Here is a 72,089-nt window from a genome sequence, read left to right on the forward strand (position 1 = left end):
TCCAACGGCTATTGTCCGATGGATCGGACGGCTACGTGGCGACCGGCCGAAACGATTGAACTCATGCGCCGACACAGAGTACTACCCTTAAAAATTTATTCGCGCTCTCAAATTTGTCCTCCGTTTTAAAAAAACGTTCATGTTTTCAATACATGATGGGAAATTCAAAATTTGTTCGTTTTCATAAAAAAAAAGAAAAGGAAAAGAAAGAAAAAACAAACCGAAAAAAGAGAAAGGATATAAAGAAAAAAAGAAAAAAAAGAAACAAAAAAAAGGTTGTGAGGATGTGACAGCCCGATGCCGACGTTCCAGAAGATTCCCCTTTTCTTTCTGTATTCGTCGTGTGTCTATTTTCTTTTGTCGCATCATCATCGCATCAGTCGCATCATCTGCATTGCATCGTCATCTCTGTTGCCGCCAGTTTTCAAAACTTGCATCCGTTGTTAGTTGCCGGTTCTCGTCGTTGTCCGTTCTGAGCCCGACCGCACACGCACGCGCCCGCGACATCGTCCAAATCTTGTTTTTAAAAGTGTGCGTAAAACTTTCTTTGATCGAGGTGAAACTTGGCATGCGATCGATATTAGTTATAGGTAGGCTGCCTGTCGAATTTCGTCGCGATCGGAGACCGTCTGGTACCCGAACGGTCGACCGTAGCGGCACCGTATTCGGTCTACCATCGGACGGTTATCGGTGTTTTAAAAATCATTGCCGCGCCGCCCGTTCTCCATCTCGTCTCCGGATATCCCCTCTACACGGCCTCGTAACCGTTCCCGCGTTCGGAATTACCTGAATCCGACCGCACGGTTGGATCCGGAACACGATTCCGGTTAACCTAGCCCCCCCATTTGTCTATATATACCCCTCCTATTTTTTAAGGCACCCAAACCCCCTATCCCTCGAAATCCGTGCAACCCTCGAAACCCTAGCCGCCTCCCACCTACTCCCTCCTCCCACCTCCAGCCGTCGGGCCTGCGAGGCCCGCGTTGGGCCCGCCCGAGCCCGTTTGGAGCCCGAGGCCATTGGTCCCGATCCCCCATGCCGAGCTCCTCTCGCATCCCTCCCATGGCGCCAGCAGCCCCGCACCCTAGCCGATGCCTCGTCGGGCCCTCACCACGCCTCCCCGTCAAAGTTCGCCGGCCGCCACCGGAACCTCGCCGGACCACCAGGCCGAGCCCCGCGCCCCCTGCTCCTTCTTCCTTCCCTCTATTCTCTCTCTCACATTTTCTCCCTCTCTCTGTCCCGCAAGGGAATCCATGGCCGCCGGCCCCAACCTGCGCGTCGCCACCGGCGAGCCTCGTCCCGGGTCCGGTCCAGCCTGGATCCGGCCATCCCCACCGCCACGAAGGCCTCACGTGGTCTGCCTGCTGGGACTCCTCCCCGTCCTCCTGCAGCGAGGCTGCAGCATCGCCGGGCCTCGTGCCCTCGGGCACGGGAGGAGGCGACGAGCGCTCTCGCTCGCCCTGCCGCATGAGGCCGCGTTGGCCTGCCGCACCGCCCATGCCAGGCAGGCCTCCTCCGCCCCGAGTCGGGCCGCCTCGCCTCTCCCTTGGCCCGTTGACCTGCTTCAACCACCGGCCCAGCTCCTCCTCCCTCCAGGTCGGCCCTCTATGTTTTTTTTTGCCTAGGCGCTAGATAGTGATCCATGCTAGTTTCGGCCCGGTTAGTTGTTTAGGTGATTTTCGGAATTATATATATTCCAGAAATTAGACGTAATTTAATATGCCCGTAGTTTCTATTCCGTGTGTCGGAACGAGGCGTGTAGCATATGGTTTTGGGATAGTTTTGCACGTAGAACACGATTTCACAACTTGCATATTTGTTTGACGAAGTTTGAGATGTCATATGCCTAGTTTTGCGTGTTGTCTTGATAGGTTTATGTCCCGTATTAATTTTTCGCGCGAGACCGGATAGCCCGAATGCCGTAGTAGAAATGTCCATGTTTTAGGAGCACCTTTGCCATGTATTTTAGAGTAGTCGTTGGTATTTTTGCGTGTAGGGATTTGCCGCTAGTTTATTTTCCGTGCTTAGGTTATTATCTCGCATTTACGTGTGGCATTATTTTTGTTGTACAACCCCACATATTTTATATGTTTTCGGGGTAGAAAAATCCATTCTGTGTATTTGGTTTTAGCTTTTGAGCAAGTTAGTTCGCGTGATATTTTGCCATGTTGCCCTCTTGTCTTTTTCGTACGAATTATTCTGTGCTTCGTTTGAAGGAGTTGTCAACTAGAGAGTTCTTCTTGGGTGTTTACTCTAGCCCCTGGTATTTTGGTTGGAATAGATATGCATGTTTAGGTGTGGTTTGCTTGCTCTCAAGTTGCTAGAAATAGTGCTGATTTGGAGGTGCTGAAATATTTCTAAGTCTGGAATCTGTTATATTTTGTTGTTGTTTTGTTTTGCTTCTATCTTGTGACCTGTAGCTCTTTTGAGGTTGGTGCAATGGAGTTAGTTGTAGACTTTGTGATTCTCTAGCATGATGTGAATTTTCATGCCATTTGGAGTCTTGTAGCTTATGGTTTTGCCGCTGTTAATATGGCTTAAGATCGAAAACTGCACTTTCATGAAGTGTAATTTTCACCAAGTCTGAAATAGTGTGTGAGATGCCATTTTGTGACTTCTTTTCCTAGTGTTCCATGATGCCATGCTAGTTGTTAGTTGTTTGCTGTAGTGCTTCTTGCCCTCTATCGTCTCATGCATTGCTTGAGCCTATTGGGATTTTGTAGCCCGTAGTTGTGGGGCATAGAAAATGCTATGTGGCTGATTTTGGTAGATTGTCGTGATTTCTTGTTTTGCTCGTAGTTGTTGAACCATAGCTCCGATTTGATCATGTCCTATATAAAACTTGCTTAGAATCTCGTGTAGTTTCATTTTCTCTTTCTGCTTGTATGTTTTGAAGTGCTCGTGACCGTCGTTCCACACATATTGCATTCATGCCATCATATCTTGCGGTGTCCGTATCTTTTGAATCGTAGCTCCGTTGGAGATGATCTCTATGTGTAAATTGCTTGCCATGACGCGTAGAATCACGTGAACCTATTTGTTTTGCTTTTTAACAACTAATTAAATGTGTTAGTTCAGATTTGGACAGAATTGTAAATTAACATGTGAGGTCGTTTCAGAGATGCTATATGTCATTTCCGACCTCATTTAAAATGCCTAGATAGGTAGATTAATTGTGCTTCACCTCTTGCCATGTTTAATCACATTTAATATTGCCGAGTACCTAATCGGGATAGAACTAAATAACTCGTATCTGGAGTTTCGTCAATATGCAACTCGTTGCATATTGAACTTCACTTAATGTGTAGTGTTTGATTGTCGTGAATTTTCATGCCCTGTCTTGCATGTGTTCAGCTGCTCATGCATCATATGTGTTGTGCATCGCGTGGTGAATTTCGTGTGTTGATTTGTGTTTCCGGTTTGCTTCGTCTCGATAGAGTTCCGTAGCGTGTCGGATTGTGAGGACCCGTTCGACTACGTCGGTTCGTCTGCTTCACGGAGGCATTCTTCTTCCAAGCGGGATCTCAGGCAAGATGACCATTTCCCCTGATACCATTGCTATTATTGCCATGCTAGTTTTATCGCTTCTATCGATTATGTCTCGTTGCCTACCACATGTTAAATGCCAGCCTCTCAACAATGCCATGAAAACCCTTCAACCTGTTCAACCTAGCAAACCACTGATTGGCTATGTTACCGCTTGCTTAACCCTGTGTTAGCGTTGCTAGTTGCAGGTGTAGTTGCTTCCATGTGTTAACATGGGTCCTTTGTCGTACCACCCTATTAAATGCTATCTATTTTAATGCACCTATATACTTGGTAAAAGGTGGAAGGCTCGGCCTTTCTAGCCTCGTGTTTTGTTCCACCTTTGCCCCCTTAGTTTCGGCTACCGGTGTTATGTTCCATAAATGAGCGCTCCTAACACGATCAGGGTTGTTCTGGGGACCCCCTTGGTAATTCGTTTTAGATTAAAGCTGGTCTGGCAAGGCCCAACATTGGTACTACATTTTCCGAACATAATAATTCTGTTAAATTAAAATGCATAGGGAGTTAGCGCTACCCGAGGAGTAATTCTACATAATACACGGGGGGCAGTGTTGATGGTGCTGGTCTAAAACAGAGCACTGTGCGGGGCCAACCCAGGGAAACTTGGGTGATTTCTATCAGGCCTCCGTACGCGTAGCTTATCCGTCATGTCCTGAGAACGAGATACGCGGCTCCTATCGGGATCGTCGACACGCGGGTGGCCTTGCTGGATTAGTTTTACCTTTGACTAGATATCTTGTGCATCGGGATTCTGGTGATGCTTTGGGTAATCTCAGAGTTGACGTTTTCCACTAAGGAATCCGACGAGATCGCGAGTGTCGCGATCGAGGATTTCTATGCGGCTTGTGGTAATTTGTGATGGACTAGTTGGAGCACCCTTGCAGGGTTAAATCTTTCGGAAAGCCGTGCCAGCGGTTATGTGGCAACGTGGAAACTTTGTTTAACACTGGTTCTAGATAACTTGAAGTTAGCTTAATTAAAACATGCCAACTGTGTGCGTAAGCGTGACTATCTCTTTCGTGAGTTCTTTCTCCGATCGAGGACACGGTGGGGTTATGTCTGACGTAGGTAGGTGTTCAGGATCATTCATTTGATCATCAGTAGTCACGTCCGTTATGCGTAGATCTTCCCCCTCTTATTTCTTGTACTCGTAAGTTTAGCCACCAAATATATGCTTAGCTGCTGCTGCAACCTCACCACTTAACCATGTCTCACCTAATAAAGCTTTGCTGGTCTTGATACCTTTGAAATGAGATTGTTGAGTCCCCTGTGGCTCACAGATTACTACAACACCAGTTGCAGGTACTGTTAAAGGTTACTTGACGCGAGCGCGTTGATTGTTCATTTGGAGTTGCTTCTTCTTCTTTTTCTTCTTCGATCTAGGATGGGCTCCAGGACGGCAGCCTGGGATAGCAAGGACGGACGTCGTTCTTCGTTTCTCGTTTGTTTTCGTCCGTAGTCGGACCCTGCTCTTCTTCATGATGATTATGTAATGTACTGATGTGACTCTGATGTAGCTTGTGGCGAGTGTAAGCCAATTCTATATATATATAACTCTTCTTTTTCAGTACATGTACTTGTAACGATACCCATTCTTGCGACACAACAAGATGCGCTTCTATCCCTGACGAGGCCTTCGTGCCAAATTGAGGATAGAGTCGCATCTGGGGCGTGACAAGTTGGTATCAGAGCAGTACCGACCTAGGAGCCCCCTTGATTGATCGAACTTGGCCGAGTCGAGTCTAGTGAAAAACTACTTTGAGTCTAGTTATATATCGGAGAGTAGGATTCTTTTTTTCTCCTCTTCTATGCTTTCGTGAGGAATCTTGACGTAATATTTTAATTCTACTCCTCTTCTCACTCAATTTTTTTTAGGATCACGCGGATATTTTTGAAATCTACATGATGCTAATGTGACGGAGTTCTGTCTTGGTGCCTCCTGTCTGACTTGATTTTCTTCCGGGGAGTTGAGCTCCATGGGATTCTCGAGCACATCGTTATCATTCAGATTTCTTAGTATCTCAGAACGAAGGATGTTCGTAATTGCTTCAATACTAGTAGTGGCGACATAACCCCGATGTCCCCAGTACTGGTGCAGATTGTTCGGGAGTACTGCCATACTTTGTATCGTTGTGATCACGAGGGTCTGTTGTAGATGAAGGTCCGAGGTTCTGGTTGTGTTGACGGATGTGATACAGGTGACGGGTTAGTATAGGAGTTGTGTGATTATTACTCCTTGTATCCGTGTACCAGATTGCATGACCAAAAATTTCAGGAATTCTTAGGTGGGAATTCAAGTAGTTACTTATAGGACAATCTTCCAACAAATGCATGATCTTAGGTTTGGGTTCGACATCTAGTGGATTCGTTTGTTGATGGTTGCTACCTAAAAAAGATCCCCGGCAACGGGCCGGAAATACTTCTGATTGTTCTGTTGTGTATCCCTTGCAACGGCGCCAGGAAGTAGTTGTGTCAACGGCACCAGGAATCCTTCAGCTATGGCTACGCCTTAAGGGACTTCCTAGGCAAGAATGCAAAGGATTTCCCCCGTGGCCTTGGAGCCTTGCGTTGGTGTTCCCTCGAAGCGGAAAGGGTGATGTAGCACAACGGTGATAATTATTTCCCTTAGTTTGAGAACCAAGGTATCAATCCGGCGGAAGAGTATCTCAAGATCCTGCACAAACACAAAAGCTTGCACCCAACACTATGAAGGGGTTGTCAATCCCTTATAGATTGTTTGCCAAGTGAGAACTGAAAGCAACAAAGTAAAAAAGCAAAGTAAAAGCGGAGATGTAAACGATGGATGTGAATAGACCCGGGGGCTGTAGTGTTTACTAGTGGCTTCTCTCATTTTATTTATTTATTTTGGTGGACTCTTTGGCCTCTTTTTTATGGGCTTCTTTGGCCTCTTTTATTTCCTCACATGGGACAATGCTCCAATAATGATGATCATCACACTTTCAACTGAAAACTTAGAGCAATTATGACTCTGGAATGCCTTCGGTAGTGTACCGTGGCAATGATCTAGCATGGCATAGACATCAATGGAAACATCATGCTAGCTATCCTACGATCATGCAAAGGCAATGTAGACATGGTGGCACATATCATGGTGGTAGTTGCATGGCAATATATCTTGGAATGACTTTGAAAAGGCCATAGTAGGTAGGTATGGTGGCTGTTTTGAGGGAGGCTAATGGTGGGTTTTGTGTACCGGCGAAAGTTGCACGGCACTAAGAAGATAGTGATGGTGGAAGGTGAAAGTGCATCTAAACCATGGACTCAACATTAGTCATGAAGAACACATATACTTGTTGCACAAGTTTTATTAGTAATCGAAACAAAGCATTCAATGCATACTCCTAGGGGAAGGGTTGGTAGGTATAAACCATCGCGCGATCCCGACCGCCACGCAAAGGATGACAATCAATATACTAATCATGCTCACATTTCATCACATAGCGGTTCACCATACGTGCATGCTATGGGAATCACTAACTTCAACACAAGTATTTCTAGATCCACAACACTTTACTAGCATGACTTCAATATTACCATAACCACAACTCAAAACTTATTGAGATGAATCAAACTTCTCTAACTATTCAATGCACATGAAGGTGGAAGTTTTCGTATCCCTTTGGATAACTACCCCTTTTGAGACTACTTTCAAAGCATAGATCAACTACTAAGCCATGCACCGCTGCGCTCTAAAAGATATAAGTGAAGCACATAGAGCAAAAGTATCTAGCTCAAAAGATAAAAGTGAAGCACATGTGAGCTGAATTGTCTACCAAAACATATAAGTGAAGCTCGACAAAATCACGGCGTGTGCATGTCTCTCTCTCTAGGTGTGCAGCAAGGATGATTGTGACACAAAAAAATAAAAGACTCCTATGATACAACATAGTCCAAGCAAAAACACATAACATGTGGTGAATAAAAGTATAGCCCCAAGTAACGCTACCGATGGATTGAAGACGAGAGAGGGGATGCCTTCCCGGGGCATCCCCAAGCTTAGGCTTTTACGGCATCCTTGAATCTCTTGGGGTGCCTTGGGCATCCCCAAGCTTGAGCTCTTGCCACTCTTTATCTCTTTGTCCATAAGAACTTCACCCAAAAATTGAAAACTTCACAACACGAAACTTAAACAGAAACTCGTGATAACATTAGTACAAGAAAGCAAACCACCACTCCCTTAGGTACTGTAGCAAACTTAAATTCTACTTGTGTTGATGTTGGGTTACTGTACTTTCAATCTTCCATGGCTAATACCCCCGATACTATCCATAGTTTTATCAAAATAAGCAACCAACACAAAAAAAACAGAATCTGTTAACAGCAGACCAGTCTGTAGCAATCTGTATGTTTCGTATACCTATGGTACTTCAAAAATTCTGAACAATTACGATAGTCTGAAGAATTTGCGTAGCAATCATCAGCAAAAAGAATCAACTCAAAAGCTCCTACAGAAAAAAATGAAAATTCTTTTCGTGAGCAGAAAGTTTCTGTCTTTCCCAGCATGACCAAACGATCATCCCCAAGACTAATCATAACGGTTTTGCGTGGCACAAATGCTAAAAGAAACACAAAAAACACAATCATAACATAATTATGAAAGTGTGGAAAACACAAAACAGAAATAAAAATGATAGATTCGTTGGGTTGCCTCCCAACAAGCGCTTTTGTTTAACGCCCTTAGCTAGGCATTCAATGATGCTCTCAGAAAAGACAAGAATTGAAGCACAACGAGAGCATCCTAAAGCATGTGAAAATCACATCTAAGTCTAACATACTTCCTATGCATAGACATTTTATAGGAAAACAAATTGGCAAGACAACCAATAGTTACCATATGCAAGGAAGAAGGAAGAGACAATATCAATCTCAACATGACGAGAGGTAATTTGGTAACATGAAAGTTTCTACCAAAATATTTTCCTCTCTCATAGCAATTACATGTGGGATCATATTCAAATTCAACAATATAGCTATCCAATAGGATATTCTTTTCATGATCCACATGCATGCAAAGTTGACGCTCTTTAAAAATAGTGGGATTATCATCAAATAAAGTCATGACTTCTCCAATCCCACTTTGAGTATTGTTGCAAATATCATATTCATCATGAGGTTTGAACAAATTTTCAAGATCATAAGAAAGATCATCACCCCAATCATGATTATTGCAATAAGCAGTGGTCATAGCAAAACTAGCATCCCCAAGCTTAGGGTTTTGCATATTTTTAGCATGATTGTCACTAATAGGATTTATAGTGAAATCATTGCAATCATGCTTTTCAAAAGGAGCCCTCGTGAATCACTTCATGAATTTCTTCCTCACAATTTTCAGATTCACGCATCTTACGCAAAACTCCAAAGAAATAGTCAATTGCCCTCAACTCACTAGCAATTTGTTCCACACGAGTGGGTCTCTTAAAGAGACTAGCAAGTGGATGAGGATCCATATCACTAGATTTTCAGCAAGCAAAGATGCAAGCATATTGAGGGCACATGGCACACAAGCGAATAGAAAGCAAGCGAGAGAAAAGGGCGAACGAAAAAAAGCAAAAGCAAACGGCGAAGGAGAAAGGCAAATGAAAACGGAAAATGTGAAGTGGGGGAGAGGAAAACGAGAGGCAAGTGGCAACAAAAGTAAATGCAAGAGAAGAGTTTGTGAGACCTACTTGGATAGATCTTGATTTCTCCTCCCCGGCAACGGCGCCAAAAATAGGCATGTTGACGGGAGATTACTCTTGCCTTGATCTCCTGGGCAAGCAATCCTCCTCCCCGGCAACGGCGCCAGAAATACTTCTGCTACCTCAAAAAGATCCCCGACAACGGGCCGGAAATACTTCTGATTGTTTTGCTGTGTATCCCTTGCAACGGCGCGAGGAAGTAGTTGTGTCGACGACACCAGGAATCCTTCAGCTACGGCTACGCCTTAAGGGACTTCCTAGGCAAGAATGCAAAGGATTTCCCCCGTGTCCTTGGAGCCTTGCGTTGGTGTTCCCTCGAAGCGGAAAGGGTGATGTAGCACAGCAGTGGTAAGTATTTCCCTCAGTTTGAGAACCAAGGTATCAATCCGGCGGAAGAGTATCTCAAGATCCTGCACAAACACAAAAGCTTGCACCCAACGCTATGAAGGGGTTGTCAATCCCTTATACATTGTTTGCCAAGTGAGAACTGAAAGCAACAAAGTAACAAAGCAAAGTAAAAGCGGAGATGTAAACGATGGATGTGAATAGACCCGAGGGCCGTAGTGTTTACTAGTGGCTTCTCTCATGAAAGCAAGTAGACGGTGGGTGAACAAATTACTGTCGAGCAATTGATAGAACTGTGCAGAGTCGTGACGATATCTATGCCATGATTATTGCTATAGGCATCACGTCCGAAACAAGTAGACCAATACTTTCTGCATCTACTACTATTACTCCACACATCGACCGCTATCCAGCATGCATCTAGTGTATTAAGTCCATAAGAACAGAGTAACGCCTTAAGCAAGATGACATGATGTAGAGGGATAATCTCAAACCAATGATAAAAAACCCCATCTTTTTACCCTTGATGGCAACTGCTTGATGTGTGCCTTGCTGCCCCTACTGTCACTGGGAAAGGTCACCACATGGAAGAACCCAAAACCAAGCACTTCTCCCATTGCAAGAATCATAGATCTAGTTGGCCAAACAAAACCCAAGACTCGGAGAGACTTACAAGGATATCAAATCATGCATATAAGAAATCAGCAAAGACTCAAATATATATCACAGATAATCTGATCACAAGTCCACAATTCATCGGATCTCGACAAACACACCGCCAAAGAAGATTACATCGGATAGATCTCCATGAAGATCATGGAGAACTTTGTATTGAAGATCCAAGAGAGAGAAGAAGCCATCTAGCTACTAACTACGGACCCGTAGGTCTGAAGTGAACTACTCACGAGTCATTGGAGGGGCGATGACGATGATGAAGAAGGCCTCCACCTCCAAAGTCCCCTCCGGCAGGGTGCCGGGAAGGGTCTCCAGATGAGATCTCGCACAAACAGAAGCTTGCGGCGGCGAAAAAGTATTTTCGAGGCTCCCCTGATTTTTTGCGGAATATTTGGAAATATAGGCGCAAGATCTAGGTCAGGGGGCGGCGAGGGTGGCCACAAACTTGCCCACCGCCGCTACCCCCCTGGTGGCATGGTGGGACCTTGTGGGCTCCCTGGGGCCCACCTGGCTTGGCCCAAAGGCTCCTTGGTCTTCTTTCTTTCGGGAAAAAATCATTTCGGGGTTTTTATTCCGTTTGGACTCCGTTCCAAAATCAGATCTGAAAAGAGTCAAAAACACGGAAAAAACAGGAACTGGCACTTGGCACTGAATTAATAAGTTAGTCCCAAAAAGATACAAAATGGTACATAAAACATACAAAGAATGCAAGATAACAGCGTGAAACCATCAAAAATTATAGATACGTTTGAGACGTATCAACGGTCGACTTACAGCGGTTCTCGTTGTGTTTTAAAGAGTCCTTGTAGCTTGCTACGACTCGGGGACGCTTCGTATGTCGGGTGCACTGCCTTGCACTTGATGGCTACTGTAAGGATCGAGCCCGTGCGATCCTGACCACGAAAATATCGGACAAAATCTCTCTCATGAGTTTGTTCTGGTTAATTGCAAGCTGCATCCTTGTTTTTGTTGGAATATGGTAATTCAGTTGCTTCGATGTCAAGTGGTGATTTCAGATCTTTTCTAAGCAGTGTTCTCATATTCATATGAGAGTGCAAATCCTTTTGCTCAATCAAAGTGTCTTTTCAATTCTTGTCAACCGGAGTCATCGTATCAATTCCATTCAACCGGTGTGTTTCTCTCCAAGTGGATTCAATCCTCTCCAATTTGCAAGATCTTTCTCTCATTTTATTCTGGAGTTCATCTCATCTAGCCCAAGTTGTCTTTGTTTTTCCCCGCCCTCCCGCCCTTTTCTTCAGTGATTGGATTTCATCCAAGTGCATTTCATTCCAGTGATGCTTCCACTATCTCGTCTTCCTTTCGTAGCCGTTGATTCATTGTGAAGATTCTCAGGAGCTTCGTGTTCATCTTTATTCAATCTTGTCATCTTTCCCGGTGAATTCAATTTAATTATCCGTGTTCATTATATCCTGTTCATCCTTGTAATTCTTTCTATGTTGGAGATTCTTATCAGCCTTTCTTGTTGTCATTTCTCTCTATTCTATCTGGAGCGTTGATGTTATTCCAGAAGTTTCTTGTTCTCAATTCTTTAATTATTTCGAGGTGCTAACCTCATCTAGTTCTCTTCATACCGGTGCAATATCTCTCTTCTAAGTAATCCTTTCAACGGTGGTTTCTTTGAGTGGGCCCATAACCCACAGGTTCTTTCCGAGGATCTTATTTAGCTCGCGTAATCTTGTCCCAGAGATCTCTAATTCTTTTCAACTATGATGTAAGTTTGTATTTCATCAGTCTTATTCCTTCTTCGAGATCTATTTGAATTGTTTCTCGTCTTTGGATCAACCTTTAATTCTTCATTATTCTGGAGTGTCTCGGTTATTCTTGGTGGTGTTGTTCTCGTCATTTTCAAATTTGAAGACCGAAGGAGTATTTCTCTCAATCTTGGTTCATTCTCTTAGAAATTCATCATTTAAACTTTGTGGCATTATCTTGAATTGTTGTCAATCATGAGTATCCCTTTCTTGCTAGCCGGTGCATTTCTAAGTTGTTTTCATTCTCGATCCTCCGAAGGCCATCATTTTATAAGATTCTTCGTTCTCAGCTTTCAACTTTCATCCTCAATTGTTTTCTCTTTGTTCTATCTCAATTATTCTGGTGTCTTGTTTAATTTTTTCCCTCAGGTGGATCATGATCTCTTCATTTCATGTATCTCCATTAATTCTTGATATTTCCATTCAATTGTGAGTTCTTACCGGTGCTTCCTTCATTTATGCTTCTTGTGGTGCATATCTATCTCTCTCTTCAAGTTTCTTTCAAGAAGATTAAGTTGTATGCTAGATCCATTGCTTGTCATAAATTTAATTTGATGAAGGATGAGCATAACATAATTCTTATTCTTCTCCATAGTGGTTTCAATTCTTCTTCCGGAGCGGCTCATGATGTCAATCCATTCTCAAGTGTTCTTCAAGATTCTTGTTGGAGAACCTCAAGTATCCTTTCTCTTGCATTTCTATGTGCAATTGTTCTTCCTTTATCCTTTGAGGTGGTATTATAGCATTCTTGTTAGTGTAGGAGTTTCGAAGAGATTTCCTTTCAAGAATGAGATAATTAAACCCACCAATTCTATGTTCATGAGATATTTTCAACCATGATTTTTCTTCATTGAGCTATCTTGGTTTGGATTTCACCTAAAGCTTTTCCTATGGATTGTTGCTATTATGGTGCTTGTCTTTAATCTAAGTTCTCAATGCGTCCTCTTGGTGTAAAAGATTGTTCATATCTTGTTTCTCCCAATCAATCCTTGTTTCTGTTAGTGGCTGGTTGTCATTTCATTAGTTTGAAAGGTTTCAATAAGCCCACTACTATCTTGCTCTTTTCGTTGTCGTTTTTCCAACAACTCCGTTAAATTCTTCTTGCAAGGATGCTTGCCAAGTTCATTTGAGTTAGTAGTTGTCATTCTCTCTTCATTCTCTTCGTCTGTATGAGCTAGTTCCTATTCTATTGTTCCGGAGGCATTGTGATGTTGCTCTTTTGGGTCTATTATGTTGTTCTATCAAGATCATGGTGTTTCCTTGTTATATTTAGTTGTTTGTTATGTATATTGTCTACTTCTTCCATCTTATCGATTTTTTTGTCCCATTTTCCTACCGAAGTGCTGCCGAAATTTTCCGTGAATTCTTGCTTGTTTCTCATATCATTCCTCATCTCTTTCCTACCTTCAAGGATCGTTGGTTTCACTCGTTTGTCAAAGAAGCGACTAATTTTTACCTCTTGTTCTTTCTCATCCTCTCCCCCCTTTCATTCTTGGATCTTGGGGCGAGATCCTCTTGTAGTGTAGGAGAGTTGTGAAAGCCCGATGCCGACGTTCCAGAAGATTCCCCTTTTCTTTCCGTTTTCGTCGTGTGTCTATTTTCTTTTGTCGCGTCATCATCGCATCATCTGCATTGCATCGGCATCTCTGTTGCCGCCGGTTTTCAAAACTTGCATCCGTTGTTAGTTGCCGGTTCTCGTCGTTGTTCGTTCTGAGCCCGACCGCACACGCACGCGCCCGCGGCATCGTCAAAATCTTGTTTTTAAAAGTGTGCGTAAAACTTTCTCTGGTCGAGGTGAAACTTGGCATGCGGTCGTGATTAGTTATGGGTAGGCCGCGTGTCGAATTTCGTCGCGATCGGAGACCGTGTGGTACCCGAACGGTCGACCGTAGCGGCACCGTATTCGGTCTACCGTCGGACGGTTATCGGTGTTTCAAAAATCGTTGCCGCGCCACCCGTTCTCCCTCTCGTCTCCGGATATCCCCTCTACACGGCCTTGTAACCGTTCCCGCGTTCGGAATTACCCGAATCTGACCGCACGGTTGGATCCGGAACGCGATTCCGGTTAACCAAGCCCCCCATTTGTCTATATATACCCCTCCTATTTTTTAAGGCACCCAAACCCCCCTCTCTCCTCGAAATCCGTGCAACCCTCGAAACCCTAGCCGCCTCCCACCTGCTCCCTCCTCCCACCTCCAGCCGCCGGGCCTGCGGGGCCTGCGTTGGGCCCGCCCGAGCCCATTTGGAGCCCGAGGCCATTGGTCCCGATCCCCCATGCCGAGCTCCTCTCACATCCCTCCCATGGCGCCAACAGCCCCGCACCCTAGTCGATGCCTCGTCGGGCCCTCACCACGCCCCCCCGTCGAAGTTCGCTGGCCGCCACCGGAACCTCGCCGGACCACCAGGCCGAGCCCTGCGCCCCATGCTCCTTCTTCCTTCCCTCTCTTCTGTCTCTCACGTTTTCTCCCTCTCTCTGTCCCGCAGGGGAATCCATGGCCGCTGGCCCCAACCTGCGCGTCTCTGCCGGCGAGCCTCGTCCCGGGTCCGGTCCAGCCTGGATCCGGCTTTCCCCACCGCCGCGAAGGCCTCGCCTGGCGTGCCTGCTAGGACTCCTCCCCGTCCGCGTGCAGAGAGGCTGCAGCGCCGCCGGGCCTCGTGCCCTGCCGCTTGAGGACGCGTGAGCCTGCCGCACCGCCCAGGCCAGGCCGGCCTCCTCCGCCCCGAGCCGGGTCGCCTCGCCTCTCCCTTGGCCCGTTGACCTGCTTCAACCACCGGCCCAGCTCCTCCTCCCTCCAGGTCGGCCCTCTATGTTTTTTTGCCTAGGCGCTAGATAGTGATCCATGCTCGTTTCGGCCCGGTTAGTTGTTTAGGTGATTTTGGGAATTATATATATTCTAGAAATTAGACGTAATTTAATATGCCCGTAGTTTCTATTCCGTGTGACGGAACGAGGCGTGTAGCATATGGTTTTGGGGTAGTTTTGTGCATATAACACGATTTCACAACTTGCATATTTGTTTGACGTAGTTTGAGACGCCATATGCCTAGTTTTGTGTGCTGTCTCAATAGGTTTATGTCCCGTATTTATTTTTCGCGCGAGACCGGATAGCCCGAATGCCGTAGTAGAAATTTCCATGTTTTAGGAGCACCTTTGCCATATATTTTAGAGTAGTCGGTGGTATTTTTGCGTGTAGGGATTTGCCGCTAGTTTATTTTCTGTGCTTAGGTTATTATCTCACATTTACGTCTCGCATTATTTTTTTGTGCAACCCCACATATTTTATATGTTTTCGGGGTAGAAAAATCCATGGGATTTTTTTTTGTATTTGGTTTTAGCTTTTGAGCAAGTTAGTTCGCGTGATATTTTGCCATGTTGCTCTTTTGTCTTTTTCGTACGAATTATTCCGTGCTTCGTTTGAAGTAGTTGTCAACTAGAGAGTTGTTCTTGGGTGTTTACTCTAGCCCCTGGTATTTTGGTTGGAATAGATATGCATGTTTAGGTGTGGTTTGCTTGCTCTCAAGTTGCTAGAAATAGTGCTGATTTGGAGGTGCTGAAATATTTCTAAGTCTGGAATCTGTTATATTTTGTTGTTGTTTTGTTTTGCTTCTATCTTGTGATCTGTAGCTCTTTTGAGGTTGGTGCAATGAAGTTAGTTGTAGACTTTGTGATTCTCTAGCAAGATGTGAATTTTCATGCCATTTGAAGTCATGTAGCTTATGGTTTTGCTGCTGTCAATATGGCTTCAGATCGAGAACTGCAGTTTCATGAAGTGTAATTTTCACTAAGTCTGAAATAGTGTGTGAGATGCCATTTTGTGACTTCTTTTCCTAGTGTTCCAAGATGCCATGCTAGTTGTTAGTTGTTTGTTGGAGTGCTTCTTGCCCTCTATCGTCTCATGCCTTGCTTGAGCCTATTGAGATTTTGTACCCCGTAGTTGTGGGGCGTAGAAAATGCTATGTGGCTGATTTTGGTAGATTGTAGTGATTTCTTGTTTTGCTCGTAGTTGTTGAACCGTAGCTCCGATTTGACCGTGTCCTATATGAAACTTGCTTAGAATATCATGTAGTTTCATTTTCTCTTGTTGGTTGTGTGTTTTGAAGTGCTCGTGACCGTCGTTGTACACATATTGCATTCATGCCATCATATCTTGCGGTGTCCGTATCTTTTGAACCGTAGCTCCGTTGGAGATGATCTCTATGTGTAAATTGCTTGCCATGACGCGTAGAATCACGTGAAACTATTTGTTTTGCTGTTTAACAACTAATTAAATGTGTTAGTTCATATTTGGACAGAATTGTAAATTAACATGTGAGGTCGTTTCGGAGATGCTATATGTCATTTTCGACCTCATTTAAAATGCCTAGATAGGTAGATTAATTGCGCTTCACCTCTTGACATGTTTAATCACATTTAATATTGCCGAGTACCTAATCGGGATAGAACTAAATGACTCGTATGTGGAGTTTTGTAATATCCAACTCGTTGCATATTGAACTTCACTTAATGTGTAGTGTTTGATTGTCGTGAATTGTCATGCCGTGTCTTGCATGTGTTCAGCTGCTCATGCATCATATGTGTTGTGCATCGCGTGGTGAATTCCGTGTGTTGATTTGTGTTTCCGGTTTGCTTCGTCTCGACAGAGTTCCGCAGCGTGCCGGATTGTGAGGACCCATTCGACTACGTCGGTTCGTCTGCTTCACGGAGGCATTCTTCTTCCAAGCGGGATCTCAGGCAAGATGACCATTTCCCCAGATACCATTACTATCATTGTCATGCTAGTTTTATCGCTTCTATCGATTATGTCTCGTTGCCTACCACATGTTAAATGTCAGCCTCTCAACAATGCCATGAAAACCCTTCAACCTGTTTAACCTAGCAAACCACTGATTGGCTATGTTACCGCTTGCTTAACCCTGTGTTAGCGTTGCTAGTTGTAGGTGTAGTTGCTTCCATGTGTTAACATGGGTCCCTTGTCATATCATCCTATTAAATGCTATCTATTTTAATGCACCTATATACTTGGTAAAAGGTGGAAGGCTCGGCCTTTCTAGCCTGGTGTTTTGTTCCACCTTTGCCCCCTTAGTTTCGGCTACCGGTAAACGCTCCTAACACGATCAGGGTTGTTATGGGGACCCCCTTGGTAATTCATTTTAGATTAAAGCTGGTCTAGCAAGGCCCAACATTGGTACTACATTTTCCGAACATAATAATTTTGTTAAATTAAAATGCATAGGGAGTTAGCGCTACCCGAGGAGTAATTCTACATAATACAGGGGGCCAGTGTTGATGGTGCTGGTCCAAAACAGAGCACTGTGCGGGGCCAACCCAGGGAAATTTGGGTGATTTCTATCAGGCCTCCGTACGCGTAGCTTATCCGTCATGTCCTGAGAACGAGATACGCGGCTCCTATCGGGATCGTCGACACGCGGGTGGCCTTGCTGGATTAGTTTTACCTTTGACTAGATATCTTGTGCATCGGGATTCTAGTGATGCTTTGGGTAATCTCAGAGTTGACGTTTTCCACTAAGGAATCCGACGAGATCGCGAGTGTCGCGATCGAGAATTTCTATGCGGCTTGTGGTAATTTGTGATGGACTAGTTGGAGCACCCTTGCAGGGTTAAATCTTTCGGAAAGCCGCGCCCGCGGTTATGTGGCAACGTGGAAACTTTGTTTAACACTGGTTCTAGATAACTTGAAGTTAACTTAATTAAAATATGCCAATTGTGTGCGTAACCGTGACTGTCTCTTTCGTGAGTTCTTTCTCCGATCGAGGACACGGTGGGGTTATGTCTGACGTAGGTAGGTGTTCAGGATCATTCATTTGATCATCAGTAGTCACGTCCGTTATGCCTAGATCTTCCCCTCTTATTTCTTGTACTCGTAAGTTTAGCCACCAAATATATGCTTAGCTGCTGCTGCAACCTCACCACTTAACCATGTCTCACCTAATAAAGCTTTGCTAGTCTTGATACCTTTGAAAATGAGATTGCTGAGTCCCCTGTGGCTCACAGTTTACTACAACACCAGTTGCAGGTACTGTTAAAGGTTACTTGACGCGAGCGCGTTGATTGTTCATTTGGAGTTGCTTCTTCTCCTTCTTCTTCATCAATCTAGGATGGGCTACAGGCCGGCAGCCTGGGATAGTAAGGATGGACGTCGTTCTTCTTTTCTCGTTTGTTTTCGTCCGTAGTCGGACCCTGCTCTTCTTCATGATGATTATGTAATGTACTGATGTGACTCTGATGTAGCTTGTGTCGAGTGTAAGCCAATTATATATATATATAACTCTTCTTTTCAGTACATGTACTTGTAATGATACCCATTCTTGCGACACGACGAGATGCGCTTCTATCCCTGACGAGGCCTTCGTGTCAAATTAAGGATAGGGTCACATCTTGGACGTGACAGAGGACTCCCTAGTAGGACCTCCCATGTTGTACAACGCCTCGTAGGAGCTCCCTTGCTCTAATCTTCTATTCTTAAATAGCTAGAATTCACTATTTAATTTTCCTTTCCGTGTAATAATGCCACATCATCAAGTCATGTATGTAGTATGTAGTTGTAAGTTATTTTTATTTTTATTAATCTTTTCATGCAAAACATATTCTCATGCATGAATTTTTTCTAGGTAATTAAGCAAGATATTTTAATAATGGTTTTTTCATTATCATTAGGTTTCTAACATTTATTCATATATTTTTAACAAGTTTTTCGTACCAACGCGCGGGGCATCGTCTAGTTGTTTTTTGTTTTTTTAGACAAGCTCCCTTGCTTTAATGGACAGGCATGTGAATCCGAGGCTTTCTTTGGTCTGGGCTGGGAGCCTGGGAGACGGTCAATGGGCTAACATTTTGACGGTCCAATTAAGAAGCAGAGCATCGATGAGGTAGCCCATCATTCCACTCCTCACGCCCCAACCATTCCCCACCATCCGCGGCCTTCCCATGTCTTCCCTCGCCGCCGCCATCGCCGCCGCCGCCGCCACCGCCTCTACCTGGGCAACTAACCTCTCCCGCATCCTCTCCTCCTCCAAACCAACCCTAAAACCCAAGACCCAGCGCGCGCCGACGCCGACGCCGACGCCGAAACCGCCCGCCGCCGATGCCGCTTCCATCGCGGATCAGAAGCTCCCGAAGCCCCTCGGCCCGCAGCCCCTCGGCGTCAACCTCAAGGCCCTCATCAGGGAGCGGGACCCTGACAAGCTGGTCTCCAAGTTCGTCCAAGCTTCGTCCGCGTCGCCGGGCTTCCGCGACCGGCCCCGCGCCTACATGGTAGCGGTGAGCCGCCTCGCTTCCTTGGGCCGCCGGGACGGCATCGAGGCCATCATCGACGCGCAGAAGCCCTTCCTCGAGACCTCAACCGAGGGATTCGCCACGCGCCTCATCCGCCTCTACGGCGGTGCCTCCATGCCATCCCACGCTGCCGCAACCTTCCACCAGCTTCCCGCGCAGCACAAGTCCACGAGGACGTTCAACGCCGTCCTTGCCGCGTACTCCCAAGCCGGAGACCTTGACGCGCTCACTGCCGCATTCCAGGAGATCCCAGCCACCCACCCCTCCATTGTTCCCACCGTATACTCCTACAACGTGCTCATCCGCACCTTGTGCCACAAGTCGGACCTCTCAGCCGCTCTTGATGCCGTCCTCGTCATGGAGAAGCGCGGTGTTTCGCCTGACATTGTTACTTTCAACACGCTCTTGAACGGGTTTCTCAGCTGTGGCCGCAATGACGAAGCCGAGACAGTATGGGAGATGATCAAGGCGAGGAATTTGGAGCCAGACGCGAAATGCTACAATGCAAGGCTGCAGGGTTTGGTTGCGCAAGGGAGGGTTGATGATGCAGCTGCTGTGCTTGAGAGGTTGGAGAAGGACGGGCCGAAACCCAATATCGTATCCTACAATGAGTTGATTCGAGGATATTGCAAGGCAGGGAGGCTCCAGGAGGCCAAGAAGATGTATGATAATCTGATGAAGAATGAGTGTGTCCCGGATAAGGGGACATATGAGACTCTCTTGCCACATCTTCTGCAGGCTGGAGAGCTGGATTGTGCACTGAGGTACTGTTATCAAATCTTTGGTACTAAAAGGTGTTGTGGAGTCGAGTATGGTGTGCTGCAGGATGTTGTGAATGCATTGGTAGATGCATCGAGGCTGAAGGAGGCTACCAAGCTTGATGAGCTCAAGTGGAAGTACAGCTCGAGGATGCCACCTAGTGCTGAAATGATGAGGAAGAATCAATATCAGATGAAAAGGAGTGTGGAAGTGGAAGATGAGACTGAAAAATAAAATTCATAGGTCAGACTTTGACTGATGCAAGCCGAATTCCACCAGACCTGTTTTACTCTGTTTCTTCTGTTGGTATGATGGAACAAAAAATGCAAGTTTAAGTAGTCGTTAAACTAGTTTAATATGGTATTGGTTAATCTTGACCTGTGTTGTACTACTTTTAGAAGAGTGCAGCCCCCGGCTGGGCTCTGCCCGGCCATGGTGCTGCCCCCGCTGACTCCCTACGGACCTCCTCCAGTGAGGCAACGAGAGTGCAGCAGGTTTGTCAGTTGCAGAACTCATGCGCATTGTGGTTATGAAAAATAGTTGCCAATTTCATCACGGTGGTTGGGTCTTTTTGTGTTTGGGGAACTCTTGAATACCACTGCAGGTTCTATCAAATAAATGCACTTGGAAAATACCTGTGTTTTCCGGTGTCTATTGGTCTATTTAGTTCTCATTTCTACTTTTGTAATGTAGAAAATTGCTAAAATGTCTGATTTATTGCTCTTCTGTACTACTCCCTCCGTTCCAAAAATAAGTGACTCAACTTTGTACTAACTTAAGTTGAGTCACTTATTTTGGGACGGAGCGAGTACTACAAATGCTGCTGGTGACAAAGGCACCTGGGAAAGACTTATCGACGCTGATACATCTACAGTACTTGACCGAAATGATCCAAACTACGATAGTGATAAAGTAATACTTCATGGTCTTGACCTATATACTCCAGTCATCTTGTCATGCAATGCTGAACCGTTTGACACTTGTTTAGCAACATGGAGCTGGTAAATATACTCATATTCAGCTTCGTGTTGGGTGTTAGTTGTGATATCCATTTCTTCACATTGAAATTAATTTTGTTTTGCAATTTTTGTGTCCATAGAACTATAATCCATTCATCATTGCTGGTTCACCAGTCTAAAGGAAAGACTGACAGATGCCATTGGACAAAGGTGTAATCTTAGTGCATTTGAATATATAGAGTTGTGTCATTGTGTTTTAATCTTAGGTTCGTTCTCTCTTTCTGTATGAACTTGCTATATGTGTCAGGGTTAGTAACATGAAGTAATGACAGTAAGTTGTTCATAACTTCTTACTGACATTGTCGAAGTAAATAATTGGCACTGCAATCATAATGTCATGACACCGATTACTGTAACCAATATATAGAATATGATTTCTGCTACCAATCACTATTGTGTTTGTTGGAGCTCAACACCTGCAGGAACAACTTACAAACTTTTGGGACCTGATATGAAAATTAAAATTTTTAGGACCTATGATGCATTTCATTCCATTTATCCCCCTCATCTCATTCTCACCTTGCACTCGTACTGTGTGGCTCTTGATCAGGTAAGTGTGAGCACCTAGCTCAAACTATTCACAATGGGAAGTAACATAGAGTAGTAACATACATATGTTACTAGTCTAAGTTACTACATTCACAATGGGTAGTAACATAGGGGTTGTAACATTAAACCTTTCATTTATTAGTATATAGACTCATATTGACTTGGTATCCACTATGTTACTCCTAATATGAGTAAGAGCATCTTCAACAGTCTGTATGTTCAATTGTTGGTATAAGTGTCCATGTCAGCAGCCAACAACACATCATACAAGCTCTTCAATGGAATGTATGTTAACCGTATGTAAAATAACTAAGCGGGTCCACTAGATGTTGAAGAAATGACTATGTTTGTCTCGGAGCTTGTGCATGAACCGTTGCTTCAAGTTCATACGATTTCATTCTCTCTCTTCTTTAATTATGTGTCATGTCATCAAAATCGTCTATGTGGCAATTTTAGCAATGATGATCATACGACTATTGGAGATGCCACATCATATTTCTTAGTTGCCACATTAATTAGCTGCCACATCATATTTGTAGATGATCATGCTAAGTTACTCAATTTCTCCCTCTTCTCATTAATTAGTTGCCACATCATATTTTTTTGCTTAGGTGGCATCCATGTTACTACCTATGTTACTTCCATTATGTAACGACTAAGATGCGGTCCTTTCCGATTTAGGGAACGAGGCCCCAAAATAGAAAGAAACGCATCTAAGCGTTTCGCAAGCAAGATAACATAGCACATACATAATTAAAGAATGACAAATAGGGAATCGTTTGCCATCTCATAGATTATACCAGAGTTACATCTACACATTTATTCAGACTAGGTAGTTCCGCTACGGACTACATAACATGAGAAAAAGGCTATGCTATCCCACATGCTGCCCACGATCACGACCATGCCTCAGTCTTCTCGATAGTTCACGTACAAGCGGTCGTTCTCCTCATCATACTGTCACGCCAGCTGCGTGCCATCGGGATCACCTGTGTCGGGCGTACCTGTACCTGTTGGGGTGTTGAGGTAATCTGTGAGCCACACGGACTCAACAATCTATGACCTCGGTACCGAAACTAGTCATGTTATTAGGTGAGGAAGGTTCAGTGTTTAGGTTGTAGCATCCTAAGCATTTATGGTGGCTAACTTACGTAGAACAAGTTATTGATGTGGTGGTCTACGCTAGCGGTCGAACTCTAGCTGATCACTAAGTGATCCTGAACACCTACTTACGTCAAACATAACCCCACCGTGTTCCCGATCGAAGAGAGGTCTTCGAAGGGGACATTCACGGTTACACACACGGTTGTCAAATTTTATTAGATTAAGTTCAAGTTATCTATAACCAGATGTTAACAAATATTCCAAGTTGCCACATAACCGCGGGCACGACTTTCTGAAAGATTAAACCCTGCAGGGGTGCTCCAACTAGTCCATCACAAACGGTCACGGACCGCAAAGTAATCCTCTACCACGAAACTCGTGATCTCGTCGGATTCCTTAGAGGAAAACCTCCAACTCTGGGGAGAACCAAAGCTTCACCGGGATTCCTATACGCAAGATATATCGCTAAGGTAAGACAAGACTAGCAGGACCCCCCGTCGTGTCGACGACCCCGATAAGAGCCGCGTATCTCAGTCTCAGGACACGACGGATGAGCGACGCGTACAGTGGCCTGATAGAAATCTCTCAAGTTGCCCTGAGTTGGCCCCGCACGGTGCTCTAGTTTGGACCGACACTCATGAGCAGCACTGGCCCGGGTTGTTGATTAATTCCTCGGGGTAGCTATTCCCTATGCAGATTATTATTAAGTGATTAGCAGATTAAAACCAATGTTGGGTCCTGCCGGACAAGTCTTAACACTACACGATTTATCAAGGGGGGTCCCCATAACAACCCCGAACGTGTTAGGAGCGATCAGTTATGGAATTAAACACTGGTAGCCGGAAACTATGGCCTCAATAACGGAACAAAACACCCGACAAGAGGCTAGGCCTTCCATCATTTACCAAGTATATAGGTGCATTAATTAGATAACAGATTTGAACATAATGATATGTTATCATGAGACAATTGCACGTGCAACTAACAACGCTAACATTAGAAGCTGAGCAAGCCTACTTAGCCATTCAATATTAGCTAGGAGGGGAAAGTGATTGGGTTTCATGACAATATCAGGAGGCAATTATTTCAGTGGTAGGCAGCGAGCATAAGACGAAGGAAACGTGAATCTAGGCATAACAAAGCTAGAGACCGTATCAAGGTCATGTCCATCTTGCGTGTGATATCTTCAGCTTGGAACTGCTCTTGTTCGTCCTGCACGTACTCTCCCGAATCCACGTACTCGCTCTCCGATCCCGGTGCTACCCAATATAAAAATAACATCCAATGAACAACAACACAACATGATGCAACATGCACATGATGCATGAGAAGAGAATGATCATGCATCTCTATTCTAATCACTTGCATATGCATGAGAAGAAACTATAAACTTCTGGACAGAACTTCACCCTAAGCTATCTTGACATGCATGAAGATGACATGAACAGATGCATCACGCAAAAAACGATGCAAAAACATATAAAGAACGTTGAGAACTGAGCTACGGATCAACCGGAAACTACGAAACAACATATGGGGTTCTACGGGCCAAATCTACCACAAGCACTCTCCAATGGCATACTTCTGGTATTCCCAGGTTGCCAAATGATCAAACAAACAAACATGGATGGGGTGGTGCAAAGAAACTCACCTCACCACCAACTATGCACTCACAAGCATCAAAACTATACATTCTGTCCTAAACAGCAACATAGCAGTTTGAGAGCAACATGCAAAGCACCTACAGCCACCCAAATGTGCCAAATAAGATATGTGGCAAAAGCTATTCAAAATCTCTACAAGTATCAAAAAAAGATAGTACAGAGGAGTTACACACAGTAAGATCTAAGCTGCTAACTTGGACAAAAATATCAGTTTTCAGGGACTTAGTGAAATTCTCAGATTCTCACTAGCTGTTTATGCTTTGAAGCATTTTGACAGCACCCAAAATAATATCTACACGAAGTCAAATGGAATAAAAATTGACAGAGAGCTAGACAAGCACAAAATCTACAACTCACTAGTTGATTGCAAGGGCTGATTACCAACACATGAACTTTTGCAACCACAACTACAAGGGAAGAAAATAATAGCAGTTTCTCAGACTTAGTGAAAATCACATATTTTCACTAAGCTGATATTTTCAGCCACATGCCTACTTTGACAAAGCACAACTTGCACATATAAACTCCTAAGCATAAAATAAAACCATCATGCTGTAGAGGGGTTCACCCTCTACTGCCACAACAAGGAATCATCCTCTTGGGCTCATCACATCACATGGAACCAAGCTCTAAACATTGAACAAAACAGAAAAATGACATTTCCAGAAAGTGTTCCAAAGGGAAATCTGATTCCACCATTGGAGTCCTGGGATGATTCTACCCCAAAAACATATATAATACCTAGGTACTTGCATAGAACAAATGGGCACAAAGCTAAGATGAAAATCTACATGGAATCACATAGAGGTAAATAGTGCTATATCACATGTGTTGCACACTAGTTCATCACCTACACATGCACTTGCACACTCTCACAACTCCAATGATGACATGAGGGTTTAGACCTCATGTATGTGTGCCATATCACATCACCATTCACACACACACACATCAAGCACATACACATGCTCACTATCTAGCACAAGGTGAAAAACTACAAGATATAAGGTATGATCCTCTCAACTTGTTGCTCAAGCAAGATTTGGAGCACCTAGAATGAATTCAGCATCAAACAACACAAAAGAAATAAAAAAAGGGGGCAGTGGGGATTCAAACCCACAACCTGCTGGACTAACACACCTAAGCTAACCACTGCACTACTGGCCATTCACTCGACAGAACGAGGAGACGTACGTGGTAAGCTCTCCCGCTGCTGCTACTATGCCAAAAACAAAACACAAAAGGGTGCGCGCTGCGGGACTCGAACCCACAACCACCAGCTGCGCCAAAACCCCACCGACCACTCTGCTACGCGCTCGGATGTTAACATAGAGGGGGGGCTCTGCTCTTTTGAGCAACCCCCTCTGGATCTACTGCTACCCGATGGTGGCCGGAACAGGGGAGGCTCACCGTCGGAGATCCACATCGAACTGAGCTCGGGTTCATTGCCGGGAGGAAGAGGGAACACCCCCGGATCCATTTCAGCACTAAGCACTGCACGAGAAGCTCTGCAACTACTACTGCAACGTGCACGGCGGCGTCGGCGACAGAGAGAAGAGCGGCGGCGATGATACGCCCCCATCCGCGTGATCTAGCTACGGGGGAAGGGGAAGGTTGCTCGTCCTCACCCACTGGTCGAGGAAGCCGAGCGTGCTGGAGAGGAAGTAGGGGAAGTAGTGGAAGAAGCTGAGGTGGAGGAGATCGTCGGAGCGGAAGAGGAAGAAGGGACGACGTCGATGTCGTGGAAGCAGACCCGATCTGCACCTCCTAGCTGCGGGAGCGGACCCCCTTGAGGTCCCGCGTGCTCCTGGGCTGCTCGGAGAGGACGGAGACGCACGGCAACGACGGCGACGAGCTCCTCATGCATCGGCCATGGCGGAGGAGGAACTCGTCCCGCTACTGTCGATCTGGGGAGAGGGAGGAGGAAGAGGAAAGGAGTGGCGGCGGCTTGGAGGAACCCTAGGCCCTGCACGGACGCCAAGGGGGCTTTATAGGAGGAGGAGGAGGCGAGGGACACGCGGCCTCGACGTCCGTGAGCACGGCGTCGTGTCTGTCGCGCTGTCTCTGAAGAAAACTTACGGAAAGGCGAGAGGAGGGAGATGCCGTCTACAGGAGCACGCTGCGCGCGAGAGAGGTAAGTTGGGCCAGCGAGGGGAGGAGGCCCAGTCAGATGCCCTGGTAAGAAAAAGAAAAACCCACTCGGGTTTTTCTATTTAAAACAAATAGAGACAAAAACAATTACACAGGCAACACTGTTGATGCTAAAATAAAACAAAAATGCCCCTGGTCATAAGGGAATTATGACCTATTTAAATAAAATGAAAAAGGAATTTTTGGAGCTTTTAAATATTTACAAAACAGAATTAATTACACTATTTTTGTGAATATTTGCCCCTCTCAAACATGGATTCAAAACACTTTAAACCTAGCATCACATCCACCACAAATCACTTTGAAATATGAACATTTTTGAATCAAGGATGGGGCAAGTGAAACTTGAGCTTTGAGAAATAGAGGAGGAGGGGTTTTGAAACCTATTTGAATACTTGCATAGTTGCACCCCACTTTCGAATGCAACACTCCAACAACACATAGCACATCAACATCACCACCGCACCATGGAATCACAAAAACAACAAACACAAGGAAGGCATGGAATGAAATGGATGCATGCATGCAAAGGGAAACAAGGCATGAGCACATGAAATACCACATGGAATATAACTCTCATTCAATGGCATGGTGGACCCACATACAAGAAGGTTTCAAATATGGCAAGTTACACCCTGGGGCATTACACATTATGATTAGTCTCAGTGTGTGCGTGCGTGCATGCGTTGGTGGACCAAGGTACATGGTGATTCGCTCAGTTTCCTGTTACGTGTATGAGGCTGGTCATAGTGGAGGTATCATAACTAGTATCATATTCTTGTGACAAGCAAACATGCTGATGTGGTAAATAATTAAAGAAGAGAGAGGGTTAGAGTAACATAGGTAAATGTCTTATTCTGTTAAATGTTATGCTGTCATGTGTCATCCATGTCAATAAATAAGATCATATATGATATTTCCTCCGTCCCGCAATTCATGTCGTGGGCGTAGTACATTTTTTTTTTGCATTTTTGTCCTTCTACTTGCAAAGCGCTGGAAATAAAGCCCCGTCTCCTTCCTTCCTCCTCCTGCCGCCTGCGTTGCCATGGCCAGCCTCCGTAGCCAGCCGTCTCCAAGAGAAGTTCCTGCGTCGCGGACGAGTCCACCCACGAACAGGACCTCCGCTGCCCACCGAAAAGAGGATCCTCCGCCGCCCCGCTGGTCCGCTTCGCCCACGATTCCTCCGCTCACGGCGGCTAGCTGTCGGGCTGGTTACCATGCTAGTCTGCTTCAGCCCCGGCTGGTTGTGGTGGTGGTGGTGCGCGACGCCTTTGCTGGTGGGCGATGCCGACACCCTCCAATCCCTGCCCCCGCTCCCCGAGGCCTCCACCTCTGCCTTTGGTAGTCCGCCTCTCACCTACAACTGATACAGAGGAAAATTAATCCGTATCTCCCTTGCCGTGATCGTTTTGATCATCAGCAAAGCTCCAGTAGCAGCTCCCCTGTCGCGGTGGAGCTCTGCCCGTGCACATGACAAGGTTGTTGCTCCTCGGAACGAAGAAAAGGGTAAAATTCAGTTAAAATTTCAGGTTTCAGTTGATCTGTACTCCAAACTGTTTTTTTATGGTACCCTATACTGTTGTAGTTGGGAGCGAGCAGTATACAATCATCCACCGTTGATTTCGTGAGGGTAGTCTCGTCAGATTTCCGTTTTCCAGAATAACCCTAACCCATCAGCCAACAATCGGCAGTTTGGTCCTGGTTATGCTGTCGCCCTGTTTCAAGCCACCCACTCAACAACTAGTCGGCTCCGTCGTCGTCGAACTCGTCGCTACGTCGCAGCTCACCCTCGGCACTAGCCACCGCCCACATGCTTGACCTAGACCGTCAGACGTTAGTCGACCCTGCTGTCGTGTCCTCGAACCTCCAGCCGCGCCTCCAATCGCCCTCGGTCCACGACCATGGCTGAGTAAGGGCCACAGACTAAGAAGAGATGCAGCAGCGGCCATCGGCGGAGCCGAATTGGAGCCGGGAGGAGAGGACATCTCGTCGAGGAAGATGATGCAGGTTCACGGGCAGTCTACGATAATGGCCGGCGGCGTTAGCAGCATCGGTCCACTAGCATGGCCAATAATATGGAAGCGAAGAGGCGGCCACTGGAATCCTAGCCGGCGGAGCATGTTTAAGGCCGAGCAGAATAAGTGAAGTGAACGGGTTCGCTCGGTTGTGAGGTCGGCTGACTTTTTTCTCTTCCTAAATCACCCTCACGGCAAGTATACTGTTGCACCTGAAGCAGCCAGTGGTACCCATACCGCTGGCGATGATCCCAACCCAGTTGAGCAGTATGGACGGATTACCACCCTTAGATTTCGATAATAGACGGTCCAAATCTATTACGGGGTACAGTAAAAGAGCTCAATAAAATTTACTGTAAATTTTGAGCAACGTAGCATTGAGCCTGAACCTTTTTTTTTACAATACATGCAATGCAGTTTTGACAGTAAAAATGGGGTGCAATACAACATGATTAAACTTAAAGCCATCTTTTAACTGAAATTCATTGAACTGTTATTGAACTAAATCATGAACCCGAACATATGAATTTCATTTAATTATGTGTGTGCATGATTTAGTCAAGTTTAACACAATACAAGTTTGCCTTGACAATCTTCAATTTTAACACCACACAAGTTTGCTAAAAACTCAGTGTTAAGTGTTAACACAAGACTGGCATATGGAACAACGAATTTTGTTAACACAAAACTCGCGAAACTCACTGTTAAGTGTTAACACAAAACTCGCGAATGGAATCCCCTCATCCTTCTCTGCGGACAGGCGCACGACCCAGGCGACGACCGGTGTGAAGGCCCGCCATGCGGCGGCCCACGCGCACCTGAGGTCGCGCAGGCGCAGCGCGAGCCACTGTTGCCTGCCCCGCGTCTCCTCCGGTGGCGGGGTTGACCAGGAGGACATGTCGCCGTGCGCGAGCAGGAGCCGCAAATGGGGGGGAAGAAGAAACGATTTTTGGATTGAAAAAGGGGAGATTCAAGTGATAGGCAAGGGGGGCAGGGGAGCTACGCGAGGCAGAAGGGAGCGACGGAGAAGGCAGTTGCGGCTGCAGAGAAGAAGGACGCGCGAGAGAGCAGGGGAGGAGCGCGGCGAAGCTGAACAGGGGAGCTCCAGCGTCGATGCGCCTGTGTTACAATGGCCGGTTGTCGATTGGGGAAGACGAGGAGTGCGGGTTGTGTCGGGAGTTTGGGGAGGGGTTTCGTGAAAAAACGTCATTGCAACAAGAATTTTGGGACATAGATCGTACTAGTTTATAATACTATGCACTATGAAGATAGTATCATAGACATGATACTACTATATGATATTTTCACTATGAATAGCCTGAAGAGACTCCTAATCTGAATATGCATGTAATTGAAAGGCGTCTTCTAAACTATTATTAAGGCAGTAATAATCTGTTACTTCACATGCCACCAGATATATATAGTGTCATTTTTACAGTTTGGTAAGTTCTAGTTATTGGCTAGTAGTAACAAGTTTATTGGTATATCTTTCATTTAATAGGTATATGGCACATCACACTTGTCTCAATTCTTTGTACTACCCATTTATTCTTGTTTCAACGACCAAAATATGAAGTAGTAAAGTGAAATATGGATCGGTTAGGATCCCCATTGGGGAGCAATGTGGTACTAATTAGTTTTTTTGTGGTGGTAGTGGTGGGGGGGGGGGGGGGGGGCAAAATGTGGTATAGCTAACACCCTTTACTTATGAAGTGTTACACTTACATGGGTTAAATGTAAAACCAGCGGAAAAAAACAATGGACACGGACAGATCTGGTTCGTGGACCGAACAAACGTCCTTTCGTGATAATTGCAAGGTATGCATAAGCAGCACGTGTCCAGTGAAAACGATGCCAACGATCTCAATTCAAATGCTGCTGGAGCAAAATCTCATTTCCTAATGAGAATGTTTAGTACTACCTCCGTCACGTTTTAAAAGATATAATTAAATTTACGTGTATTTTCACAATATACAAGATTTAAGACGCATTGCATTTACTTCCAGTAGCTAATTAGTACTCTGTTATACTATTTCTATATGTATGCGTACTGTGAATGCTATTTTTCAACTCATCACATCCAATTAATAACCACCTAGGTTCTATAAAATTTTAATGCCCGTCTTCTAAACCGTTATGGAGGAAGTACTCCATCCGTCCAGGTGTATAGGACACCTAAGAGAATCCATGAATTCCAAATATATTAGTCGTCTTTTGTTAATTAGGACTAATTGCTTGGCTGCCATCCTCAATATACGAAGAGTTTTTTAGTTTTCTATTTTTCTCCTTCCACGTACAAACCAAACAGCCCGCTTCTATCATTTAAGTTTTGTTGCATGTGCATGCGTGATGAATTATAAGAATTGAAAACCAGCTAGCAAAAGTATTCGTGTGTTGTAACAGATAATAAACCTTCTATATGTTGAGGTATCGATGCTAGTTACATCGGAACTTAGTAGCAAATATGCCCGTGCATTGCAATGGGTAGTAAATATTTCTTACTGATGTTGGAGAACGTTGCATGAGAAACAAAAAATTTCTTACGCACACGAAGTTCTATCATGATGATGATCATCTACGAAAAGGAGATCGGCTCTACATACCCTTGTAGATCGCTAAGCGGGAAACGCGGTTGATGTTGGAATTATGCCCTAGAGGCAATAATAAATGTATAGTTATTATTATAATTCCTGTATCAAGATAATAGTTTATTATCCATGCTATAATTGTATTGAATGAAGACTCATTTACATGTGTGGATACATAGACAAAACACCGTCCCTAGCATGCCTCTAGTTGGCTAGCCAGTTGATCAATGATAGTCAGTGTCTTCTGATTATGAACAAGGTGTTGTTGCTTGATAACTGGATCACATCATTGGGAGAATCACGTGATGGACTAGACCCAAACTAATAGACATAGCATGTTGATCGTGTCATTTTGTTCTTACTGTTTTCTGCGTGTCAAGTATTTATTCCTATGACCATGAGCTCATATAACTCACTGACACCGGAGGAATACTTTGTGTGTATCAAACGTTGCAACGTAACTGGGTGACTATAAAGATGCTCTACAGGTATCTCCGAAGGTGTTAGTTGAGTTAGTATGGATCAAGACTGGGATTTGTCACTCCGTGTGACGGAGAGGTATCTCTGGGCCCACTCGGTAATACAACATCACACACAAGCCTTGCAAGCAATGTAACTTAGTGTAAGTTGCGGGATCTTGTATTACGGAACGAGTAAAGAGACTTGCCGGTAAACGAGATTGAAATAGGTATGCGGATACTGACGATCGAATCTCGGGCAAGTAACATACCGAAGGACAAAGGGAATGACATACGGGATTATACGAATCATTGGCACTGAGGTTCAAACGATAAGATCTTCGTAGAATATGTAGGATCCAATATGGGCATCCAGGTCCCGCTATTGGATATTGACCGAGGAGTCTCTCGGTTCATGTCTACATAGTTCTCGAACCCGCAGGGTCTGCACACTTAAGGTTCGACGTTGTTTTATGCGTATTTGAGTTATATGGTTGGTTACCGAATGTTGTTCGGAGTCCCGGATGAGATCACGGACGTCACGAGGGTTTCCGGAATGGTCCGGAAACGAAGATTGATATATAGGATGACCTCATTTGATTACCGGAAGGTTTTCGGAGTTACCGGGAATGTACCGGGAATGACGAATGGGTTCCGGGAGTTCACCGGAGGGGGGCAACCCACTCCGGGGAAGCCCATAGGTATTTGGGAGGGTCACACCAGCCCTTAGTGGGCTGGTGGGACAGCCCACCAATCCCCTATGCGCCAAGAGAGAAAATATCAAAGGAAAGAAAAAAAAAAAGGGAGAGGTGGGAAGGGGGAAGGACTCCCTCCCACCAAACCAAGTAGGACTCGGTTTGGGGGGGGGGAGAGTCCTCCCCCCTGGCTCGGCCGACCCCTTGGGGATCCCTTGGACCCCAAGGCAAGGTCCCCCTCCCTCCTCCTATATATATGGGGCTTTTAGGGCAGATTTGAGACGATTTTCTCACGGCTGCCCGACCACATACCTCCATAGTTTTTCCTCTAGATCGTGTTTCTGCGGAGCTCGGGCGGAGCCCTGCTGAGACAAGATCATCACCAACCTCCGGAGCGCCGTCACGCTGCCGGAGAACTCTTCTACCTCTCCGTCTCTCTTGCTGGATCAAGAAGGCCGAGATCATCGTCGAGCTGTACGTGTGCTGAACGCGGAGGTGCCGTCCGTTCGGTACTAGATCGTGGGACTGATCGCGGGATTGTTCGCGGGGCGGATCGAGGGACGTGAGGACGTTCCACTACATCAACCGCGATCTCTTATCGCTTCTGCTGTACGATCTACAAGGGTACGTAGATCACTCATCCCCTCTCGTAGATGACATCACCATGATAGGTCTTCGTGCGCGTAGGAAAATTTTTGTTTCGCATGCGACGTTCCCCAACAGTGGCATCATGAGCTAGGTTCATGCGTAGATGTCTTCTCGAGTAGAACACAAAAGGTTTTGTGGGTGGTGATGTGCGTTTTGCTGCCCTCCTTAGTCTTTTCTTGATTCCGCGGTATTGTTGGATTGAAGCGGCTTGGACCGACATTACTCGTACGCTTACGAGATACTGGTTTCATCGTTACGAGTAACCCCCTTTGCTCAAAGATGACTGGCAAGTGACGGTTTCTCCAACTTTAGTTGAATCGGATTTGACCGAGGAGGTCCTTGGATGAGGTTAAATAGCAACTCATATATCTCCGTTGTGGTGTTTGCGTAAGTAAGATGCGATCCTACTAGATACCCTTGGTCACCACGTAAAACTTGCAACAACAAAATTAGAGGACGTCTAACTTGTTTTTGCAGGGTATGATTGTGATGTGATATGGCCAACAATGTGATGTGATATATTGGATGTATGAGATGATCATGTTGTAATAGAAATATCGACTTGCATGTCGATGGTACGACAACCGGCAGGAGCCATAGGGTTGTCTTTATACTAACGTTTTGTGCTTGCAGATGCGTTTACTATTTTGCTAGGATGTAGCTTTAGTAGTAATAGCATAAGTAGCACGACAACCCCGATGGCAACACGTTGATGGATGATCATGGTGTGGCGCCGGTGACAAGAAGATCGTGCCGGTGCTTTGGTGATGGAGATCAAGAAGCACGTGATGATGGCCATATCATGTCACTTATGAATTGCATGTGATGTTAAACCTTTTATGCACCTTGTTTTGCTTAGAACGGCGGTAGCATTATGAGGTGATCTCTCACTAAAATTTCAAGACGAAATTGTGTTCTCCCCGACTGTGCACCGTTGCTACAGTTCATCGTTTCGAGACACCACGTGATGATCGGGTGTGATAGACTCAACGTTCACATACAACGGGTGCAAAACAGTTGCGCACGCGGAACACTCGGGTTAAGCTTGACGAGCCTAGCATGTGCAGACATGGCCTCGGAACACATGAGACCGAAAGGTCGATCATGAATCGTATAGTCGATATGATTAGCATAGGGATGCTTACCACTGAAACTATTCTCAACTCACGTGATGATCGGACTTGGGATAGTGTAAGTGGATCATGAACCACTCAAATGACTAGAGAGATGTACTTTTTGAGTGGGAGTTTAGCATATAATTTGATTAAGTTGAACTCTAATTATCTTGAACATAGTCTAAGTCCACTTTGAATATATTTGTGTTGTAGATCATGGCTCACGCAAGTGTCATCCTGAATTTTAATACGTTCCTAGAGAAAGCTAAGTTGAAAGATGATGGAAGCAACTTTGTAGACTGGGCTCGTAATCTTAAGCTGATCTTACAAGCTGGAAAGAAGGATTATGTCCTTAATGCTGCGCTAGGAGATGAACCACCCGCTATGGCTGATCAGGATGTTAAGAACGCTTGGTTAGCACGTAAGGAGGACTACTCAATAGTTCAATGTGCAGTCTTGTATGGCTTAGAACCGGGACTTCAACGTCGCTTTGAGCGTCATGGAGCATTTGAGATGTTCCAGGAGTTGAAGTTTATTTTCAGAAGAACGCCCGGATCGAGAGGTATGAGACCTCCGATAAATTCTATGCTTGCAAGATGGAGGAAAACTCGTCTGTCAGTGAACATATGCTCAAAATGTCTGGGGTACTCAAACCGTCTAGCTGAACTGGGGATTGAACTCCCGCAAGAAGCTATCACTGACAGAATCCTCCAATCACTGCCGCCAAGCTATAAAGGCTTTGTGTTGAACTACAACATGCAAGGGACGAACAAGTCTCCCGGCGAGTTGTTTGCGATGCTGAAAGTCGCAGAGTCTGAACTCCGTAAAGAGCATCAAGTGTTGATGGTGAGCAAGACCACTAGTTTCAAGAGAAACGGCAAAGGCAAGAAGGGCAATTCGAAGAAGAGCGGCAAGCCTGTTGCCAATCCGCCGAAGAAACCCAAGGCTGGACCTAAGCCTGAAACAGAGTGCTTCTATTGCAAGGGTATGGGTCACTGGAAGCGCAATTGCCCCAAGTATCTGGCAGATAAGAAGGCGGGCAAAGAAAAATCAGGTATATTTGATATACATGTTATTGATGTGTACTTAACCAGCTCTCGTAGTAGTGCCTGGGTATTCGATACCGGTTCTGTTGCTCACATTTGCAACTCGAAACAGGAACTGCGGAATAGACGAAGGCTGGCGAAAGACGAAGTGACGATGCGCGTAGGAAACGGTTCCAAGGTTGATGCAATCGCCGTCGGCACCGTGTCACTTCAACTACCATCGGGATTAGTGATGAACTTAAATCATTGTTATTTAGTGCCTGCGTTGAGCATGAACATTATATCTGGATCTTGTTTATTGCGAGACGGTTACTCTTTTAAGTCTGAGAATAATGGTTGTTCTATTTCTATGAGTAACATCTTTTATGGTCATGCACCAAATGTGAGAGGATTGTTCATATTGAATCTCGATAGCGATACGCATATACATAACATTGAGACCAAAAGAGTTAGAGTAAACAATGATAGCGCCATATTCTTGTGGCACTGCCGCTTAGGTCATATTGGTGTAAAGCGCATGAAGAAACTCCATGCCGATGGAATTTTGGAGTCACTTGACTTTGATTCACTTGACACGTGCGAACCATGCCTCATGGGCAAGATGACTAAAACTCCGTTCTCCGGAACAATGGAGCGTGCAAGTGACTTGTTGGAAATCATACATACCGATGTGTGTGGTCCGATGAGCGTGGAGGCACGCGGCGGATATCGTTATTTTCTCACCTTCACTGACGATTTAAGCAGATATGGTTATGTATACTTGATGAAACACAAGTCTGAAACATTTGAAAAGTTCAAGCAATTTCAGAGTGAAGTGGAAAATCATCGTAACAAGAAGATCAAGTTCCTACGGTCTGATCGTGGGGGTGAATATCTGAGTTTCGAGTTTGGTACTCACTTAAGACAATGTGGAATTGTTTCGCAGTTAACACCGCCTGGAACACCACAGCGTAATGGTGTGTCCGAACGTCGTAATCGTACTTTGTTAGAGATGGTGCGATCTATGATGTCTCTTACTGATTTGCCGTTATCATTTTGGGGCTATGCATTAGAAACAGCTGCATTCACTTTAAATAGGGCACCATCAAAATCCGTTGAGACGACACCATACGAACTGTGGTATGGCAAAAGACCAAAATTGTCGTTTCTTAAAGTTTGGGGATGTGATGCTTATGTCAAAAAGCTTCAGCCTGAAAAGCTGGAACCCAAAGCGGAAAAATGTGTCTTCATAGGTTACCCAAAAGAGACAGTTGGGTACACCTTCTATCTCAAATCCGAGGGCAAAGTGTTTGTTGCTAAGAACGGAACTTTTCTCGAGAAGGAGTTTCTCTCGAGAGAATTGAGTGGGAGGAAGATAGAACTTGACGAGGTTGTCGAACCTCTCATCCCTCTGGATGGTGGCGCAGGGCAAGGGGAAACCTCTATCATTGCGACGCCGGTTGAGGAGGAAGTTAATGATGATGATCATGAAACTCTAGTTCAAGTTTCTGTTGAACCACGCAGGTCGACGAGATCACGCGCTGCTCCAGAGTGGTACGGTAATCCCGTCTTATCAATCATGTTGTTAGACAACAATGAACCTGCAAATTATGAAGAAGCAATGGTGGGCCCAGATTCCAACAAATGGCTAGAAGCCATGAAATCCGAGATAGGATCCATGTATGAGAACAAAGTGTGGACTTTGGAGATACTGCCTGAGGGCCGCAAGGCTATTCAGAACAAATGGATCTTTAAGAAGAAGACGGACGCTGACGGTAATGTGACCGTTTATAAAGCTCGACTTGTGGCAAAGGGTTTTTCACAAGTTCCAGGAATTGACTACGATGAGACTTTCTCTCCCGTAGCGATGCTTAAGTCCGTCAGAATCATGTTAGCAATAGCTGCATTTTTCGATTATGAAATCTGGCAGATGGATGTCAAAACGGCGTTCCTTAACGGTTTCCTTAAGGAAGAGTTGTATATGATGCAACCCGAAGGTTTTGTCGATCCTAAAAATGCTGACAAGGTGTGCAAGCTCCAGCGATCCATTTATGGACTGGTGCAAGCATCTCGGAGTTGGAACAAACGCTTTGATGAGGTGATCAAAGCATTTGGGTTTATACAAGTGGTTGGAGAATCTTGTATTTACAAGAAAGTGAGTGGGAGCTCTGTGGCGTTTCTAATATTATATGTGGATGACATATTGCTGATTGGAAACAACGTAGAGCTTTTGGAGAGCATAAAAGGTTACTTGAATAAAAGTTTCTCTATGAAGGACCTAGGGGAAGCTGCTTACATTCTAGGCGTTAAGATCTATAGGGATAGATCAAAACGCCTGATAGGACTTTCACAAAGCACATACCTTGATAAAGTTTTGAAGAGGTTCAAAATGGAACAGTCCAAGAAAGGGTTCTTGCCAGTGTTACAAGGTACGAGATTGAGTAAGACTCAGTGGCCAACAACTGATGAAGATAGAGAGCATATGCGCTCCGTCCCCTATGCTTCAGCCATAGGCTCTATCATGTAAGCGATGATGTGCACTAGACCGGATGTTAGCCTGGCCATAAGTATGGCAGACAGGTTCCAGAGTAATCCAGGAGTGGATCACTGGACGGCGGTCAAGAATATCCTGAAGTACCTGAAAAGGACTAAGGAGATGTTTCTCGTGTATGGAGGTGACGAAGAGCTCACCGTAAAAGGTTACGTTGATGCAAGCTTTGACACAGATCCGGACGACTCTAAGTCACAAACCGGATACGTATTTATTCTTAATGGGGGTGCAGTAAGCTGGTGCAGTTCCAAGCAAAGCGTCGTAGCAGATTCTACATGTGAAGCGGAGTACATGGCTGCCTCGGAGGCGGCTAAGGAGGGTGTCTGGATGAAGCAGTTCATGACGGATCTTGGAGTGGTGCCAAGTGCACTGGATCCAATAACCTTGTTCTGTGACAATACTGGTGCCATTGCCTTAGCAAAGGAACCAAGGTTTCACAAGAAGACCAGACACATCAAACGACGCTTCAACCTCATCCGCGACTACGTCGAGGAGGAGGACGTAAATATATGCAAAGTGCACACGGATCTGAATGTGGCAGACCCGCTGACTAAACCTCTTCCACGGCCAAAGCATGATCGACACCAGAACTGTATGGGTGTTAGATTTATTACAATGTAATTCACATGGTGATGTGAGGGCTAGATTATTGATTCTAGTGCAAGTGGGAGACTGTTGGAATTATGCCCTAGAGGCAATAATAAATGTATAGTTATTATTATAATTCCTGTATCAAGATAATAGTTTATTATCCATGCTATAATTGTATTGAATGAAGACTCATTTACATGTGTGGATACATAGACAAAACACCGTCCCTAGCATGCCTCTAGTTGGCTAGCCAGTTGATCAATGATAGTCAGTGTCTTCTGATTATGAACAAGGTGTTGTTGCTTGGTAACTGGATCACGTCATTGGGAGAATCACGTGATGGACTAGACCCAAACTAATAGACGTAGCATGTTGATCGTGTCATTTTGTTGCTACTGTTTTCTGCGTGTCAAGTATTTATTCCTATGACCATGAGCTCATATAACTCACTGACACCGGAGGAATACTTTGTGTGTATCAAACGTCGCAACGTAACTGGGTGACTATAAAGATGCTCTACAGGTATCTCCGAAGGTGTTAGTTGAGTTAGTATGGATCAAGACTGGGATTTGTCACTCCGTGTGACGGAGAGGTATCTCTGGGCCCACTCGGTAATACAACATCACACACAAGCCTTGCAAGCAATGTAACTTAGTGTAAGTTGCGGGATCTTGTATTACGGAACGAGTAAAGAGACTTGCCGGTAAACGAGATTGAAATAGGTATGCGGACACTGACGATCGAATCTCGGGCAAGTAACATACCGAAGGACAAAGGGAATGACATACGGGATTATACGAATCCTTGGCACTGAGGTTCAAACGATAAGATCTTCGTAGAATATGTAGGATCCAATATGGGCATCCAGGTCCCGCTATTGGATATTGACCGAGGAGTCTCTCGGTTCATGTCTACATAGTTCTCGAACCCGCAGGGTCTGCACACTTAAGGTTCGACGTTGTTTTATGCGTATTTGAGTTATATGGTTGGTTACCGAATGTTGTTCGGAGTCCCGAATGAGATCACGGACGTCACGAGGGTTTCCGGAATGGTCCGTAAACGAAGATTGATATATAGGATGACCTCATTTGATTACCGGAAGGTTTTCGGAGTTACCGGGAATGTACCGGGAATGACGAATGGGTTCCGGGAGTTCACCGGAGGGGGGCAACCCACTCCGGGGAAGCCCATAGGTGTTTGGGGGGGGGTCACACCAGCCCTTAGTGGGCTGGTGGGACAGCCCACCAATCCCCTATGCGCCAAGAGAGAAAATATCAAAGGAAAGAAAAAAAAAGGGAGAGGTGGGAAGGGGGAAGGACTCCCTCCCACCAAACCAAGTAGGACTCGGTTTGGGGGGGGAGAGTCCTCCCCCCTGGCTCGGCCGACCCCTTGGGGATCCCTTGGACCCCAAGGCAAGGTCCCCCTCCCTCCTCCTATATATATGGGGCTTTTAGGGCAGATTTGAGACGATTTTCTCACGGCTGCCCGACCACATACCTCCATAGTTTTTCCTCTAGATCGTGTTTCTGCGGAGCTCGGGCGGAGCCCTGCTGAGACAAGATCATCACCAACCTCCGGAGCGCCGTCACGCTGCCGGAGAACTCTTCTACCTCTCCGTCTCTCTTGCTGGATCAAGAAGGCCGAGATCATCGTCGAGCTGTACATGTGCTGAACGCGGAGGTGCCGTCCGTTCGGTACTAGATCGTGGGACTGATCGCGGGATTGTTCGCGGGGCGGATCGAGGGACGTGAGGACGTTCCACTACATCAACCGCGATCTCTTATCGCTTCTGCTGTACGATCTACAAGGGTACGTAGATCACTCATCCCCTCTCGTAGATGACATCACCATGATAGGTCTTCGTGCGCGTAGGAAAATTTTTGTTTCCCATGCGACGTTCCCCAACAGTTGATGTAGTGGAACGTCTTCGCGATCCAAATCGGAGTCGTCCCACGATCCGTCCCGATTTAATTTCGAACAGACGGTACCTCCGCGTTCAGCACACGTACAGCTCGACGACGATCTCCACCTTCTTGATCCAGCAAGAGAGACGGGGAAGTAGATGAGTTCTCCGGCAGCGTGACGGCGCGCCGGTGGTGGTGATGATCTATTATTCCTGCAGGGCTTCGCCTAAGCACTGCAGAAATCCGATCTAGAGGAAGAACTACGAAGTAGAGGTTTAGGGTTGCACGTGACAAAGTTGTGTCTCAAAAACTCTAAAACCTCTATATATATAGGAGGAGGGGAGGGCCTAGGCTAGGAATGAATACTTGACATGCAGAAAACAATAGCAACAAAATGACACGATCACATGCTACATTTATAATTTGGGTCTTGTCCATCACATCATTCTCCCAATGACGTGATCCCGTCATCAAGTGACAACACTTGTCTATGATTAGGAAACCTTAACCATTCTTGATCAACAAGCTAGTCAACTAGAGGCTTACTAGGGACATAGTTTTGTCTATATATCCACACATACATTTATGTTTCCACTCAATACAATTATAGCATGGATAATAAACGATTATCTTGAAACATGAAATATAATAATTACTATTTTATTATTGCGTGTAGGGCATATTTCCAACAACTGAGACACTATCATTTTGATCCAATTTTGATTCTGACTCGTCATATTGATGTTGTGAACCAAGACCACATTCAGGCATCATCGACGTGGTGTCGTTCGACACTGAGGAGGCAGCGTTTACAAATTAGGTATATTCCAAAAAGCCTATATGTATAGCCATCACATGCAATATATGAAAAATATATTAAGATTGCACTTATTAATTCAAGTGTTATCCTAAAAACATAAACTATCAACATTCATTATTATCATATGAATAGTTCTATTTTTTTAAATAAACTTTCATGTACTTTGATGTTCATCAATTTTATAAGTGCATGTACATCCTATAAATATTGTTTGTGTATTTACTAAAAAAGTGTAGTCCATTGGTAAGAATGCGCGTGGCTTCTGCCAAGAAAAGACACGTACGTAAGGTGTTAGATGATGAAATATGTATAAAGAGATAACTTAGATTATAACATTTCCCAAATATTGACACTTAAGTTTACATGTTACAATACAGATCGTGGGTATGAAATAAAAACAAATACTAATTTACATTATACCCTATATAGTATTTTAAAAATATTAGATAACAATATATTCAAACTCTACACATTCTAATCAAATTTGATATATAACATGTTTAAATTGGATTTATGGTTTAAAAAAATTGTTATTTAAAAATACATATTTATTCTGAATAGACTTCGGGGTTATTAAAATTATTTGACATGTAAAATAGTAACATATTTAAACTTTACACATTTTTCTAATCAAATTTCATATATAACATGTTTAAATTAGATTTACGGTTTAAAAGATATTGTTATTTGAAAATACATATTTATTTTGAATTCATTCCGGGGTTATTAACACATATGTCAGGGGGGTTTACGCAAAAATTTTAAAAACGATTCGCTGTGACTAAAGTATGGACTGTGGGTTATTTAGCGTAAATGTCGGGGGGTTTTGTGTAAAATAAAAAAACGGTTCGGGCTCACTTAAAGACGGACTGCGGGTTGATTTTGGAAAACTAAGGGATGTTTTTTTTGCAAAATGACCCACGACGGACGACAGAAACAGTAACTACTTTATTATTAGGGAAATATATAGTAGCCAATACATGGCTAGTACGACCACATGAGTTAATGTGTGATTAACTAGATGGGGAGAAAACAATATTTATTGGATTCCTTTTGTCCAATCAACGTTTGCCTAAATTATGCTGCAAATTTTTAGTATTATAAATTCTTACCAACCAATCACTTGAGTAAAAACAAACAAAGCCTTACCAACCCACTAATACCAAGTTCATCAAATAATATTGATTGACAACTGGTGCTTAATGTTAGGCCCTGTTTGTTTATGAAGTTTCAGGACTTTTTTTAGTCCTAACTAAAAAGTCCCTAGTTCCTACCCGTTTGTTTTCATGAACTAAACAAGGACTAGAGGTCATCAAATAACATGTAAAAAGACCATGTTACCCTTAATAAATATACTATAAATTATTAAATAACATGCTAAAAGTAGGGACACTGTTGGAAAAAGTGCCAAAAAGACCCTTCCATAGGGACTTCTTCCTTTAGTATCAAATACCCCTTTTAGTCCCTAAAAATCCTTCCTGTTTGTTTTACATAGGACTAAAAAGGGAATTTTTAATCCCTACACCAAAAAGTCCATGGAAACAAACACCCCCTTACACTTTGCTGGAGAACGCTTCACACCTTGCTCCATAATAAAGCCAAATACCATACACAACACGCACACTGAAATGGAGGTGCACAAAAGGAAACATAGGGAAGAAAGAGAAGACATAAAAAGTCTGTTGAGGCAACAACAACATAAGCCCATAAAATAAGGCTCTTTTTATGGTACCCTATACTGCTATGAGTAAGGGGAGAAGTATAACAAAATCGTTGTGGCTGCCGCCATGCCGAGTTCGACCTACTGATGTGTTCCTGTGCCCTGGATGCTCTCTCCATCCCCGCTTCCCGCCACCGCATAGGTCACACATTCGTCGATCATGGCGTCACATCCACAAAGATGACCGGTAGAGGGAAGACACTCAGGCCCTGTTTGTTTGAGAAGTCCTGGGACTTTTTTTAGTCCCAACTTAAAAGTCCCTAGTCCCTACCCGTTTGTTTCCAGGGACTAAATAGGGACTAGAGGTCATTAAATGACATGTAAAAAGACCATGTTATCCTTAGTAATGTAGTAGTAGTTATTAAATTACATGCTAAAAGTAGGGGCATTGTTGGAAAAGGTGTCAAAAAGTCCCAAAAAGTCCCTCACATAGGTACTTCTCCAAATAGTCCCAAACACCCCACTTTAGTCCCTAAAAGTCCCTCCTATTTGTTTCACATGGGACTTTTTAGGACTTTTTTTAATCCCTACATCAAAAAGTCCCTCGAAACAAACACCACCTCAGGTGGCCACCGGAACCTAGCCGACGAGCACTGGTTGCGCAGGAGATGGAAGAGATTGAATGAGCTGGGTAGGTTGACCGACCGGATAAATTTCTTTTCCCTAAAATGTCCTCACAACACATGCACTGTCGCACAATAAACGGCCAGTGCCAGCGCTACTTGTGGTGATGTTGTTGGGCAAACTACATCGGTTTAGATCAGTCTGCACCCTTAAATTTCACTAATGAATGGCGTGTATTCATCACAAGGTACCATAAAAGAGCTCTAAAATAAAAGCTCAAGGGAGATAAGTTATCATCATAAGACGTGCCGCAAGCTCTAGACCAGTGCCTCCCGGCTGCCATCCGCACCGCATCCTCCGCAGCGAGAGGCACATTAATTTTTTTGACACGTTAATATACCCTTGAGAGTATTCATGTCCTTTCTAGAGTACAGTACTAATAACTCAAACAACACCTTTGAGGCCATGCATTGAAGTCGATGTACATTTGTACTCTTGAATGTTGAAATAGAAACTAAAACAACGAAAAAAAAAGCTTACGCACACAATGTCGGTGTGCAGCGGACATGGGCAGACTTGCCGCATGTAACCATCACAATTTATAAGTTGTTGACTGCTTTTTTTAATGGCGAACCACCCATGCAACGCACCCTAACCGAATAATTTAAAAATTATTTTTTATATTAAAATTTTAGTATATATATATATGTGGCGCTATTCGCCATCCTGGATGAGGAATAGTTATTCTTCACCCCACCCCATCTCCCACGGTCAAAAGGTAAGAAAAGAAAACTAAGTGAGGTAAGATTACAACATGATAAAAAGAAAAGGTAAGATTACGGCCTTAAAAAAAGAAAATCCTCTCTTACGTGAAGAAAATGACAGCCATAAAATTACCTCATGCATGTGAAAAAATTACGTCCTGACGAGGATGAGGAATAACTTATTCCTCACCCTGGGTGTTTAATAGAGTATATAATACATCCTATCATCCAGGGGTAGTTACCCCACGTGTTCCATATACTACCACGCGGGAGCATAAAAATACATCCTACCCAGGGGTAGTTACCCCACGTGTTCCATATACTACCACGCGGGAGTATATATACTAATTTATCATTCCTATTATGTTCATATACTATATATAAGATTTTTTAAAGTGAGTTACATGAAAAAAATTACAAGTTGATCCATAGTTTTTATTATATTTGTGAAATACGCATATATTTATATGTAAAAAAGAGCATACACGAAATATGATACATACTACCAAACAAATAGTATATATACTACCTAAACATGATTATATACTACATACTACCCATACATACTCTCCGATTTGATAGATACTACATACAACATACAAAACACAAGTGGTGGTAACTACCACCGGTGATAGATAAAATTTGTCATATATATATATATATATATATTGAAACACACACACTATACACATTACTTGCACTTCATTGAAAAATTGAAAACAAATGTATTCAATGGAATAATGAAAAAAATGTTTGGAGTAACATAAGACAAGGAGAAATATTGGGCTCACTTGAAGGTTGCAGCAAGCTGGAATGAATCCTAACTTCTTCACTTGATGCATCGTATCTAGCTTCGATGTCTGAAAAAAGGCTTAAAATACAGATAATCTGGCATTAGAACAGGACACAACCTGGTATTTCAAAGGAAATATATACAACCTGAGATCTTTTGGCACTTGCATATAAAGGTTGAGGTATCACCTGCAAAAACTCCAAAAAATCAAACAGAAATCCGTTGTGAGTAACTGCAAATCACAAAAAAAATCAACAGTCCCAACATATATAACCAGTGAACGAAAACGGTAGTGTAAAATCAAAATAATAGGTAGGTCCTTTGCTGAGCACAAATCATAATAATCGGTTGACGTGAAATTAAAGCTTCTAGAGCTACCTCACAGGTGAAGAATTGTGGCTTATTAATGGGGTATGCCGGTCTTGTGACATCCTCAACTTTTGCTATAGTGAGCATTGTAATTAAGCTACAGTGATGACCATGATCAACAACTAATCATTTTGCTAAATTGGATATGGTCAAGTTGAAATTCATATCTCTTTTCAAATTCCACGTAAAATGACTCTGAATTATATGGAAATAAAATAATTCCCCAAACAGCATCGGAAAAATGTTGCACAATTGTGGAATAATCCAAAACAATTATTATTAAGGAAAACAACATCACCCTCGATGTTGGTGTGGACCCCACCATCAAAACAGAGTCATTTTTTGCATTTAAAAGTGCTCTTAAATTCCGTGGAAAAATCCAAACATATTCCAATGGGCCCAATTATTTTTGTGGTCATTCAAAATACTGTAAGATATGTGTTGGACCATGTCACACATTTTTGCTATAGGGAATAGTTGCTGGAATTAAAGAAAGCAGAAAATAGTAGTATAGATATAGAAAAATAGGCATACCTTGCTTTCCTTTCCTTCTCCGTCCTTCTATTCTGCAAGTACTATCCCACAAATGAGCTTCATACTTCCCACTCCATCTATGCCTGCACAATTGATGAAGTCTGATAAGCAGCTCTATCAAGCATTTATTTAGTTAATATAATGAAACACATTGTTCTGTTTCTTTCCTCTCATCAAAACTAAGCCTACCTGATCATGCCATGGTAACAAGACGACTAGGAGCTAGGTGCTCGCACCGCAGTAATTGCAGAAGTAGAACCGACGGCACCCTTCTCCTCTCTATATTCCGCAACCGTTACACGATTAATATAATCAACAATTTCCTCAGGCCCATCCTTTTTGACAACGCTGAGAACTTGAACTCCCTTATAATTATCGCCACTATCCGCACACCCCTCATTTTCTAGCACACTTACCAAAGCATCCTTCTCCCCAGCATGGTTCTCGTTGTTCAAAGGGTCAATCGAGTCGCTCTTCATGTTTGCATGTGCCTGAATTTTGCCTTCAACTTCCTCATTCTTCGGGAGCTTCTTCTTATCAGTGCCACTGGACTCAGCATCGTTGGCGCCTGACTCCATTGCACCGTGCAAGAAATCAATCTCCACAGGAGCAGGGGCCATTGTAGGCAAGGAATTCAGATTGATAGAAGGGCTCGTCTTGATCTTCCGGCCATCGCCCGATTCCCCAACAACTTTCTCCTTCACAAAACCGTCCATTTGCTGACCCTGACTAACTTCCTCCCCAGATTTCATCATCTATCACGAACCTAACCTGCCTAGCAGCCGTCCTATTCATGAACTATCTGAAAGAGGGGACAAAGACAGAGCATCCCAAACAAGAAAAAAGAATCAAACGGTTAGATCCCAACCAGGCAATCATTCTCTTTGGAAGTATCGGCGGCGGGAAGGAGGGCGGCGGTGGTGCGACGCGGGGATGTCCGTGGCGGGTCTCGGGGGCGGGAGATGAGGGCCGCGGTGGCGCGGCGCATAGCTGGCGGTAGCGGGGCTCAGCGAAGGGAGAGGAGGGCCACGGTGGCGGGGCGCGTGGCCGGCGGTGGCAGGGCGAGGGGCCGACGGAGAGCGCGAGGGGGCGAGGGGCCGATTGGGGGCGGGAGATGAGGGTCGCGGTGGCACGGCGCGCGGCCGGCGGTAGCGGGGCTCAGCGACCGGAGAGGAGGGCCACAATGGCGGGGCGCGTGGCCGGTGATGGCAGGGCGAGGGGCCGATGGCGAGCGCGAGGAGGCGAGGGGCCGATCGGGGGCGGGAGATGAGGGCCGCGGTGGCGCGGCGCGCGGCTGGCGGTAGCGGGGCTCGACGGCGAGAGAGGAGGGCCACGGTGGCGGGGCGCGTGGCCGGCGGTGGCGCGGTGCGGGGCCAAGGGCGAGCACGAGGGGGCGAGGGGCCGATCGGGTGAGAGGGGATCTGTGCGAGCGGTTTCAGCGGGGTGTTTTCACAGTGAGCTATTAACGCTGTCTATTGGAGGTGGAGCACGGTCACTCGTAGGAATTTTCTAAGTGCACACATAGATGTATTAGGTAAATGCTGGCTGTTGGATTAGGATTTGTGAGACTAATTGTGTGGTGGTGATTGCTTCGTGTATTTTGTTGTACTAATTGCTGGGTGCACGTAAGAAAGATCTCGTTTGATTGTTTAATAGTAGTATAGATGGGCGAAACGTAGCCCAGTGCAGGGACGCGCGAGACTGTCGGTCGGTCTTGGCCCGTTGTGGAGGAAAATCGCAAGATAGGCTTTGCCGAGCAATCAATCCACACCAAGAACGAAAGAAGAGCTGGTGTCCACTGATAATCTATACCTAATAATAAAGAGACTATTACTTCTGGCGAAAAACCCACCACAACATTTTTATAAAAAAGCCCCTGTAATTTTTGTTATTCAACCCACGCTCCATCATTTATCTGCAACGCAAAAGGAAAAAACGATTCGCTGCAAAAATTATACCCGTACGCATCGCCTCCTCCCGTCGACCGTGGGCCACCCTGGCCTGTGCCAAGGCCGCCGCCACACCACTCGCCGCCACGGCCGACCTCAACCGCCACCGTTGTCGATCTCAACCCACCCGCCTCCGCGGCCGTACCTCTCCCCGCTCACTGCCCCCGTTGCGGCGCTCGAGCGCATCGCGTCGATCCTGGTCCACCCTGCATGTGCCCAGGCCGCTGCCACACCACTCGCCGCCGCGGCCGATCTCAACAACCACTGTTGTCGATCTCAACCCATCCGCCTCCGGGGCTGTACCTCTGCCCGCTTGCTTCCCCCGTTTCCGCGCTCGAGCACAGCTTCTGGATCAAATCAACGCGACAGCTACAGTGACAGGGGATGATGCGTCTGCTCGATGTAGAACGGCGGCGGCGCGGCGGAGCGAAGTACTTGCATGTGGAGGCGGGCCTCCATGGCTCACACGGGGAACTCCGGGGTTATGGCGCGGCAACGGCGACTCCTTATGGCCAGATAGAGGCGCCTAACCCTTGCTCCCCTCATCGTATCCCCTCCTCCGGCAGGAACTCATCATCTGGTGAGATTCCCTCCCCATGCCTCCAACCGTGTGCCAAGCACCGGCAAGAAATTTTGTTTTGTGGGAATTTGTTTGCTGATGAATGAATGTATTGAATGTAAGATTGTATTGTTGTAGAGACAGAGAATGGAACACCACCTTTAGTTTGTCATATGATCCCACATTCTCTATCCTATGAGTGAAATAAGATAACAGTCCATTGATCAATTCACATAGCCTCTTTGTTTTGCTTTGCTTGTCCCGCTCAATTTCTCATGATGGTGAAATTAACAATGGATGGGTTGATTTCTCAACAAATTAGGATATGACTGACTACATTAGTTAGTTAGCTTATTATTTTAATAAATCAAAATGATTATAAAAATATTAAAAGCGTGTGGTATTTTTTCTCCCGTTGCAACGCACCGGCCCTTTTGCTAGTGATGCCAATGGTCCCAAGTCAGATAGCTACTAGAGCAAAATCTCATTTATTTTAGAAAAAAGTCCATTTAAAACCCCAAACTCGCACAGGTTTGCCGAAATGAACCTTCAAGTTAAAATCCCGTCTATTGAATCCAGTGCCGGTCTGAGTTAAACCCTGAAATTGTTTGGCAAACGAGGATTATCGCCGTATGGTCGGGATTGATGCTACTCCTCGTTGGGCCGACCTATTTTAGATTTTTTCCTTTTTTAAATTGCAAAAACAAGCACGGAGGGGCCTTCGTTTTCCTGTTGTGTTCACTTGCTCCCTTCTCCTCCTTTTCTTTTTTCCTTTTATTTTCCTTTTTTATTTTATTTTTCTTTTTCTTTTTTTCTTTTACATTTTTTCTTAAGTTCGTGGCCATCTTATTAGGAAATAGAAAACAAAAAAAAGTTGTGAACCAGATTTTCAAAAGGAAAAAGGGTCATGACTTTTCAAATATGTTCACGTACTCCAAAATATGTTCATATTTTCTAATTTTGTTTGGAACTTTGGAAAGTTTTTGTTTTAAAAAATTGGTCACAGATTAAAAAAATGTTTGTGATTTCAAAATTTGTTCAACTTTTCAAAAATGTGTGGAGTAAAAAAATTGGAATTCCAAAAACATTTTGGTTTTCAGAAAAATATTAGGCATTTAACTGTTTTCTTATTTTTTTAAGAAACGTATAAAATTTTGTAAAGATTGTTTTGGATGTGCTTCTTCGGTGGGATTCAAAAAAAAAATTGTGCTTTCTTTATAGTACCGATAGCGATTAGCTCCCGTGGCAAGTGGCACATATTCACGAACTAAAAGTCATGAGTTCGATAACTGACTATGCCTCACATGTTTCTTATATTTTTTACGTCACACTCTCGTTTTGCGTTAGTGGGCCAACCGAGGGTCTGTATGTTCATCCCGTGCCCTGTCCTTTGTGTTCGATAGGTGCTTCCTTTAATAAAAAAAGATTTCCTAACAGAAAATAATACAAATGGGCTGGCCCATCGTGGAGGACAGATGTGTTGGGGAACGTTGCATGGGAAACACAAATTTTCCTACGCACACGAAAGACCTATCATGGTGATGATCATCTACGAGAGGGGAGATCAGATCCACATACCCTTGTAGATCGCTAAGCGGGAAGCGTTAAGAAACACGGTTGATGTAGTCGAATGTCTTCGCGATCCGATCACGATCCGTCCCACGAACTCTGTCCCGATCTAGTATCGAACGGACGACACCTCCACGTTCAGCACACACACAACTCGATGATGATCTACGCCTTCTTGATCCAGCAAGAGAGACGAAGAGGTAGCTGAATTCTCCGGCAACACGATGGTATGGCGGTGATGGTGGTGGAGCTACTCCGTCAGGGCTTCGCTGTGCCGTACTGAACCAGCTATGGGGTGTCATGAAGTAGTGGAGGGAGAGAGGGTTGCACAAAGGCTTGGGGAGCAAAAAGCCTCTCAAACCTCCACTATATATAGGAGGAATAAGAGGGAGGGTGGCTTGCCTGCTACTCCAAGTAGGAGGATTTGACCGAGCCAAGCTCCTCCAATTCGGTTTGGTGGAGGACTCTTTCCCATCTTGTCCACCTCCTTCCTTTTCTTTTTGTTCTTTTTCCTTTATTTTGCTTTCAGCCGAAATAGGCTTATTGGGTTGGCCTCACAAGCCCACTAAGGGATGGTGCGCCACCCATGGGCCTATTAGGTCCTCTCCCCGATGGGTGGTCCCTCCCGGTAAAACCCCGGAACCCATTCATCACTCCACGTATTTTACCGGTAATGACCGAAATCTTTCCGGAAGCCAAATGCAACAATCCTATATATCAATCTTCGTTTCCACACCATTCCAGAGACCCTCTTAATGTCCGGGATCTCATCCGGGACTCCAAAAAACATTCGGTTACCAACATCAATAATTCAACTATACCGAAACGTTACCGAACCTTAAGTGGGCAGACCCTGCGGGTTCGAGAACTATGTAGACATGATCGAGACACTCTCCGGTCAATATCCAACAACGGGACCTGGATGCCCATATTGGATCCTACATATTATATGAAGATCTTATTGGTTGAACCTCTATGTCAAGGATTCATTTAATCCCGTATATCATTCCCTTTGTCCTTCGGTATGTTACTTGCCCGAGATACGATCGTCGGTATCCTCATACCTATTTCAATATTGTTACCGGCAAGTTCTTTACTCGTTTCGTAATACAAGATCCCGTGGCTAACTCTTTAGTCACATTGCTTGCAAGGCTTGTTTGTGATGTTGTATTACCGAGTGGGCCCCGAGATACCTCTCCGTCACACGGAGTGACAAATCCGAGTCTTGATCGATGCTAACTCAACGGACACATTTGGAGATACTTGTAGAGTACTCATACGTCCCAAACGAATTTATAATTTTTGCTTGTTCCATGATCTTTTGGGTGACATTGTTATATGTTTTGCTACACTTTTTTATCATTTTACACATATTTGTACTAACCTACTAACTCAGTGCACCCAGTGCCAGTTTCTGTCTGCTGATGTCTATTTTGCAGGAGCTTTTACCCAATTTTCTGAAGCCCAAAAAAATATATAAAAAATCAGCGAAACAGAAGCTTCGGGATCACCAAAGGAGGGCAGAGAGGGGCCAGGGGCCTCCTAAGCGGCCTGCTGGCGCAGTCAGGCACTAGGCTGCGCCAAGAGGTCGCCTGGGTGGGTCCCACCTCCTCCGTTGCCCTCCTTTGGCATATATTTAGTGTTCCATGAGGAAACCCTCGCAAACTTTCTGGAATCACGAATTTCTCCATCGTTCCGCCGCCGCAGCGCTTCAAAGTTCGCGAGCGTCAACAGACCTATTCCCGGCACCTTGCCGGAGGGAGGATTGACCTTCGGGAGCTTCTCCACCGCCATGGACGCTTCCTGGACATGCCGTGAGTAGTCCTCCTTGGACCATGAGTCCATGACCAGTAGCTATGTGATGTCTTCTCTCCAATCTTGTGCTTCAATGGTTAGTCCTTATGAGCTGCCTGATGACCCACAAGTATAGGGGATCAATCGTAGTCCTTTCGATAAGTAAGAGTGTCGAACCCAACGAGGAGCAGAAGGATCTGACAAGTGGTTTTTAGCAAGGTAAAATCTGCAGGCACTGGAATTGTCGGTAACAAGTGATTGTGTGGTGAGATGATTCATAGCAAGCAACAAGTAACAAAAGTAGCAACGGTGCAGCAAAGTGGCCCAATCCCTTTTGTAGCAAGGGACAAGCCTGGACAAAGTCTTATAGGAGGAAAAACGCTCCCGAGGACACACGGGAATTTCTGTCATGCTAGTTTCATCATGTTTATATGATTCGCGTTCGTTACTTTGGTAGTTTGATATGTGGGTGGACCGGCGCTTGGGTACCGCCCTTACTTGGACAAGCATCCCACTTAGGATTAACCCCTCTCGCAAGCATCCACAACTACGAAAGAAGAATTGAGACAAAGTCTAACCATAGCATTAAACTAGTGGATCCAAATCAACCCCTTACGAAGCAACACATAAACTAGGGTTTAAGCTTTTGCCACTCTAGCAACCCATCATCTACTTACTACTTCCCAATGCCTTTCTCTAGGCCCAAATAAGGGTGAAGTGTTATGTAGTCGACGTTCACATAACACCACCAGAGGAAAAACAACATACAACATATCAAAATACCGAACGAATACCAGATTCACATGACTACTATTAGCATGACTTATCCCATGTCCTCAAGAACAAAAGTAACTACTCACAAAGCATAATCATGTTCATGACCAGAGAGGTAATGAGTAGCATCAAGGATCTGAACATAAACTCTTCCACCAAGTAATCCAACTAGCATCAACTACAAAGAGTAATTAACACTACTAGCAACCTTACAAGTACCAATCGGAGTCGCGAGATGGAGATTGGTTACAAGTGATGAACTAGGGTTTGGAGATGCGATGGTGCTGATGAAGATGTTGATGGTGACGAGTCCCCTCCGATGAGAGGAGTGTTGGTGATGACGATGGCGACGATTTCCCCCTCCGGGAGGGAAGTTTCCCCGGTAGGATTGTCCTGCCGGAGCTCTAGATTGGTTCTGCTCAAGTTCCGCCTCCTGGTGGCGGCGAAACCACGAAAAAGCTCCTGCCTGATTTTTTCCTGGATGAAACCCTTCATATAGCAAAAGAGAGGGGCAAGTGGGCGAGCAGGTTGCCCACAAGCCCTCATGGCGCGGCCTGGGGGGGGGGGGGTGGCCGCGCCGTGCAGGCTTGTGGCCAACCCCTGGCGCCCCTCTGGCACTTCTTCGGCCCAATATTTTTTATAAATCCGGAAAAAATCCTCGTTGATTTTTACGGCGTTTGGAGTTGCGCAGAATAGGTATCTCAACTTTGCTCCACTTTCAGGCCAGAATTCCAGTTGCCGATATTCTCCCTCTTCATGTAAACCTTGCGAAATAAGAGAGAAAAGGCATAAGAATTGTACCGTGAAGTGAAATAACAGCCAAAGAAGCGATAAATATCAACATGAAAACATGATGCAAAATGGACGTATCACTACCCTACATGATCAAGGCATCTATGTAATCCTCTTGCTATGCTCGGTTTGTTGGGATCCGATGGATTATGAGATTATGTTCAGATTGTTATGAGTTATATATTTGATTATCCTTTTATATTATGTTCATTAGTGATTCATGCATGTTGTCCGTTGCTTTTTATTGCTTTGGCCAAGTAGTAGATCGTAACTCCAAGAGGGAGCGTTATGCATGAGTGTGTGTTCGGGCCCCTCGATGTCTAGCTTGAGTGACAGAAACATGAGACTAGGGGATGTGCTTGTTGCCACCAGGGAGAAAACAACGGTGCTTGTGACCACGGTTGCAAGGATTGTTTACCTTACGCATAGTTTGTTAATGCAGTTGTCCGTTGCTTTGAGTTTACACTTTGGGTGGGGCTCACAACTTAATACCGTAGATATGTTCTGGATAGATATCTCAAGGTGGATGATTAGTAAGTAGATGCTGATGAATAAACGGTCTACTTGTCTTGGCGTACTGCCCATTACTATTGAACCTCTAACTATCAAGGAGTATAATTAGCATTGCGGTGCGATCATAATTCTGTCAATTGCCCAACTGTGATTTGTTTACCCAAGCATACTTGTTTATCGTCTTTTGGGAGAAAGACATCACTAGTGAACATCATGTGACTCCGGCCCATATCACCATCATTGTTTACACCTCCGTCATTTACCGCTTTCAGGTACTTTTCCGTGGCAATCACTATTACTTTCCCGCTTGTGTTTTGATCCATTGCAAATTACAAGGCCGGAGAGATTGACAACCTCTCTGTACTAGTTGGGAGCAATGTTATTTGTTGTGTGTGCAGGTCCACGTCTTCTGCTAGCACCAGGGTGGAAGACACCTACTTGTTGAGCCTAGGAGTCCTCCTGGTTCGATAAACCTTACAGTCTCCATGTAAGGTAATTTTGTTGCTGACTACATCTCCACCTTCCACTTGGGGTAACAACGAGGGACGATAAGTATATACATCAACTCGTCATCAAGCGAATTTCCGGCGCCGTTGTCGGGGACTCCACTCTTCAAGATAGGGGAGTTGCACACCAACTTTTACCTTTGCTTTTTAGTCTTGTTAGTTTGCTTTCTAGTTTTTGCTTTAGTGTCCTATACCAAAAACCACAAAAAAATTAGTTGGTTTGCTCTTTCTTGTTGCCGTTGCTATGAGTTCCACTGAAAACAGCAAGTTGTGTGACTTCACTAGTCACAACAACAATGACTTTATCTGCACTCCTATTGCTGCTCGTGCCACTGAGGCCACGTCCTATGAGATTAAACCTACTTTATTGAAACTTGTTATGAAAGATCAATTCTCTGGTGCTGGAGATGATGCTGCCTTGCACTTGAACAATTTTGTTGAGCTCTGTGATATGCAAAAATATAAAGAAGTAGATGGCGATATTGTTAAACTTAAGCTTTTTTCCTTTCTCCTTGAGAGGAGGCGCCAAAGTGTGGCTTCAATCTTTGCCTAGGAATAGCATAGATTCTTGGGATAAGTGCAAAGATGCTTTTATTGGGAAGTATTACCCGCCTGCTAAGGTTATCCAGTTGAGGAGTAACATTATGAATTTTAGACAACTGGATAATGAACATGTTGCTCAAGCTTGGGAACGTATGAAATCTCTTATTAAGAATTGCCCTACTCATGGTTTGACTACTTGGATGGTTATCCAAACTTTCTATGCAGGATTGAACTTTACCTCGCGGAATCTGTTAGACTCGGCCACGGGACGAACCTTTATGTCAACTACACTTGGTGCTGCCACAAAGCTATTGGATGTGATGATGACAATTATTCTCAATGGCACACCGAGAGAGCTCCAACAGGTAGGAAGGTAAACTCTGTTGAGGAGATATCCTCCCTTAATGATAAGGTTGACATGATTATGACTCTACTCACTAAGCAAGCTCCTATTGATCCTCATGATATTCCTTTAAATTCTTTGGTTGCTTGAGAAAGAGAGCAAGTGGATGTTAATTTTATTGCTTATAGGAGTAATTTTGGTAACAATCCTAGACCGTTCCCATCCAACAACTATGGGAACAATAACAATTATCCTAGCACCAAAAACTCCACTTCTGAATTAGAGAGCATGCTTAAGGATTTTATCACTTCTCAAAAAGCCTTCAACAAGAGTATAGAAGAGAAACTAGAAAAATAAGATAGTCTCTCTTTGAAGGTGGACAACATAGCTCATGATGTAGAGATGCTTAAAATTAGAACTTCCCCACTTGAGTAAAGGAACACCACACCCATGAATGCTATCCAAGTCCAAATTAATGAGAACATACGAATGCTAGCCAAACTTAAAGATAGATGGGCTAGAGAAAAGGAAGAGGAAGAGAGAATGAAGAGCCTTCCTACACACACTACCATTGCTACTATACAAGTTGTTGAGGACCTTAAAACCTTTAGCACCCATCGCACTCCTAGTCCCAATGGACCTATTAATGGTGATGCTAATACCTCAACTATAGGACAAGAAGGTCCTATGAATCTAGAGACTATTAAAGAATGAGCTTAGATGATATTACTACCACTTTAATTAATGGTAGTAACCCTGATTTTGACAATTGTAGTCTCTCCGAAGTCATCACCTTTTTGCAAAGAATGGCTAAAGACCCCCACACTAGTACACTCAATATTGCCTTGACCGAGCATATTACCAATGATCTTACCAAAGCTAGGGAGGAGAAGCTCAAGCTAGAGACTTCTATTCCCAGAAAACTAGAAGATGGTTGGGATCCTATGATCAAAATTAAATTTAATAATATCTCTTGCTTTGCTTTGTGTGATGTTGGATCTAGTGCTTCTGTTATGCCCAAAAGAATGTATGATATGCTTGATTGGAAACCTTTTGATCCATGTTCTTTTGGTGTTCGTCTTGTTGATTCTTCCATAAAGAAACCTTTAGGGAGAATTGATGATGTTCTTATTATTGTCAATGATAATTATGTGCCCATTGATTTTCTTATTATGGACATTGAATGTGATCCTTCATGTCCAATTATTTTGGGACGTCCTTTTCTCCGCACCGTTGGTGCTATCATTGACATGAATGAGGGGATTATTAAATTCCAATTTCCTATTAAAAGGGAATGGAACACTTCCCTAGAAATAAGATTAAGTTACGTTATGAGTCCGTTACACGGGCAAGTTATTCTTTTGGAGTTGATAACACTTGATCTTCTTGCATTATGCCTAGCTCAAAGGCATAAAAGAAAGCGCTTGTTGGGAGGCAACCCAATTTGTTTTTACTTTCTGTTTTAGTGGTCTTGATGTGTGTTACTACTGTAGGAACATCATTGTATCTTTATTTTTAAGTTTTGTGCCAAGTTATAGCCTCCGATTGCAAGAAAGTTCAAAAATTGTGACATGCTGTCCATAAACACATTCTGTCTGCTTGACGGAAAAATTCGCCAAAAATCACCAGATCATCTTTTTGATCTGATTTTTTTTGAAATAATGCTCTATATAATTTTATTTCTGGCATCTATTCTGAGATTTTTTGATTTGAGTTGCATAAGTGCCCTGAATAAATTATTTACTACCTGCTGTTCTGTTTTTCACAAATTCTGCCATGTTTTGCGTTTTCATTGTATTGCAAATCCTAAGCTGACTTTTTATTTGCAAAAAACCCTTTGGCATTCATAAGAAGCAGTAGACTTTCTTGAATTTTTTATTTCCAGCAGGTATTGAATTATTTTATTAAGGGAACTAACCACTCTAATCAGCTTATGATGAGTTTTCTATGAAGGGAGTTTTCAAGTATGCGATGGGAGAAATGATGAAAGAAGATACAAGAGTGTCAAGCGCTCAACCTTGGGAATGCCCCATGCATACCAAGAAATATTCAAGGATACTCAAGCGTCTAAGCTTGGGGATGCTCCCGTGCATCCCCTTCTCTATCAACAATCATTAGTTTGTCCATCTCCATGCTATATTTTTATCACTTCATATGATATGTGCTATGCTTGGAGCGTCCCGCTATTTGCTTTTTAGTTTTGTTTTAGTTTAGTTTGCTGGTCATAACAAGTCGGAACCTAGCCTACCTTGTTTGGGAGATACACACGCTCCATTCCACTCTAGAACACAACATAGCTTTTCATGCTTATCTTTTGTGTGTGTTCTTCATCTTTTCGTAGTTACTGTCATGCTTAGCTATTAGTTTTCATGCTTATATTTTTAAGAGCTATTATTTAGGTTGATTTTGGAACTCTCTTGAGTTATCATCCTTATCTTGTTTATAGAGTTGGCTTGTTGCACTGAGTTGCGTGTCTTGCATGAGTAGGTAATCGAGGTTGCTATTTAAGTACAGTAGTAACTTGCAATAGTTTCGAGGTATTGATTTGAGTAATGTTCGGATTATTGGTGCCAAGAGCTTGAGCCTATTAGTGATAGGTGTCGTATTTTGGGAAATCCGTGTGTTTTTCAAAAAACTAAAATTAGTTGAGAACTCTAGCTACTAAATTGATTGCTAACCTTTGGTGAGGTTGGAATATATAGAGTACCCTCACGTTACCATGAGTCAAGGATGCGCAAGGATAACCAAACCCCCAAATATTCCTCCTAGGGGTACTTGTCTCTTTGTGAATTTCCTAACTAGATAGAGAGTTACTGATAAAAAGTGTATGAGTTCTTTGGACAAATGTGAGTATTCGGTTGTTGGCACTTCCACCATCCATATTTTACTAGCCTCTTCGGTATCGTGCATTGCCCTTTCTCACATTGAGAGTTGGTACAAACTCCGCCGGTGCATCCAAACTCATGACATGATACACTCTGTCATACATAAGCCTCATTATATCTTTCCTCAAGACAGCCACCATACCTACCTATTAAGGCATTTCCATATCCTTTCCGAGATACATTGCCATGCAACATCCACCATCTCATGACTTGATCTTAATCTCATACATGCTTTTGCTTGACCATAGAGCCGCATGCTAGTTGGGCCTTTCCCTCATTACTGCTACATGATGCGCTAGTATCATTGCATATCCTGCTACACTGGCAGAGGCATACATTTGCATACATCATGATAGTTTTCACTTGTCTTTATGTTGAGTACTTCTTATAAAGTGTGATGATTTTTCTTTATATTCATGTAAAACATAGAGTGTTGCCCTTAAGTGAGGAAAAGATCCCAAAGTGGACAAAACAAAAGATCCCAAAGAGGACAAATGAGAGATAAAAAGAAAGAGCCAAAGAGGCCACAAAAAAAGGAAATAAAAAGAGAGAAGGGGGCAACACTACTATTTCTTTTGAAATGTCCACACTCGTACTCCATTACTATATTGGTACTACATAGAGATTATCAGTCATGCATAACTGAGCCTCCTCAAATGAGCTCTAGGTCTTCATTTAACAAACAAGTTGGATGCACCCTGATATGTCCATTTTGCATCATGCTTTCATGTTGATATTTATCGCTTCTTGGGCTGTTATTTCACTTCACGGTACAATAATTATGCCTTTTCTATCTTATTTTGCAAGGTTTACTTGAAGAGGGAGAATGCCGACGGCTGGAATTCTGGCCTGAAATTGGAGCAAGTTTGAGATACCTATTCTACGCAACTCCAAATGCCGTAAAAATCAACGAGGATTTTTTTCAGGAATTATAAAAAATACTAGACCGAAGAAGCGCCAGAGGGGCGCTAGTAGGTGGCCACAAGCCTGCTAGGCGCGGCCACCCCCCTGGCCGCGCCTAGGGGGCTTGTGGGCACCCAGCTGGCCCTCTGTCCCCCCTCTTCTGTTCTATGAAGGGTTTCGTCCGGAAAAAAATCAAGAGGAGACTTTTTCGAGGATTCGCCGCCGCCACGAGGCGGAACTTGAGCAGAACCAATCTAGAGCTCCCGCAGGATGATCCTGTCGGGGAAACTTCCCTCCCGGAGGGGGAAATCGTTGCCATCGTCATCGCCAACACTCCTCTCATCGAAGGGGACTCATCACCATCAACATCTTCATCAGCACCATCTCATCTCCAAACCCTAGTTCATCACTTGTAACCAATCTCTGTCTCGCGACTCCGATTGGTACTTGTAAGGTTGCTAGTAGTGTTAATTACTCTTTGTAGTTGATGCTAGTTGGATTACTTGGTGGAAGAGTTTATGTCCAGATCCTTGATGCTACTCATTACCTCTCTGGTCATGAATATGATTATGCTTTGTGAGTAGTTACTTTTGTTCTTGAGGACATGGGATAAGTCATGCTAATAGTAGTCATGTGAATTTGGTATTCGTTCGATATTTTGATGTGTTGTATGTTGTTTTTCCTCTAGTGGTGTTATGTGAACTTCGACTACATAACACTTCACCATTATTTGGGCCTAGAGGAAGGCATTGGGAAGTATTAAGTAGATGATGGGTTGCTAGAGTGACAGAAGCTTAAACCCTAGTTTATGCGTTGCTTCGTAAGGGGCTAATTTGGATCCACTAGTTTAATGCTATGGTTAGACTTTGTCTTAATTCTTCTTTCGTAGTTGCGGATGCTTGCGAGAGGGGTTAATCATAAGTGGGATGCTTGTACAAGTAAGGGCAGTACCCAAGCGCCGGTCCACCCACATATCAAACTATCAAAGTAACGAACGCGAATCATATGAACATGATGAAAACTAGCATGACAGAAGTTCCCGTGTGTCCCCGGGAGTGTTTTTCCTCCTATAAGACTTTGTCCAGCCTTGTCCCTTGATACAAAAGGGATTGGGCCACTTTGCTGCACCGTTGCTACTTTTGTTACTTGTTGCTCACTACGAATCATCTCACCACACAACTACTTGTTACGGACAATTTCAGTGCTTGCAGATATTTCCTTGCTGAAAACCACTTGTCAGATCCTTCTGCTCCTCGTTGGGTTCGACACTCTTACTTATCGAAAGGACTACGATTGATCCCTATACTTGTGGGTCATCAAGACTCTTTTCTGGCGCCGTTGCCTGGGAGTGAAGCGCCTTTGGTAAGTGGAACTTGGTGAGGAAACATTTATATAGTGTGCTGAAATTTATTGTCACGTGTCACTATGGATACTAATCCTTTGAGGGGCTTGTTCGGGGTATCTTCAGCTCGAACGGCAGCACAAATAGTTGCTTCTCAACCTTCTGCACCTACTGAAAATATTTGCTTTGAATTTCCTTCGGGTATGCTTGAGAAACTGTTGGCTAATCCTTTATAGGAGATGGAACATCACATCCAGACTTGCATCTAATCTATGTAGATGAAGTTTGTGGTTTATTTAAGTTTGCAGATTTTCCCGAGGATGAGGTCAAGAAGAAGGTCTTTCCTTTATATTTGAAGGATAAGGCATTGACATGGTATAGGCTATGTGATGATACTGGATTATGGAACTACAATCGGTTGAAATTGGAATTTCATCAAAAGTTTTATCCTTTGCATTTAGTACATCGTGATCAGAATTATATTTATAATTTTTGGCCTCATGATAGAGAAAGTATCGCTCAAGCTTGTGGGAGGCTTAAATCAATGTTATATTCATGCCCCAACCATGAGCTCTCAAGAGAAATTATCATTCAGAACTTCTATGCTCGGCTTTCTCATGATGATCGCACCATGCTTGACACTTCTTGTACCGGTTCTTTTATGAAGAGAGCTATTGACTTCAAATGGAATTTATTGGAGAGAATTAAACTCAACTCTGAAGATTGGGAGCTTGAAGAAGGTAAGGAGTCAGGTATGAATTTCAAGTTTGATTGCGTTAAATCCTTTGTTGAAACAAATATCTTTAGTGATTTTAGCGCTAAGTATGGACTTGACTCTGAGATAGTAGCTTCATTGTGTGAATCTTTTGTTGCTCATATTGATCTCCCCAAAGAGAAGTGGTTTAAATATCAACCTCCTTTAGAAGTCAATGTAGTTAAACCCAATCCAGTTGAAGAGAAAATCATTGCCTATAATGATCCTATTGTTCCCAGTGCTTACATTGAGAAACCACCTTTCCCTGTTAGGATAAAGGATCATTCTAAAGCTTCAACTATGATACGTAGAGGCTACATTAGAACACCTACACCCCCTGAGCAAATTAGAGTTGAACCTAGCATTGCTATTATCGAAGATCTTCTGTCCGACAATGTTGAAGGACATAATATTCACTTCTGTGAAGATGCTGTTAGAATTGCTAAACCTCACGCTAGAGACAAACATAGGCCTGATGTTGGCACACCTGTTGTTTCTGTTAAGATAGGAGATCATTGTTATCATGGTTTATGTGACGTGGGTGCTAGTTTTAGTGCAACACCTAAATCCTTATATGATGAAATCAAAGACGAGATTGCACCTGTTGAGATAGAACCTATTGATGTCACTATTCAGCTTGCCAATAGAGATACTATCTGCCCTGTGGGAATTGTTAGGGATGTTGAAGTCTTGTGTGGTAAAACAAAGTATCCTGCTGATTTCCTCATTCTTGCTACCACCCAAGATAGCTTTTGTCCCATCAAATTCGGCAGACCCTTCATCAATATCGTCAATGCTCATATTGACCGTGAGAAGAAAACTGTCACTGTTGGCTTTGAAGGTGTGTCACATGAGTTCAATTTCTCCAAGTTTGGTAGACAACCTCATGAAAAAGAGTTGCCTAGTAAGGATGAAACTATTGCCTTAGCTTCTATTGCCGTGCCCCCTACTGATCCCTTAGAGAAATACTTGCTTGAGCATGAAAATGATATGCATATGGATGAAAGGGATGAGATAGATAGGGCTGTCTTAGAACAATATCCCATCCTTAAGAATAACTTACCTGTTGAACTGCTTGGGGATCCACCCCCACCAAAGGGTGATCCTGTGTTCAAGCTTAAAGAGTTCCCTAATACTCTTAAGTATGCTTATCTTGATGAAAAAGAGATGTATCCTGTTATTATTAGTGCTAGCCTCTTAGAGCATGAAGAAAAGAAGTTACTAAAAACTCTGAGGAAGCACCGTGCTGCTATTGGATATACTCTTGATGATCTTAAGGGCTTTAGTCCCACTCTATGCCAGCACAAGATTAAGACTGATCCTGATTTCAAACCAGTTGCTGATCATCAAAGGAGATTAAATCCTAAGATGAAAGAAGTAGTGAGAAAAGAAATACTAAAGCTCCTGGAAGCAGGTATTACTATCCTGTTGCTCATAGTGATTGGGTGAGTCCGGTGCATTGCGTCCCTAAGAAGGGAGGCATTACCGTTGTCCCTAATGATAAGGATGAATTGATCCCACAGAGGTTTATTACTGGCTATAGGATGGTGATCGATTTTAGGAAATTGAATAAAGCCACTAGGAAAGATCATTACCCTTTGCCTTTTATCGACCAAATGCTAGAAAGACTGTCTAAACACACACACTTTTTCTTTCTAGACGGTTATTCCGGTTTCTCCCAAATACTAGTTGCACAATCTGATCAGGAGAAAACCACTTTCACCTGCCCTTTCGGTACCTTTGCTTATAGACGTATGCCTTTTGGCTTATGTAATGCACCTGCCACCTTTCAAAGATGTATGATGGCTATATTCTGTGACTTTTGTGAAAAGATTGTTGAGGTTTTCACAGATGACTTCTCCGTTTACGGGTCTTCCTTTGATGATTGCCTCAGCAACCTTGATCGAGTCTTGCAGAGATGTAAAAACACCAATCTTGTCTTGAATTGGGAGAAGTGCCACTTTATGGTTAATGAAGGCATCGTCTTAGGACATAAAATTTCTGAAAGAGGTATTGAAGTTGATAAGGCTAAGGGTGATGCAATCGAGAAAATGCCATACCCCACAAATATCAAAGGTATAAGAAGTTTCCTTTGGTCGTGCTGGTTTCCATAGGAGGTTCATTAAAGACTTATCTAAGATTTCTAGGCCTCTTACCAATCTCTTGCAAAAGGATATTCCTTTTGTCTTTGACGCTGATTGTGAGGAAGCCTTCGAAATAGTTAAGAGGGCTTTGATAACTCCACCTATTGTTCAACCACCTGATTGGAACTTGCCGTTTGAAATCATGTGTAATGCTAGAGACTATGCTGTTGGTGCTGTTCTAGGGCAAAGAGTTGATAAGAAGTTGAATGTTATTCACTATGCTAGTAAAACTCTAGACAGTGCCCAAAGAAACTATGCTACTACGGAGAAGGAATTTTTAGCAGTCGTGTTTGCATGTGAAAAGTTTAGGTCTTACATAGTTGATTCCAAAGTCACTATTCACACTGATCACGCTGCTATTAAGTACCTCATGGAGAAGAAGGACGCTAAACCTAGACTTATCAGATGGGTTCTCTTGCTACAAGAATTTGATCTGCACCTTGTTGACAGAAAGGGTGCTGATAACCCAGTAGCAGATAACTTGTCTAGGTTAGAGAACCTTCTTGATGATAGCTTTCCTGATGAGCAATTGAATGTCATCAATGCTCCCCGTAGTGCACTGTGGTATGCTGATTATGCAGACTATATCGTTGCCAAATATATACCACCTAGTTTCACATACCAGAAAAAGAAGAAATTCTTCTTTGACTTGAGACATTACTTCTGGGATGATCCTCACCTTTATAAGGAAGGAGTAGATGGTGTTATTAGACGTTGTGTACCTGAACACGAACAGGGACAGATCCTACAGAAGTGTCACTCCGAGGCCTATGGAGGACACCATGCGGGAGATAGAACTGCACACAAGGTATTGCAATCAGGTTTCTATTGGCCCACTCTCTTTAAGGATGCCCGTAAGTTTGTCTTGTCTTGTGACAAATGTCAAATAGTAGGTAATATCGGTAAACGTCAGGAAATGCCTATGAACTATTCACTCATCATTGAACCATTTGATGTTTGGGGCTTTGATTATATGGGACCTTTTCCAAAATCCAACGGGTATACTCACATACTAGTTGCTGTTGATTTTGTCACTAAGTGGGTAGAAGCTATCCCCACTAGTAGTGCTGATCACAACACCTCTATCAGGATGCTTAAAGAAGTTATCTTCCCTAGATTTGGAATCCCTAGATATCTAATGACCGACGGAGGTTCACATTTCATTGATGGTGCTTTCCGTAAAACGCTTGCTAAGTATGATGTCAACCATAAAATTGCGTCTCCCTATCACCCTCGGTCCAGTGGTCAAGTAGAGCTAAGCAATAGAGAGATTAAACTAATTCTGCAAAAGACCGTCAACAGGTCTAGAAAGAATTGGTCTAATAAGCTCGATGATGCACTGTGGGCTTATAGAACTGCCTATAAGAACCCCATGGGCATGTCTCCGTACAAAATGGTGCATGGTAAAGCATGTCATTTACCTCTTGAGCTAGAGCATAAAGCTTATTGGGCAATCAAAGAGCTCAACTTTGATTTCAAACTTGCTGGTGAGAAGAGGTTATTTAACATTAGCTCTCTTGATGAATGGAGAACTCAGGCATATGAGAATGCCAAGTTGTTGAAAGAAAAGGTTAAGAGGTGGCATGATAAGAGGATACAAAAGCGTGAGTTCAATGTAGGTGATTATGTCTTGCTATATAATTCTCGTTTAAGATTTTTTGCACGCACGCTTCTCTCTAAATGGGAAGGTCTCTATATTGTTGAGAAACTATATCGTTTTGGTGCTATCAAGATCAACAACACGGAACGTAATTGTCTGAGAGTTGTAAATGGGTAGACAATCAAGCATTATATCTGAGGTACTCCCATAAATGTTGAAAGCAATATCATCAATACTATAACTCCGGAAGAATACCTAAGGGATATTTATCAGCCTGTTTCAGACTCCGAAAACAAAGAGGTATGTGATCCTATAAGAAAACAGACTCCAAAACTTTTCCAGTAGGAATTTTTCTCCGTTTTGGAATATTTGAAAAAATAGAAATATTGGAAGTAGTCCGGAAAGCGCGCGAGGAGGCGACAAGCCTGCCAGGCGCGGGCCCACCCCCTGGCCGCGCCTGGGGGGCTTGTGGCCACCTTGTGTGCCTCCTGGACTCCGTTTTCATGCAGAGTACTCCTTCTGGTCTGGAAAAAATCATTATATATTCTCCCGAAAGGTCTGACCCTCGTATCATGCAGATTTCCTCTGTTTTCGTTTTGAGCCTGTTTCTGTTGCAGATCTAGATCGCTATGACGTCCCCAAAGGCTCCGAAGGACAAGATCTTCAAGAAGGTCATCAATCCCTACCTCACGGGAGTGCTACAACACCCTCAATCTATCGTGATGCGTGAGGGGATGTTGCACATCCGTGATGTTGAGGGGCCTAAGAAGACCAGAAGCGTTGAGGCGAGACTTGAAGCAATGGAGCAACATGTCTTCAAGTACCAAGGGATGGTGGAGCGTGGACTCAACGCCAACCACATGATGATTACAGAGTTCACCAGCAAGCACATGATCGATGCCAATGACATTGGGAAGCACCTCTCCAGGCTCTATGATAGGATTGATCAACTCCAGGCCCAGATCTATGACCTGCAGAACCAAAACTGTGAGTACGAGTATAGATTTAAATCGATACGGTTGGCTGCAGATTTGATGATGGAGCACCTATGCCTTGGAAGACGGAGGATCAAACCCATGCCGCAACAATTCCACCACCATCACCTCCAAAGGAAGACAACTAAGCATGTGTATGGGCAATCCCCTTGGCTTTTGCCAAGCTTGGGGGAGTTGCCCCGGTATCGTGTCACCATCACATCTTTTGCCCTTACTTTTGTTTTAGTTTGTTCCTTTTCAGTTTTCTTTTCCTCTAGTAGATTAAAAGTCTTAGTGTTAGTCTTGAGTTTTGCTTTGTGTCACCCCCGATGTATTTGAGTTCGTGAGCCAAATAATAAAGAGTGTCTTAGTCGAGGGCTTTGCCTCTTGCCATGATCAAAAGAGTGAGAAAAGAACAAAAGCATGAAAGATCATGTAATGATCTTATGGGAAGTGATGGATTCACATATAAAAATAATGTTGATTGAAACTTGTTGAGGGTAGACAAACGTAGACCTTGGTAATTGTTGCAATTAATAGGAAGTGATAAGGAAGGAGAGGTTCAGATATAAATATATCATCTCTGACACCATCTATGATTGTGAACACTCACTAAACTATTGCATGCCTAGAAGTAGATGTTGGACAAGGAAGACAACATAATGAATTGTGTTTGCCTAGCTCCGAACAATGTTATATGATTAGAGATCCCTTAGCATGTGACGATTGCTTCCACCTCATATTAGCCAAAACTCCCGCACCAAGTAGAGATACTACTTGTGCATCCATAAACCTTCAAACCAATTTTGCCATGAGAGTCCACCATACCTACCTATGGATTGAATAAGATCCCTCAATTAAGTTGTCATCGGTGCAAGCAATAAAAATTGCTTCCTAATATGTATGATCTATTAGTGTGTGGAAAATAAACTTTGTACGAATCTGTGATGAGGAAGACATAAAAGCGACAGACTGCATAATAAAATTCTTTATCACAGGAGGCAATATAAAGTGACGTTCCTCCACACTAAGAGGACATGCATCCAAACCTCAAAAGTGCATGACAACCTCTGCTTCCCTCTACGAAGGGCCTATCTTGTACCTTTACCTTTTGCCCTTGAAAGAGTCATGATGATCTTCACCAATTCCTTATTTCGCCTTTATCTTGGCTAACGTCATATGCTAGGGAAAGATCTATATTCATATGTCAACTTGGAGGTAAGTATTCATGATTTATTATTGTTGACATTACCCTTGAGGTAAGCAGTTGGGAGGCAAAACTTTAAGTCCCTATCTTTCACTGTGTCCAACTGAACTTTGATCTCATGAGTACCACGTGAGTTGTAGCAATTGTAGAGAATGAAAGGATGATTGAGTATGTGGATTTGCTTTACAAGCTCTTATTTGACTCTCTCTGATGTTGTGATAAATTTCAATTGCTTCAATGACTAAAGGCTATCGGTTGTTACTTCTCGGTAAGGATCTTGCTCCATGCTTTACTTTGTGAAGGAATTGTCACTTTAGCATGAGAGATTATATGTTGGCATTGCTATTCTGATCATGATCATGATGCATGCATGTTCGTATCTTGTTTTGTCGACACCTCTCTTCCTAAACATGTGGTCATATTTATTGAGCTCGGCTTTCGCTTGAGGACAAGCGAGGTCTAAGCTTGGGGGAGTTGATACGTCCATTTTGCATCATGCTCTCATGTTGATATTTATTGCTTCTTGGGCTATTATTTCACTTCACGGTACAATACTTATGCCTTTTCTCTCTTATTTTGCAAGGTTTACTTGAAGAGGGAGAATGTCGGCAGATGGAATTCTGGCCTAAAATTGGAGCAAGTTTAAGATACCTATTCTGCGCAACTCCAAACGCCGTAAAAATCAACGAGGATTTTTTTCGGGAATTATAAAAAATACTAGGCCGAAGAAGCGCCAGAGGGGCGCCAATAGGTGGCCACAAGCCTGCTAGGTGCGGCCACCCCCTGGCCACGCCTAGGGGGCTTGTGGGCACCCAGCTAGCCCTCTAGCCCCCCTCTTCTGCTATATGAAGGGTTTCGTCCGAAAAAAAAATGAAGAGGAGGCTTTTTTGAGGATCCGCCGCCGCCACGAGGCAGAACTTGAGCAGAACCAATCTAGAACTCCGACAGGACGATCCTGCCAGGGAAACTTCCCTCCCGGAGGGGGAAATCATCGCCATCATCATCACCAACACTCCTCTCATCGGAGGGGACTCATCACCATCAACATCTTCATCAGCACCATCTCATCTCCAAACCCTAGTTCATCACTTGTAACCAATCTCCGTCTCGCGACTCTGATTGGTACTTGTAAGGTTGCTAGTTGTGTTAATTACTCTTTGTAGTTGATGCTAGTTGGATTACTTGGTGGAAGAGTTTATATTCAGATCCTAGATGCTACTCATTACCTCTCTGGTCATGAATATGATTATGCTTTGTGAGTAGTTATTTTACTTGACATGCAGAAAACAATAGAAAAAATAACACGATCACATGCTACGTTTATAGTTTTGGTCTTGTCCATCACATCATTCTCCTAATGATGTGATCCTGTTATCAAGTGACAACACTTGTCTATGGCAGGAAACCTTAACCATCTTTGATCAACGAGCTAGTCAACTAGAGGCTTACTAGGGACAGTGTTTTGTCTACGTATCCACACATGTATCTATGTTTCCATTCAATACAATTATAGCATGGATAATAAACGATTATCTTGAAATAGGAAATATAATAATAAATATTTTATTATTGTCTCTAGGGCATATTTCTAAGTGTCTCCCACTTGCACTAGAGTCAATAATCTAGTATCACATCTCTATGTGATTTACGATGTAACAAATTTAACACCCATACAGTTGTGGTGTTGGTCATGTTTAGCTCATGGAAGAGGCGTAGTGAGTGGGTCTGCAATATTCAGATCCGTGTGCACTTTGCAAATATTTATGTCCTCCTCCTTGATGTATTCGCGGATGGCATTGAAGTGTCGTTTTATGTGTCTGGTCCTCTTGTCAAACCTTGGTTCCTTGGCTAGAGCAATGGCACCGGTGTTGTCATAGAACATATTTATTGGATCTAGTGCGCTCGGCACAACTCCAAGATCTGTCATGAAATTCTTCATCCAGACATCATCCTTAGCCGCCTTTGAGGCAACTATGTACTCCGCTTCGCATGTAGAATCAGTTACGACGCTTTGCTTGGAACTGCACCAGCTTACCACACCCCCATTAAGAAGAAATACGTATCCGTTTTGTGACTTAGAGTCATCCGAATCAGTGTCGAAGCTTGCATCGACGTAACCCTTTACGACGAGCTCTTCGTCACCTCCATAAACGAGAAACATTTCCTTAGTCCATTTTAGGTACTTCAGAATATGCTTGACCGTTGTCGAGTGCTCCACTCCTGGATCACTTTGAAACCTCCCTGCCATACTTATGGCAAGGATGACATCCGATCTTGTGCACATCATTGCATACATGATAGACCCTATGGCTGAAGCATAGGGGACGATGACTCATCGTTTCTCTATCTTTTGTAGTTACTGGGCAGTGAGTCTTACTCAACTATACCTTGTAACACATGCAAGAACCCTTCTTGGATTGTTCCATTTTGAACTTCTTCCAAACCTTATCAAGGTATGTGCTTTGTGAAAGTCCTATTAAGCGCTTTGATCTATCTCTATAGATCTTGATGCCTAATATGTAAGCAGCTTCTCCCATGTCCTTCATTGAAACCCTCTTATTCAAGTAGTCCTTCATGCTTCCCAAAAATTCTATATTGTTTCCAATCAACAATATGTCATCCACATATAATATTAGAAACTCTATAGAGCTCCCACTCACTTTCTGTTGGGGAACGTTGCATGGGAAACAAATTTTTTCCTACGCACACGAAGACCTATCATGGTGATATCTATCTATGAGAGAAGATTTGGATCTATGTACCCTTGTAGATCGCACAGCAAGAAGCGTTAAGAAACGCGGTTGATGTAGTGGAACGTCCTCACGTCCCTCGAACCGCCCCACAAACCGTCTAGCGATCCGTCCCGATCTAGTGCCGAACGGACGGCACCTCCGCGTTCAGCACACGTACAGCTCGACAATGATCTCAGCCTTCTTGATCCAGCAAGCAAGACGGAGAAGTAGATGAGTTCTCCGGCAGCATGACAGCGCTCTGGTGGTGGTGATGATCTACTCCTGCAGGGCTCCGCCCGAGCTCCGCAGAAATACGATCTAGAGGAAGAACTATGGTGTCTAGATCTGAGTTGCACGTGGCAAAAGTTGTCTCTAATCATCCCTAAATCACCACTATATATAGGAGGGAGGGGGTGGAGGTTTGCCTTGAGGGCCAAGCCCTCAAGGGTGCACCGATCAGGAGGAGAGGAGGATTCCTACTCCAATTAGGATTGGAAAGTGGAGTCATTCTCTTCCTTCCCACCTCCCCTTTTTTATTCTTTCTTTGGTTTTCTTCTCTTGGCGCATAGTCCCTCTTGGGATGTCCCACAAGCCCACTAAGGGCTGGTGCGCCACTCCTAAGGCCATTGGGCTTCCCCCGGGTGGGTTGCCCCCCTCCCGGTGAACTTCCAGAACCCATTCGTCACTCCCGGTACAATGCCGGTAATGCCCGAAAACCTTCCTGTAACCAAATGAAACCATCCTATATATCAATCTTCTTTTCCGGACCATTCCGGAAAGCCTGTGACATCCGTGATCTCATCCGGGACTCCGAACAACACTCGGTAACCACACATATAACTCAACTATACTAAAACATCATCGAACCTTAAGTGTGCAGACCCTACGGGTTCGAGAACTATGTAAACATGCCCCGAGGCACTCCTCGGTCAATATCCAATAGCGGGACCTGGATGCCCATATTGGAGCCTACATATTCTTTGAAGATTTTATCGGTTGACCCTCAGTGTCAAGGATTCATATAATCCCGTAGGTCATTCCCTTTGTCCTTCGGTATGTTACTTTCCCGAGATTCGATCGTCGGTATCCGCATACCTATTTCAATCTCGTTACCGGCAAGTCTCTTTACTCGTTCCGTAATACAAGATCCCGCGACTTACACTTAGTCACATTGCTTGCAAGGCTTGTGTGTGATGTTGTATTACCGAGTGGGCCCCGAGATACCTCTCCGTCACACGGAGTGACAAATCCCAGTCTGGATCCATACTAACTCAACGGACACCTTCAGAGATACCTGTAGAGCACCTTTAGAGTCACCCAGTTATGTTGCAACATTTGATGCACACAAGGTATTCCTCCGGTGCGACTGAGTTATATGATCTCATGGTCATAGGAACAAATACTTGACACGCAGAAAACAATAGCAACAAAACGACACGATCAATATGCTACGTTCATACTTTGGGTCTTGTCCATCACATGATTCTCCTAATGATGTGATCCCGTTATCAAGTGACAACACTTGTCTATGGTTAGGAAACCTTGACCATCTTTGATCAACGAGCTAGTCAACTAGAGGCTTACTAGGGATAGTGTTTTGTCTATGTATCCACACATGTATTTGAGTTTCCAATCAATAAAATTATAGCATGGATAATAAATGATAACCATGAACAAAGAAATATAATAATAACTAATTTATTATTGCCTCTAGGGCATATTTCCAACAGTCTCCCACTTGCACTAGAGTCAATAATCTAGTTCACATCACCATGTGATTTTAACGAATCCAACACCCATATAGTTCTGGGGTTTGATCACGTCTTGCTCGTGAGAGAGGTTTTAGTCAACGGTTCTGAATCTTTCAGATCCGTGTGTGCTTTACAAATCTTTATGTCATCTTATAGATGTTGCTACTACGTGCTATTCGGAAATACTCCAAATATCTACTCTACTATACGAATCCGTTTTACTACTCATAGTTATTCGGATTAGTGTCAAAACTTGCATCGACATAACCCTTTACGACGAACTCTTTAACCACCTCCATAATCGAGAAAAATTCCTTAGTCCATTAGTTGCTAAGGATAACTTTGACCGCTGTTTTAGCGATTCAATCCTGGATCACTCTTTGTACTCCTTGACATACTCATGGCAAGGCACACTTTAGGTGAGCTACACAACATGGCATACTTTACAGTCTATGGCTAAGGCTTAGGGGACGACCTTCGTCCTTTCTCTTTCTTCTGCCGTGGTCTGGCTTTTGAGTCTTACTCATATTCACACCTTACAACACAGCCAAGAACTCCTTCTTTGCCGATCTATTTTGAACTCCTTCAAAAACTTGTCAAGGCATGCATTTCATTTGAAAGTTCTTTTTGGCATTTTGATCTATCTCTATAGATCTTGATGCTCAATGTTCAAATATCTCTATACAGGTCTTCCTTTGAAAAACTCCTTTCAAACAACCTTTAA

At 43.9% G+C, this 72,089-nt stretch overlaps 2 protein-coding genes and 1 pseudogene across 2 annotated transcripts; 1 reads left to right on the forward strand and 2 right to left on the reverse strand.

The window, feature by feature from the left end:
• The first annotated feature begins 18,937 nt into the window (after positions 1-18,937).
• LOC123402972 (pentatricopeptide repeat-containing protein At1g55890, mitochondrial-like) lies at positions 18,938-20,722 on the forward strand. Its single transcript, XM_045096944.1, has one exon. The coding sequence runs from the start codon at positions 18,984-18,986 to the stop codon at positions 20,322-20,324; it is 1,341 nt and encodes a 446-aa protein (XP_044952879.1). The 5' UTR covers positions 18,938-18,983; the 3' UTR covers positions 20,325-20,722.
• Positions 20,723-27,406: 6,684 nt separating this feature from the next.
• LOC123403418 lies at positions 27,407-29,744 on the reverse strand. The gene is made up of 2 exons (XM_045097354.1): positions 29,295-29,744; positions 27,407-27,940 (listed from the first exon to the last, which is right to left on the reverse strand). The coding sequence occupies exons 1-2, from the start codon at positions 29,488-29,490 to the stop codon at positions 27,798-27,800; spliced, it is 339 nt and encodes a 112-aa protein (XP_044953289.1). The 5' UTR covers positions 29,491-29,744; the 3' UTR covers positions 27,407-27,797.
• Positions 29,745-44,726: 14,982 nt separating this feature from the next.
• LOC123405055 lies at positions 44,727-46,486 on the reverse strand (annotated as a pseudogene).
• Positions 46,487-72,089: the final 25,603 nt, after the last annotated feature.

Source organism: Hordeum vulgare, chromosome 6H, assembly GCF_904849725.1.
Source record: "Hordeum vulgare subsp. vulgare chromosome 6H, MorexV3_pseudomolecules_assembly, whole genome shotgun sequence".
Lineage (NCBI taxonomy): Eukaryota > Viridiplantae > Streptophyta > Magnoliopsida > Poales > Poaceae > Hordeum > Hordeum vulgare.

Excerpts from the sequence above, each read along its gene's own strand:
- LOC123402972 (XM_045096944.1), top strand. The coding sequence starts at position 18,984 with ATGTCTTCCCTCGCCGCCGCCATCGCCGCCGCCGCCGCCACCGCCTCT.
- LOC123403418 (XM_045097354.1), bottom strand. The coding sequence starts at position 29,490 with ATGTCCTCCTGGTCAACCCCGCCACCGGAGGAGACGCGGGGCAGGCAA. Across the intron at positions 27,941-29,294 it reads TTTTGTGTTAACACTTAACA|TTGTAGGTGAGAGGCGGACT; the intron begins GTGAGTTTCGCG and ends CCTCTGTATCAG.